Source organism: Cyprinodon tularosa, unplaced genomic scaffold (assembly GCF_016077235.1).
Source record: "Cyprinodon tularosa strain WSP-4 unplaced genomic scaffold, ASM1607723v1 ctg534, whole genome shotgun sequence".
NCBI classification, from domain to species: Eukaryota; Metazoa; Chordata; class Actinopteri; order Cyprinodontiformes; family Cyprinodontidae; genus Cyprinodon; species Cyprinodon tularosa.
In genome coordinates this window covers 295,415-356,362 of record NW_024039268.1, presented here as the reverse complement: position 1 = coordinate 356,362, position 60,948 = coordinate 295,415, and the positions used below count along the sequence as shown (strand labels likewise).

At 48.3% G+C, this 60,948-nt stretch overlaps 1 protein-coding gene across 5 annotated transcripts; it reads right to left on the bottom strand.

The window, feature by feature from the left end:
• Positions 1 to 2,667: 2,667 nt before the first annotated feature.
• On the bottom strand, positions 2,668 to 55,769 carry plekhg4 (pleckstrin homology domain containing, family G (with RhoGef domain) member 4). 5 transcript variants are annotated; one of them, XM_038304477.1, is made up of 24 exons: positions 55,652 to 55,769; positions 41,008 to 41,205; positions 34,264 to 35,302; positions 30,250 to 30,396; positions 30,008 to 30,131; positions 29,837 to 29,930; positions 26,068 to 26,151; positions 25,879 to 25,995; positions 24,960 to 25,058; positions 23,071 to 23,355; positions 20,792 to 20,914; positions 19,717 to 19,908; positions 7,658 to 8,493; positions 6,577 to 6,826; positions 5,810 to 5,899; positions 5,509 to 5,733; positions 5,239 to 5,409; positions 4,983 to 5,163; positions 4,791 to 4,907; positions 4,558 to 4,696; positions 4,386 to 4,489; positions 4,136 to 4,311; positions 4,004 to 4,049; positions 2,668 to 2,857 (listed from the first exon to the last, which is right to left on the bottom strand). In XM_038304477.1, the coding sequence occupies exons 1-23, from the start codon at positions 55,652 to 55,654 to the stop codon at positions 4,011 to 4,013; spliced, it is 4,833 nt and encodes a 1,610-aa protein (XP_038160405.1). In that variant the 5' UTR covers positions 55,655 to 55,769; the 3' UTR covers positions 2,668 to 2,857; positions 4,004 to 4,010. The 5 variants fall into 5 exon arrangements, with proteins under 5 accessions (XP_038160405.1, XP_038160404.1, XP_038160402.1 ...); XM_038304476.1 differs by having other exon boundaries at positions 3,971 to 4,049; positions 25,879 to 26,151; XM_038304474.1 differs by having other exon boundaries at positions 3,984 to 4,049; positions 25,879 to 26,151.
• Positions 55,770 to 60,948: the final 5,179 nt, after the last annotated feature.

Below are 60,948 nucleotides of genomic sequence, written 5' to 3'. Positions count from 1 at the left end.
AGACTGAAAGACCATTTAAAGGCTTTTGCAGGTGGTTTGAGTTAATTAGCTGATTAGAGTGTGGCACCAGGGGCCATCAATTTTGAACCTTTTCACAATATTCTAATTTTCTGATATGATGAATTTGAGATTTTCATTTGTTGTCATTTGTAATCATCAAAATTAAACAAAATAAACATCTGAAATATATGAGTTTGTATGTAATGTATGAATATAATATACAAGTTTCACTTTTTAAATGGAATTACTGAAATCAATCTACTTTTTCATGATATTCTAATTTTATGACCAGCACCTGTATGTGCGCTCTGAATTATTCAGAGGTTTGATGCTTCCTAAAGGAATCCGACCCGTTTGCTCCTCTGCTGCAACAAACATCAACTTATTTCTGATCAGTCAGGTTAAATAAAAGTCCTTTATTTCAGTCTGAACTCTTTAAACTGAACTTTTTCCATTTTGGAAATGTTTGGACGTAGCAGCTTAGAAACAGCTCCAGTTTTCATCCACTGATGAGCTCAAAGTTTCAGCGAAAAACAGGAAATATTTCAGTGGAAAATCAGTTTTAATAAAACTTTCATTGATCTGAAAAGTTCAGGTTTGGATCCAGATTAGCTGCAGATCATGAGGCTGAAACAGGTTGAAGGCGTTTCGTTTTAACCTCGTATTTATTTCTTGTTTTTGTTTTTCAGTTAAACTCAAATCCTTCAGGTCAAACTAATTTAACAGGCGTGAAAAGCAAACCTTGTTAATTTAGGATTAAATCTCTGTAAACCCCCCCCCCCCCCCCCCCCCCCCCCCAACCCATGACCCAGCATCCAATTAATGAAGTCCAGACTTTGACTCGATCTCTCTCGGCGTTTTGTTTATTGTTCTGATCCTGAGCTTCCATCAGCAGCTCTGGAAGCATCAAAGTGGCCCAGATCACCATTCTACCACCACCGTGTCTGACTGTACTGTAGGCAGAATGTTCAGGTTTGGAAATGGGTCCAGGCGTACCGGTCCGTGGACCTAGACTGGGTTCTATGTGTTGCTGTTCTGTTGGCCTACTTCCTTCTGCCAGACAGGTTCTTTTTCAGGGATCTTTGGATTAATGAATTTTGAATTTTTAAAGCAATGGATGTCAATACTTAACAACCAGGTGGTGTTAGAATAGATTTAGTTTCTATTATTTTTTTATTCCTGGTTAAATGAGTTGATGTGAAGGAAAGTTTGCGGGTTTGAAAACTTTCTTCCAGCTCTGCAGCCGAGCCTGAAGAACGCTGCTTCTGACCCTCAGCTGGTCTGAGGGAGCATTCTGGTTTTTTAAGAGTTTAGCTTCTTGTTTATTTTTCTACTGACCTTTCAGAATAAAAGCCTCTAACTGCTGTATATTGAATGATTTGATAATAAAGCTGTTTTTTATTCAGTCTTTTTTTAACGTCTGAATTTGAACCCAGTTTTTTTTCTGCGTTGCTCAAATGTTAGAATAAATAAAGCTTTTTAATTTGAACTTTGCTGCTTTAATTAATGTTAATCTGAGGTATAAAGCTAATTAGCTTAGAGTCCATATAACGGGTTGGGAAGGAACGCTGGTGGAGAAAAACACGGTGAACTTTGAACCCGAAGCTCTAAGAGCTGCAGCTCGTCCCGACTCTGAAGTTCTGGTCCAGAAGTGGATTTCTGTCACAGCATCAGTGGAGGTTTGGAAACCATCAGAACCGCAGGGTGACGGGTCAGAACACTGGATCTCTGTACATTAACTAATAGCGCCCCCATGCGCGCTCACGATTCTACGGAAGCCGGCAGACCAAACCGGAAGGAAGTGCGCATTCAGCGTCTGCTCTGCCGATAATGCAAGCGTAGAAGAAGAAATGTGCTGTTTACCTGTGCAAAGAAAGAAACAACGAAAGAAAAATGTCTGAGGACTTCAGTGTTGAGGAAGAGCATGAGTTCTTTGCCGAGCTGAATGCGCTGGTTTGGTCTGCCGGCTTCCGTAGCGTCGTGAGCGCGCATGGGGGCGCTATTAGGAAATCCTATACACTACTGTTTATGCTCTAAAAACATTCTAAATGACTTCGTTTGGAGTAAATTCTGGACGCTACCCACTCAGGACACTTGGATTACATTGGACGAGCAGTATGGAGGAATATTGACACGTTTTTTGTGGACTTTTATAGACCTTTCTGCCTCGGGCGCCATAGACCTCCATTATTTGAATGTCAGCAGACAGCAAGAAGCCTCCCAGATCTCCAGATGCATTTGAGATATCAAAAAAGTACTCCAGAGTGTTGTTCAGCATGGGGGTGAGTAGAAAATGAAGGCTAATCATGTTTTGGTGTACTATTCCTTTAAGCTGGTTCTGCTGGGTTGATCACCTGGTGAACTCATTTCCTGTCGACCTGCTGCAGTAAAAGCCTTCAAGCAGAACCATCATGGCTTCCGCTGCTGGGACTGAAACCCGACCCGGTTCTAAGAGACTAATGGTGAAACCGGGTCACATGGTTCTTCCGTCTTTAATTCTGGTACATCTCATCATCAGCCGGAGTTCTGATCCAGAACCATGACTGAACCCCTGGTTCTGGTTTCAAGCAGTGGGAAGAACACCAAATGTTCCTGATCTACATACGCAGGTTCTGTAGAACCTTGGATGCAGCGGGTTCGTTCTGAACAAACATCGGACCCGAACGGTTTCATCAAACGTGTTTATTGCTCAGGTTAGAAAAGTGGCAGCAGAACTTATTTACACACATGTACAGTCGGAGCGCCGAGCCGGACCAGAACCAGAACCAGTCCGGTCCTCCTGAAACCAACAAGCTGATCCTGGATCAGCAGCCGGCTGACCTCCAGTCCAAAGTCCTCCTCCTGGAACCACCAGAGCCTGCAGACACACAGAAGCTGCTGTCAGTCACCCTGGTAACCATGGTAACAGCAGTACTAACCACTTCCTGTTTCAGCCTTCAAAATAAAACTTTGAAGCTTGAAAATGAAATTTTAGGCGGCTGGACATGAATTTTTTTTATAAGAAGTTTCGCCTCTAATCCAAGATGCTTCCTCAGTTCTAACCGATGGCGGCGCTGAGATTAACGGGATTAATACTAATAATCTCAGTCAGATGAATAGAGATTAATATGAATAATGTCAGTGAGTTTAATAATCTCATTAATCTAATCATTGTGAAACTGCGACCCTTTTTAAATGCAAAGGTCCATTTGGCCCAATTGATCCAAAGTGTTACACACATTCTCATTCCAGCACTTTCTTTTACAATATTTCAAATTATCAGCGTAATTATCGGGGGGTGGGGTGGGGTTCTGATGTGCAGAATGTTTCAGAAATATTCTGGATACTCAGAACGTTCGGCTGGATTTTTGGAGCAAACAGATTAGTGAACTTAACATAAATAATCTAAAGTTTTTAACCTGATATTTCTATTTTACCATAAAAAACAAGCTTTGGTGGATCATGATGGTATTTTATGTTGTGGGTACATGAGTGTTTTTAAAAAGAGGTGAAGATGATGACAGATTCTTAGTTCTTGGCGTTTTTATGGCGTCCGGTTGGCTTTAGATGATGGTGGCGGTTTAGAGACGTTAAAACAAACCGAATTCAGAATTCAGTTTATTTCCAATTGAAAACATTTCAGAGAAAATTCATCAGATCATCCAGTCAGATTGATTCAAAGTTTTCTATCTAAGGAAAACCAGCTGATTGCATCGACTCATTGACTCTTCAGCAATCCCTCACACTAAGCATGCTTGTAGCGACAGTGGAGAGGAAAACCTCCAGCAGAACCAGGCTCAGTGTGAGCGGCCATCTGCTGAGGCCGACTGGTAAAGGTTTCACTTCCTGTCTGGAGCTTCATTTCCAGCAGGCGTGTCTCATATGGACCCGTCAGTTCCGCCATTTTTTGGCTTCTTTACATCGTTATTCTGAAAGGAGCGATTTCTAGCGACGGCGTTCTGACGGAACCAATCAGTGGATCAGAACCAACCAGCCCGGCTGACCTTTACTGCTGCTGACTCACTGCGGCGTCAGACGATCGTGGCGGCGCCGACGACTGCAGCAGCTTCCTGAGGACAAACACAGAGATGATGTGACCACAGCGCCTCTGATGACATCATCAAGCTCTGACCAATCAGCGGTCTAGTGGACTCACAGCTGAGGTGAGTCTCCTGTGCTGTTCGGTGGAGGAAGATGAGGATGATGAGGAAGTCGGACAGAGGGCGCTGGGTTCCTCCTGCAGCGCCTCTCGGAGGTGGGAGGAGACACAGCCGCTGTCGGAGCCCGTGGAGCCAGAGAGGCAGTGAGAGGAGGAGCCAGAACTTTCTGTGGCTGCAGACAGAGGTACAGGTGAGTTACAGGTGAGTGGCAGGGGGCGGAGCCTCAACGTGCGTGTGTGGTCATACTCATGGAGGGCTGACTGCTGGTCTCATGTTCCTGCTCATCTTCCTCGATGCACGAAGAGCCGAAGGAGGCGGCGGCAGGAGGAGCGGAGGAGGAGGAGGACTGGCTGCAGGAGGAAGAGGAGGTCAGAGAAAGGAGAGGGAGGAGCTGACTGACCTGCAGGTGGGATGCTACCTGAACATGTGCAGGTTGAGCGGGCCCAGCAGGCTGGAGGAGGACGGTCCTGATGCCGGCGGCTCAGCTGGAGCGCCTCTCTTAAAGGGGTGGGCGTGGTCAAAGGCGGAGACGGCGATGGAGGCGCGGGTTCTGGCTCCTGAAGCAAACAGATCCCGGTTAAGCATCTGTGGACCGGCTGCTGAGGCCCGGGTCGGCATCCTGCAGTGGTTACCATGGAAACCTGCACGTACCTCTGGCCTTCATGATGTAGTGAACGGCGCGGTCGCTGATGGCGGCGTCGCTGGGCTGGATGTCCATGAAGGGTTTGCTGCCGACGCCCATCGACAGCAGCTCCTTCAGACGCACCTCTGCACACAGAGAACGGAGGGATGAATGGAGGGACGGACGGACGGAGGGACGCTCCGTCTCTCCCCAGTCTCCACCTTTGTTGCGGGCGGCCTGGGTCCACAGGATCCGGGCGATGTCACCGGTCCAGGCGTGTTTGATGCCTGCCGTCGCAGCCTGCAGGATGAAGGTCTGGTTCTTGGCCGTCCTCCTCCTGAACCAGATCTCGAACCTGAGCCCGTCGTCCCCGCTGGACTCGGTCAGACCCACGTCTGCGGTCTGAAGGAGGACATGCAGCCGTCAGGGGGAGGAGCTCAGAGAGGGAGTCCAACAGAACCGAGCCAAAGTTCTGACCTTGAAGGAGTGTTTGTAGATGAAGACGTCCAGACCTCCCTCCATCTTTTTGGGTTTGCTGAACAGAAGCAGGTCCTCGAAGAGGAAGACGTGACGCTGACATTTCCTCCTGCCGCTGCAGACCGTGAACTCGTCCTGCCGGATCAGTTGACCCTGCTCCTTCAGGTTCACCTGCAGGGAGACCAGAACCGGGTCAGAGACCGGGCCGGCTCATCGCCGCCATCTACTGGAGCATAAAGAACGACACCGAGGAGAAACACTTCAACTCACGTCACAGTCTCTGATGGCGTCCATGGCCAGCAGGTCGTTGCCATGGCGAAGTTGGAATTTGACCATGTTGGTGGCGTCCTGCAGGGCGCTTAGCTCCGCCTCCTGAGCCACGTCCACCTCTTTGATGAGGTCAGAGAGGAGCAGCGCGTATTTACTCATCCTCTGGATGGGCTTCAGCAGGTACGACGACAGGTCCAGTTTATCACCCAGCTGCAGCTGCTTCCTCTGCCAACAGGGGGAGGGGCCAGAGATCAGAGCGGCTCGTCGGGGTCAGAGAGAGAGAGAAGGCCGCCGTACTCACCCTGAAGAAGGCGTGGCCGTGAGCAGCCAGCAGCGAGTCAGATTTGGGTTTGTTCTTGCTGTAAAGGGCGTAGAGGCTGAACTGCTCCTGCTGCTCAGAGGAAACACACAGTTAGAGCGGCGGCCGCTGCTCAGGACGCACCGCGCCCGCAGCGGCCGCCGCAGCGGCGACTGCAGTGATTTACACTAAATTAATTAAATCACTGCGAACGGTTAGTTTAGGTATAAATAACGATCTACTGGTTCATTCTTGGTGACTTTTCCTTTAAAAAAGGCGACAGAAAGACGGAGGAGAAGCAGAACTTTAGGTTCAAACTAAATCTGGAAACATCTGCAGGTTTTAAAGCATAAACTGTGTTTTCTGAATGGATCTAGAATCTGTTCAAGTCTTTAAACAGAACCTGAATCTCCGGTTTACATGGTTCTGTTCTCTACAGAACCATGTAAACCGGACCCAGAACCGCCTGCAGCAGAACTCTGGTTACTGGATCAACATCCATCTCCTACCGGGAGGAAGGAGGAGGGGTGGGGTTAGGGCTCTGCCATCTTTGGTTCTGGTTCTGAGCGATTGGAGCGGGGCGGGTCCAGAGTTAAGACCCAATGAGCAACATCCTGAACGACCAGAACCCTCAGAATCAAAGGGGCTGAACAGAAACGGACTTTTCAGATTTTTGGGGGAGTAAATATTGAAAACCTCCTTCCACTTTGCCGCTCAGCGTCGGCCTCATGGCTTCCTGTAAACTGTGGCGTCAGAAGGCGGCGGCTTACGTGTCTGAGGAAGCAGTGAGGCACCCTCAGCGGGTGCTTCCAGCACGCCTCCAGCTCCTTCAGGAAGAACTGGCTGTGGAAGTCCAGCAGCTTCTCCAGGTTGCCGAAGATGATGGAGCGTTTCCCTCTCAGGTCCTGAGGAAGGTCGGCCCGCTCCATCTCTGGGAAGTAATGGTGGATGATGAAGCGCAGCGAGCGGACGTAGTCGCGCTCCGTGGTCACCATCTCCTCTACGATGTGTCGTAATTTACTGCAGAGAATAGAAGAAGAATCTCCAGCTTGGTTCCAAAAAAGTAAAAATCAATCGACTGGACTTTGTTTCCAAGTTTGAAGACGTTTCTCTGCCATCAGGGAAGATTTTTCATTTCAAAATGTCAGAAATAGAGTTTAGTTCCAGGTTTAGTTCCAGGTCTAGTTCCAGGTCTAGTTCCAGGTTTAGTTCCAGGTTTAGTTCCAGGTGTAGTTCCAGGTTTAGTTCCAGGTTTATAAAGCGGAAAAAACACCAAGACTAGTTTTGACTTAGAAAACAAGCAGATTGAACCAGAAGAAAAAGGTTCTTTGTTGCTGCCCCCCCCCATCTCCTCTCTAACCACTGTCTTCTTTTGTCCATCAGGTGTAGATGCAGCGCAGAGTCTTGTCCAGAGGGGGGCGCTCTGCTGTGTTGCTCTGCTCTATAAACCTGGAACTAAACGCTGTTTCTGATATTTTGAATTTAAAAATCTTCCTGGATGGAAGAGAAACGTCTCTAAGTTTATTGGATTGATTGAACTTTTTAGGACCGACTGGATGACTGAGAAGCAGACATGGGAGTCAACAAGTCATCTCCATGTCATGGATTGGTTCTATTCAGCCACTGAAGCAGGTGAGTCCAATCTTCACCTGTGCAGGTTGGACTCACCTGGTTAACTGGCTGGTAGATTAAAAACATGACATGGAGACGACTTGTTGACTCCCATGTCTGCTGAGAATCTTCAGCAGCGTTTCAGGATCTGAACGTTTATCTGGATCCGTTTGGATCAGCTGGACATGTGACCAGAACCTCAGAGGAGGAGAAGGAAGCATGATGATGATGATGACTCACCTTCCTCGGGGGCGGCCGTCTCCTGCCGGGGTCCCCGGTGTCTCCGGGCTCCGAGGGCCCGCCCAGCCAGGAACCGGCGTTCTGGGACACAGGGTCCGATCGGCCGCCTCGGTGCTGCTGACCTCCAGGCCGCGGATGAACACGCCCGTGTTCCCTCGGCGCGGCGGCTCGCTGAGGGTCCGTGGATTGGCGCCGCACCGGGACATGTCAGAAGTTAGCGACGGGGAGTCGAAGCTCTGCGTCTTCCTCAGCTGCTGCCTCCTAGAGGAGGAGGAGGAGGAGGAGGAGGGAGGGAAGCTGGGGGAGGAGGGGGAGGTGAACCTGGGGGAGGAGTGGTTGGCGATGGGGGAGCAGACGTCCCGCCGCTCTGACTCCTCGTAGGTGGAGGAGCTTCGGAGCAGATAGCGATAGAAAGGTTTTCTCTGGGGGGCGGGTGGAGAGGGGGAGGCGCCGGGCTCCTCTCCGGAGGAGGTCTCCAGAATCCCCCACAGCCCTGACTTCCTGGAGGAGGCGGAGCTTGTGCTGACAACAGAGTTGGAGCGGTGCCTGTGGGCGGAGTCTCGTGTGCTGACCGCCGCCTCCATCTTCCTGTCAAACATCTTCTTGGCCTCCTGACACTTGGACCAGGCGAAGCTCCACTGGCGGAGGCCGCTCTCGCCCCGCAGCTCGCCTGCTTCCGCCTTCATCTTCTGGAAACGGCTCTCTGGGATTGGTGGGTGATTGGACTGGTAGTCTTCCAGGAAGCCAATCACAGCGCGGCATTTGTCTGGCAGCATGCAGTCCTCCATGGAGAGTCCAGCCAGCTGACGCATTCCCTCCAACGCCCAGCCATAGGCCTGCAGAGAGAGAGAGGAGGGTCACATGACATCAGGCTCCGCCCCCCAGCCACGTTTGGTAACTGAACATCGACAGACTTCCAAAATGTGTTAAACGGCAGGTTTTCAAACACTAAGCAGAAGCGAGGTCTAAGTGACGCGATACAACGCAGCTGACATCTTGAGCTCTGGAGATGCTAGCTGTCTATTGGCTGCTTCTTCCAAGCAGGTGAGCAGATCCACACCTGTGCAGATTAGCTTCACCCCCCCCCGCCCCCCCAGATTGACACAATATCCTGCATTTGGCTGAGAAACCTAAATTTATTAGCAGCAATGTCCAACTAGAGCAGATAGAGGATCTTACTTTATTAAGAACATAATGGGAGCTACGTTTAAAATAAACGGCTTTAAATCTGCGACCTGTGAAGTTTATTTTATAAAGAGAGAGAGTTATAAACCTTTACTGTCTCTCACTCTTTAAAGTTCAAAGAGCATCTTTATTTCACTTCCTTCTGAACTATTATAGGTAAGGTGTTCTGATTTTGAAATGTATATATACATACATGCATATACATATATATATATATATATGGATGGATCTCTCTGTGTGTGCTGTACGTTAACCCCCACCTACCCAACTGACAGACGGAATCTCTCTATCCATCAGCCATTCTCATCCCTCCCTCTGTCATGACGCGGCGCGTAGAGTCCTATCATGAAACAAAGCTTTATTGTGCGACCTGAGTAACGCGCAGTAACGGGGTGTCGGCAATAGTAACTGCATTATAGTCAAAGTAATTAGTTAGATTACTCGTCACTAATAAAAGGTAACGGCGTCAGTAACCCTAACCCATCACTGTTAGTCACGAGCCAATCAGAAGCCGAGAAGGTCCGGGTCGATTCTGGAATCTCTGGGATCATCAGAAACCTTTAGCTTCTGGTCAGTTCTGACCAGACGGTCACCCAGAAACCAGGAAGCTTCAGGTCAAGCCTGACCTCAGAACCGAAGGAGCAGTTGGACCTCCTTCCCACCTCCTCCTCCTCCTCCCCAGAGCTCTGTCAAATGGTTTCCAATGACTGGCCTGAGACCAGTGTGTCCTGGTTTTCCTGACTGTGAGGACAGCAGCAGGAGACAGTTTACCACAGCGTGAGACGTAACGGGCCCAGACAGCGGTGACCGGGTCAGCGCTCTGCAGACCGATGAGCTGCTGATGTGTCCCGACTGCAGCAGCTGCTCCGTTCCCACACAAACACACACTCTGCTGTGTTCTCATGACATATGGGGACATTTGATTAACTAGCATTCTTTGTACACGGCTAACCCAGACCCTGACCCTCCCTACTAACCATCATATACCTGACCCTCCCTATTAACCACCTATTAACCGTCATATACCTGACCCTACCTATTAACCATCATATACCTGACCCTCCCTACTAACCATCATATACCTGACCCTCCCTACCAACCATCATATACCTGACCCTCCCTATTAACCACCTATTAACCGTCATATACCTGACCCTCCCTACTAACCATCATATACCTGACCCTCCCTACTAACCATCATATACCTGACCCTCCCTATTAACCACCTATTAACCGTCATATACCTAACCCTACCTATTAACCATCATATACCTGACCCTCCCTACTAACCATCATATTCCTGACCCTCCCTACTAACCATCATATACCTGACCCTCCCTACTAACCATCATATTCCTGACCCTCCCTACTAACCATCATATACCTGACCATCCCTACTAACCATCATATTCCTGACCCTCCCTACTAACCATCATATACCTGACCCTCCCTACTAACCATCATATACCTGACCCTCCCTACTAACCATCATATACCTGACCCTACCTATTAACCATCATATACCTGACCCTCCCTATTAACCATCATATACCTGACCCTCCCTACTAACCGTCATATACCTGACCCTGCCTATTAACCGTCATATATCTGACCCTCCCTACTAACCGTCATATACCTGACCCTCCCTACTAACCGTCATATACCTGACCCTCCCTATTAACCGTCATATACCTGACCCTCCCTACTAACCGTCATATTCTTGACCCTCCCTACTAACCATCATATACCTGACCCTCCCTATTAACCATCATATACCTGACCCTCCCTACTAACCATCATATACCTGACCCTCCCTACTAACCATCATATACCTGACCCTCCCTATTAACCATCATATACCTGACCCTCTCTACTAACCATCATATACCTGACCCTCCCTATTAACCATCATATACCTGACCCTCCCTACTAACCATCATATACCTGACCCTCCCTATTAACCATCATATATCTAACCCTGACCCTACCTATTAACCATCATATACCTGACCCTCCCTATTAACCATCATATATCTAACCCTGACCCTACCTATTAACCATCATATATCTAACCCTGACCCTACCTATTAACCATCATATATCTAACCCTGACCCTACCTATTAACCATCATATATCTAACACTGACCCTACCTATTAACCATCATATATCTAACACTGACCCTACCTATTAACCATCATATATCTAACCCTGACCCTACCTATTAACCATCATATACCTGACCCTGCCTATTAACCATCATATATCTGACCCTACCTATTAACCATCATATACCTGACCCTATTAACCATCATATACCTGACCCTCCCTATTAACCATCATATACCTGACCCTCCCTATTAACCATCATATACCTGACCCTACCTATTAACCACCTATTAACCATCATATACCTGACCCTACCTATTAACCACCTATTAACCATCATATACCTGACCCTCCCTATTAACCACCTATTAACCATCATATACCTGACCCTACCTATTAACCATCATATATCTAACCCTGACCCTACCTATTAACCATCATATACCTGACCCTCCCTATTAACCATCATATACCTGACCCTCCCTATTAACCACCTATTAACCATCATATACCTGACCCTACCTATTAACCATCATATACCTGACCCTACCTATTAACCATCATATATCTAACCCTGACCCTACCTATTAACCATCATATACCTGACCCTACCTATTAACCATCATATATCTAACCCTGACCCTACCTATTAACCATCATATATCTAACCCTGACCCTACCTATTAACCATCATATATCTAACCCTGACCCTACATATTAACCATCATATACCTGACCCTACCTATTAACCATCATATATCCAACCCTGACCCTCCCTATTAACCATCATATACACTATATTGCCAAAAGTATTTGCTCACCCATCCAAATTATTGGAATCAGGTGTTCCAATCACTTCCATGGCCACAGGTGTATAAATTCAAGCACCTAGGCATGCAGACTGTTTTTACAAACATTTGTGAAAGAATGGGTCGCTCTCAGGAGCTCAGTGAATTCCAGCGTGGAACTGTGATAGGATGCCACCTGTGCAACAAATCCAGTCGTGAAATTTCCTCGCTCCTAAATATTCCACAGTCAACTGTCAGCTGTATTATAAGAAAATGGAAGTGTTTGGGAACGACAGCAACTCAGCCACGAAGTGGTAGGCCACGTAAACTGACGGAGCGGGGTCAGCGGATGCTGACGCGCATAGTGCGAAGAGGTCGCCAACTTTCTGCAGAGTCAATCACTACAGACCTCCAAACTTCATGTGGCCTTCAGATTAGCTCAAGAACAGTGCGCAGAGAGCTTCATGGAATGGGTTTCCATGGTCGAGCAGCTGCATCCAAGCCATACATCACCAAGTGCAATGCAAAGCGTCGGATGCGGTGGTGTAAAGCACGCCGCCACTGGACTCTAGAGCAGTGGAGACGCGTTCTCTGGAGTGACGAATCGCGCTTCTCCATCTGGCAATCTGATGGACGGGTCTGGGTTTGGCGGTTGCCAGGAGAACGGTACTTGTCTGACTGCATTGTGCCAAGTGTAAAGTTTGGTGGAGGGGGGATTATGGTGTGAGGTTGTTTTTCAGGAGCTGGGCTTGGCCCCTTAGTTCCAGTGAAAGGAACTCTGAATGCTTCAGCATACCAAGACATTTTGGACAATTCCATGCTCCCAACTTTGTGGGAACAGTTTGGAGCTGGCCCCTTCCTCTTCCAACATGACTGTGCACCAGTGCACAAAGCAAGGTCCATAAAGACATGGATGACAGAGTCTGGTGTGGATGAACTTGACTGGCCTGCACAGAGTCCTGACCTCAACCCGATAGAACACCTTTGGGATGAATTAGAGCGGAGACTGAGAGCCAGGCCTTCTCGTCCAACATCAGTGTGCGACCTCACAAATGCGCTTCTGGAAGAATGGTCAAAAATTCCCATAAACACACTCCTAAACCTTGTGGACAGCCTTCCCAGAAGAGTTGAAGCTGTTCTAGCTGCAAAGGGTGGACCGACGTCATATTGAACCCTATGGATTAGGAACGGGATGTCACTTAAGCTCATATGTGAGTCAAGGCAGGTGAGCAAATACTTTTGGCAATATAGTGTATCTAACCCTGACCCTCCCTATTAACCATCATATACCTGACCCTCCCTATTAACCATCATATACCTGACCCTCCCTATTAACCATCATATACCTGACCCTCCCTATTAACCATAATATACCTGACCCTCCCTATTAACCATCATATACCTGACCCTGACCCTCCCTATTAACCATCATATACCTGACCCTGAGCCTCCCTATTAACCATCACATACCTGACCCTGAGCCTACCTATTAACCATCATATACCTGACCCTCCCTATTAACCATCATATATCTAACCCTGACCCTCCCTATTAACCATCATATACCTGACCCTCCCTATTAACCATCATATACCTGACCCTGACCCTACCTATTAACCATCATATACCTGACCCTCCCTATTAACCATCATATACCTGACCCTGACCCTACCTATTAACCATCATATACCTGACCCTCCCTATTAACCATCATATACCTGACCCTACCTATTAACCATCATATACCTGACCCTGAGCCTACCTATTAACCATCATATACCTGACCCTGAGCCTACCTATTAGCCATCATATACCTGACCCTGAGCCTACCTATTAACCATCATATACCTGACCCTGAGCCTAACCCACAGGACAGAACTTCCCTGAATGAGAAGCAGCTGAATGTCCTCACATGTAGGATAGTTTATAAAACACTGCCCCCACAGTGTAGGTAAAACAGGACTGCAGGCACACACACACACCGCGTTCTGATGGTTTGAATTATTTATGAACGTCCCAAAAATGAGGAGGAGGAGGGGCCAATCAGCTGACCTCTGAGGATAGATGCATTCTCTGATTCATTCATCTAATTGATCCATTGATCCAATTGATTCATTGATCCAATTGATTCATTGATCCAATTGATTCATTGATCCAAATATCACACTGGATGTTTCTAAACAACAGATTCTTACAAGGAGGAAGAGGAGAAGGAGGAGGAGGAGGAGGAAGAGGAGGAGGAGAAGGAGGAGGAGGAAGAGGAGGAGGAGGAAGAGGAGGAGAAGGAGGAGGAGGAGGAGAAGGAGGAGGAGAAGGAGTAGGAGGAGGGCTACAGCCAGCCAGCAGGGGTCCAGACTAAAGACAAAGATCTTTCCGATTAGAAGGACTGAACAGAATCTGGATCCAAACTGTCTCCCTGTGGGTGAAGTTCTCAGTGATGATCAGAGCTGTTGTCTTCCAGCAGGAGGTGGCACCTCCTGCTGGAAGACAACAGAGGAGCAGAGAAACTCCTTCAGCTCCTGCCTGGGAGTCCCAACCAGCCGTCCCTCACTGGGGGCTGGATATTTTTAGAAGGTTCAATTAAAATGATTGGAGACTTATTGTGAAATATTTAAATCTGTTGGTAAATTTTAGACGAGGATTGTTGCCTTTATGAACAGCGATTAAATATTAATACAGAAAAACAGAGAAAAGTCTAAATAATAAATCAGCGGGTTTAATGAAAACATAGATGATTTTTTAATCTCATATGATCAACGTTATCAGCTAAAGCTGAATTTAAGTTAAACTACAAGAGCCACAGAGTTTCTGACCTTAAAACAAAAATAATTTAAACTTTGTTCATTTCTAAATACTTTATAAATCCCAACAACAACTGGAACATTTGAAGATACGGAGCAGCTGAAAGCTGCTGCATTCAGAAACCTACAGATTAGTAATCTGTGCAGAAACAGACTCTGCAGCGTCACCTTTAATCTGATCGCTTCCAATGTCTGTAGAACAACTTTACTGGAATACAAGACTTCCTGTTTTACTGGTAACCAGTACTGTTGATTGACAGGTAACCAGTACTGTTGATTGACAGGTAACCAGTACTGTTGACTGACAGGTAACCAGTACTGTTGACTGACAGGTAACCAGTACTGTTGATTGACAGGTAACCAGTACTGTTGATTGACAGGTAACCAGTACTGTTGATTGACAGGTAACCAGTACTGTTGACTGACAGGTAACCAGTACTGTTGACTGACAGGTAACCAGTACTGTTGATTGACAGGTAACCAGTACTGTTGACTGACAGGTAACCAGTACTGTTTATTGACAGGTAACCAGTACTGTTGACTGACAGGTAACCAGTACTGTTGACTGACAGGTAACCAGTACTGTTGACTGACAGGTAACCAGTACTGTTGATTGACAGGTAACCAGTACTGTTGATTGACAGGTAACCAGTACTGTTGATTGACAGGTAACCAGTACTGTTGATTGACAGGTAACCAGTACTGTTGACTGACAGGTAACCAGTACTGTTGACTGACAGGTAACCAGTACTGTTGATTGACAGGTAACCAGTACTGTTGACTGACAGGTAACCAGTACTGTTTATTGACAGGTAACCAGTACTGTTGACTGACAGGTAACCAGTACTGTTGATTGACAGGTAACCAGTACTGTTGACTGACAGGTAACCAGTACTGTTGATTGACAGGTAACCAGTACTGTTGATTGACAGGTAACCAGTACTGTTGACTGACAGGTAACCAGTACTGTTGACTGACAGGTAACCAGTACTGTTGACTGACAGGTAACCAGTACTGTTGATTGACAGGTAACCAGTACTGTTGATTGACAGGTAACCAGTACTGTTGACTGACAGGTAACCAGTACTGTTGATTGACAGGTAACCAGTACTGTTGATTGACAGGTAACCAGTACTGTTGACTGACAGGTAACCAGTACTGTTGATTGACAGGTAACCAGTACTGTTGATTGACAGGTAACCAGTACTGTTGATTGACAGGTAACCAGTACTGTTGACTGACAGGTAACCAGTACTGTTGACTGACAGGTAACCAGTACTGTTGATTGACAGGTAACCAGTACTGTTGATTGACAAGTAACCAGTACTGTTGACTGACAGGTAACCAGTACTGTTGACTGACAGGTAACCAGTACTGTTGACTGACAGGTAACCAGTACTGTTGACTGACAGGTAACCAGTACTGTTGACTGACAGGTAACCAGTACTGTTGACTGACAGGTAACCAGTACTGTTGATTGACAGGTAACCAGTACTGTTGATTGACAGGTAACCAGTACTGTTGACTGACAGGTAACCAGTACTGTTGACTGACAGGTAACCAGTACTGTTGACTGACAGGTAACCAGTACTGTTGATTGACAGGTAACCAGTACTGTTGATTGACAGGTAACCAGTACTGTTGACTGACAGGTAACCAGTACTGTTGATTGACAGGTAACCAGTACTGTTGATTGACAGGTAACCAGTACTGTTGATTGACAGGTAACCAGTACTGTTGATTGACAGGTAACCAGTACTGTTGATTGACAGGTAACCAGTACTGTTGATTGACAGGTAACCAGTACTGTTGACTGACAGGTAACCAGTACTGTTGATTGACAGGTAACCAGTACTGTTGATTGACAGGTAACCAGTACTGTTGATTGACAGGTAACCAGTACTGTTGATTGACAGGTAACCAGTACTGTTGACTGACAGGTAACCAGTACTGTTGACTGACAGGTAACCAGTACTGTTGACTGACAGGTAACCAGTACTGTTGATTGACAAGTAACCAGTACTGTTGACTGACAGGTAACCAGTACTGTTGACTGACAGGTAACCAGTACTGTTGACTGACAGGTAACCAGTACTGTTGACTGACAGGTAACCAGTACTGTTGACTGACAGGTAACCAGTACTGTTGATTGACAGGTAACCAGTACTGTTGATTGACAGGTAACCAGTACTGTTGACTGACAGGTAACCAGTACTGTTGACTGACAGGTAACCAGTACTGTTGACTGACAGGTAACCAGTACTGTTGATTGACAAGTAACCAGTACTGTTGACTGACAGGTAACCAGTACTGTTGACTGACAGGTAACCAGTACTGTTGACTGACAGGTAACCAGTACTGTTGACTGACAGGTAACCAGTACTGTTGACTGACAGGTAACCAGTACTGTTGACTGACAGGTAACCAGTACTGTTGATTGACAGGTAACCAGTACTGTTGATTGACAGGTAACCAGTACTGTTGACTGACAGGTAACCAGTACTGTTGACTGACAGGTAACCAGTACCAGTACTGTTGACTGACAGGTAACCAGTACTGTTGACTGACAGGTAACCAGTACTGTTGACTGACAGGTAACCAGTACTGTTGATTGACAGGTAACCAGTACTGTTGATTGACAGGTAACCAGTACTGTTGATTGACAGGTAACCAGTACTGTTGATTGACAGGTAACCAGTACTGTTGACTGACAGGTAACCAGTACTGTTGACTGACAGGTAACCAGTACTGTTGACTGACAGGTAACCAGTACTGTTGATTGACAGGTAACCAGTACTGTTGATTGACAGGTAACCAGTACTGTTGACTGACAGGTAACCAGTACTGTTGATTGACAGGTAACCAGTACTGTTGATTGACAGGTAACCAGTACTGTTGACTGACAGGTAACCAGTACTGTTGATTGACAGGTAACCAGTACTGTTGATTGACAGGTAACCAGTACTGTTGATTGACAGGTAACCAGTACTGTTGATTGACAGGTAACCAGTACTGTTGATTGACAGGTAACCCGGACCAGCTGAGCCACAGCGCAGCCTCTCTGCTTCGGCGGGACTTTAAGCTGAAATGTTTGGATCTCTGCGGCTCATTGCTAGCCTGCTGCAGACCGACAGCATGGCTTCCAGCTAGAGTCACGTCTGCCGCCGTATCGACCCTCCATGAACGTCATTTACTGTTAAACTCTAGTTTTTTCTTCAGTCTGACCCAGTTGACGATCAGCCTGCTGATCAGGGGAAACTAATTCAGAGCATTTTCTATATCAAGTGTTAAAAACTAAACTGCCATTAATTGATGAAGGATATTTTTACTCACCTCTATCAGACGCCCTCAGTGGGACGTCGGACCCGACTGGAACCAGAAATGACTTGGAATCGGACCAAGATGAAAGCAAACTGCATCTGACCTAGAATGCGCTCTGGGCCAGAACCTTAATGAACTCATCGGGTCAAAGAGGAGGAAGAGCAGAACCCTGATCGGTCCTCCTGCGGTCTCAGAGGTGGGGAGCATCCATGTTCAAACAGACACGTATGGCAGATACGAGTCAGTGGGTCCAAACAGCCGGTAGTAACTGGGATAAACCCAACAGAACCATTAAACCCGCCCCTGACACTGACAGCTGCTCCTCTGGACCAACCAGAGAGAAGAACCTAAGAACTGTCTGAGGACGGGGGGGGGGGGGGGCTGACCCGACCACACAGCGGGCCTCCTCACACCACCCCCCACCCCTTCAGTCACAGGCTGAATGGCAGATGGGCGTTCCCGTGGGAGGGGAGGGGTTACCACGGCAACAAAGACTTTGTATTGAAAGGCCTGAAATCAGGAAGGAGGGACAGCATGCGTCTCCGTCTCCTCTGGACGTCCTAAAGGTTCTGAAACTTTTCTCTCTTTGGGTCAAACTGTTTCTAAATCTGCGACATGGCTGAGTAGGTCTGTGCGATAAACCCGACTTTTACCGTTACCGTCATTCACCACGATAACCGCGACAATTCTCCCAGCTGGAAAAAGGCTCCCAGCGTTCTGGCGCTCCTCGCTCTGCTAGCTGCTCCATCTTCACCAGGCGTTTTCAACATGGCGATCAGACAGACAAAACCAGCCGGTAAGGAACCAAACAGGGAATATGGATAGAGTAGAGCCGATAGGGAACTGACCAATCAGAGGCCTCCTGTCTGCGATCACCTACAGTCAAGGAGAGGTGCAGCAGAGTGTCTGCGGAAGGGGCGGGGCTTATCTGCGTTAACTGCAACACACGCAGACGGCCTGGTTTCTGAGCATAAACCAGCCTTAACCATCATGGTGGGCTACACTCCTATCAGAGGGTCTCAGGAAGCTATGAGAATCCAGCAGAGACCAAAGCGCCCCCTGCTGGAAAATCACTGCAACGTTCTGGATGCCACCATTCAGCTCCTATTCACACACTTACAGTTAAAGAGCCGCAACACGGCGGCTCACTGAACAATGGCCACTCCTGTCCTCCATACAACACTCACCACAGGAGGGGGGGGGAGTAGAGGAGGAGGAGGAGAAGGAGGAAGAAGTAGAGCAGGGGGTGGGGGTGGGTGAAGTAGAGGAGGAGGAGGAGGCGGTGAGGGGGAGGACGTTGCTGCGTGTTTGAGCTGAAAGCTCCTCATTTTCATCATTATTACATTTTGTGATTGACAGGCCGACGGTGGCGTTGGATGTACGAGTTTGCCCTGAAATCGAAGGGTTGACGGTTCAAGCCCTGACTCTGACTTTCAGTGTCGTTGTGTCCTTGGGCAAGACACTTCCCCTGCATTGTCTACTGATGGTGGTCAGAGGGTGGCGCCAGTGTGCGGCAGCCCCGCTTCTGTCAGTGAGCCCCAGGGCAGCTGTGGCTACAATGCAGCTCGCCACCATCAGTGTGTGAATGAATGTAAAGCGCTTTGGTCGAGTCTCCTGACTTGAAAAAAGGCGCCATATAAGTACAGGCCTTTTACCTTTTAACATTTTTTTCCAACATTTTTTTTAATTATTACTATTAAAAACAACAGGTGGGGGAGGGGGGGGGGGGGCAGTCATAATTTTATTGATATTTTTAATTCTCATCAGTTTGTTTGAAAAATCTATCTGCTTTGAGATGAACTGCTAATATTTCTGATAAATAATTGTGGGAGCAGAAGCGTGTGGGTGAACGGTACCTGATCCAGGAAGCGGTACAGCTGCACGGCCCGCTCCAAGTTCTGCCCGGTTCCTTTGACCCGCTGAGAGAAGTCCTGCAGCTGAGCCCAGAATGAGTGAACTTTGACCTCGTAGGCGTGGAGGTCCGGTGAAGAGACGTCCTCCCAGCGCTCTAGACGGGACAGCAGAGCCTCACCTTGTTTACAGCGGTCCTGAACGAAGCACAGCCGGGTCAGAACCAGAACCATCAGAACCAGAACCAGATTTAATCCACTTTATGAGGCTAAGGAGGGAATTTTCCTCCATTATTGTTTTAAAGATCACATTTTGGAAAGAAAAAAAAATGCATTCCAGACAATGAAACTTTTAAATGTTTTCATAAAGAAAATGTTATAAGAGTAACTTTGCTCTTCTCTCTATTTCAATGTAAAAATATAAAATTTATACTTTTTCATATTTTAAATTTTTTCCTCATAAATTTTTTCTATACAGATTTTAGATTTTTAGTTTTCTTTAAGAACGGGATTCTTTTTATGTTGTCTTTTATACATCATATCCTCACATTGACCAATAAACAGCTGTTGTTGAGGTCTGAGCCGACCAATAGAAACGCTTCACTCCTCCCTCCAGAGGAAAGCCCGCCCCCAGAGAGGAAGACATTATGATCTGGATTCTGAAAAGAAAGCGATTCATAAAACTAAATCTGGAACAGAACATAAGAGGAAAAAATTAAAAACACAAATTCTGTAAAAATAAAATAGGAAGAAGAAAAATTAAAGAATTAATTTGAAAAAAGCAAAATCAGAAAAGAGAGCAAAGTTACTCTCAAACCCATTTTTTCAATGTTTTATTTCTGGATTGCATTTTGTTCATATTTCCGTGGTCAGAATGCTTGTGAAAATAATGGAACAAAATTCCCTCCGTACCCCCAGACCCAAACCCAAAGGTTGTTCTGTTTCTACGGCAGCCCAGATGGGACAGAATAACTCAGACATTGAATGTTCTGCCGGACCGACCGTTCAGAACCGAACCCATCTGGACATCACTCAGAACCCGGTGGCTTCCACCGTGCTACAAACGCTGGGCGGGACATACGTAAGCCGTGGTGACGAACTCCTTGAACTCCTCCTGTTTGCTGTTCAGAAGCTCCAGGGAATCTGCAGGTTCGTTCAGGGCCTTCAGACGGAGCTCACCGACCTCGTCAAGCCACGCCTTCACCTGTCAGCAGGTAAGAACAGGATCAGATCCGGATCCTGCGCTCAGAACTCTGTCAGCTTACGGTTCTCTAAAGGCTGCAGGTCATAGAGGGCAACGGTGTAAAGAACCAGAGAACGTTCTAGTAGCGCTTTGGTTTGGTACTTTTATTTAACTCTGACTGATTTTAGTCACCGACAGTCAGTAGGATGATTTTTATGGCATAAAATGTGCAGTCTTAAAGAAGAAAATGCAAATAGGATGATTGATTACTAATTTCATTTATGAGTCAAACAACGCAGCCACATTCTTAAAATGAAAACGCATTTCTGGAAATGCTTTTTCACTTGAAATATGGTAACAATTTGCTTCCATAGATTTTCACCATCCTGCAGGAAAAGTGGAGAGAAGTGATGTTGAGAAAAAGCTTCATGATGCATTGAACCGTTTGGCCTTATTGCTTCATCGATCCCCACAGTTCATAAAGCTTCAGGTCAACATGTCACCACCTACTGGTGAAATGCAGAACTACAGTTACTAATATAATCTGGGATTTTTTTGCAATTGTTCTTCTTTTGTTTTTCCCCCATTTTAGTTCCTTTAAAATTGTTAATGATTGGTGTGTATAATAAAATCCTTTATTGTTTTTGAGTGTAAAATATCTTAGAAATGAACAATCTTTTAAGGTTCACTGTCTTTCTGCCATTTAAGCTTAATCAGACGGTGGCAAATTGGGCAATGATGAGCAAAATGAACGTCGCTAATCATTTTTATTCAAAAATAATCTTTTTTCCAGTTTTTGGTTTTAATCGGGTTGGAAGTTATGTGTTCAACCAATCCTTTGGTTAAACCAACCAATCTAATTTGGCAGCGTTTTACCCGATCAATATTTGCATTAGGGCAAACCAATAGAAATTAGTCACATTAGCCAAAACGGTCTTTAACACACGGCTATGCAGAGAGAGGGCTGCTGAGGACGGGCTAACGTTAGCATCACGGCACAGAGGCTTCGGCCATCATCAATATTGGCCCCTCGCCTAAATGAAACATGCATCAACACACGCTTCAGGGAAACGCCCCCTCAATTACCTTACACTAGCCTCTAGCCTCGGCTCATCTCATGACATCACTAGTGGCGAGATTATAGAGACGAGGCGAGCAAAAACAGGTTTAGATGATTTAGTCTTCAACTACATTAAAACTGAATATTTCCATATTATTGTGAGGATCCATTAGGAAACCCTCAGCAGAAACACGGCTGAATCAGAACCTCTGCCACAATCACAAGCTTTTCAACCCTCATTTAAAGTGTGCAGCTCCACCAGCAGGGGGCGCTGGGGGGCAGAGCAGAGCTGATGCCACACGGCAAAGACTGAGCTCAACCTAAACATTCAATCTGGTTACAATGACAGCGACGGGGAGGAGCTAACCTGATAGAAGGGGGCGGGGTTAACCTGATAGAAAGGGGCGGGGTTAACCTGATAGAAGGGGGCGGGGTTAACCTGATAGAAGGGGGCGGGGTTAACCTGATAGAAGGGGGCGGGGTTAACCTGATAGAAGGGGGAGGAGCTAACCTGATAGAAGGGGGCGGGGTTAACCTGACAGAAGGGGGAGGGGTTAACCTGACAGAAGGGGGAGGGGCTAACCTGATAGAAAGGGGAGGGGCTAACCTGATAGAAGGGGGAGGGGCTAACCTGATAGAAAGGGGAGGGGCTAACCTGATAGAAAGGGGAGGGGCTAACCTGATAGAAAGGGGAGGAGCTAACCTGATAGAAGGGGGCGGGGTTAACCTGATGAAAGGGGAGGAGCTAACCTGACAGAAGGGGGCGGGGTTAACTTGACAGAAGGGGGAGGGGCTAACCTGACAGAAGGGGGAGGGGCTAACCTGACAGAAGGGGGAGGGGCTAACCTGACAGAAGGGGGAGGGGCTAACCTGACAGAAGGGGGAGGGGCTAACCTGATAGAAGGGGGAGGGGCTAACCTGATAGAAGGGGGAGGGGCTAACCTGATAGAAGGGGGCGGGGTTAACCTGATAGAAAGGGGAGGAGCTAACCTGATAGAAGGGGGCGGGGTTAACCTGATAGAAGGGGGAGGAGTTTCCTCTAAACAAGGCTTCTCTATGTTTGACTGTGTGGCGTTGCTACCTGAACAGGCTCCTGGACATCAGCGCTCAGCCTCACCTGGTTGAAACCCGTCTCCAGGTTCCTGAACTCGACGATGAAGCTGAGCTCCTGCGTCTTGGAGTTGGACAGAGTCACCAGGCGGTGCAGCAGCTCGTCCACTTGATCATAGAGGGACGACACCGTCTCCACGGTGGCCCGCTGCTCCTCTGACGCTCCGCTGACCTCCTCCCTACGTAGCCACGCCAGGGAGGCTCCGCCCTCCTGCTGCAGCTGGAGCAGTTTAACGTCCTTCAGAGTGCTGCACATCACAGCCCTGAAGTTGGACAGCAGCAGCTCTGCGTCCTGCAGACAGACAGACGGACAGAAGCTGGTCTAGTTCAGCTAAACACACAGAGGAAGTTCTGCTCGTCTCTTTATATTTAAAGTTCATCAGATTATAGAAACAGATAAACCAGTAAAACACGGATCTATTCAAATATGGAGTCATTTTTGTTCCGTTATTGTTGCAAGAAAAGAAAACATGGAAATGGAAATAAAAAAAAAAAAGCAAATCTAGGAATTAAATTTGGGAAAATTTTGCAGTTTTCTAAGAATTGTTTTTATTTTTCCTAATGAATTTTTCATATTTAATTTTGCTAAAACTTCCTTAGTTTAGTTTATTTTTTTAACAGATTTTACAGTTTTACTTGTTTTATTTATCTTTTCAGATTCTAATTCTTTTCAATTGTTTTGAAAGTGTTTTTTCTAGATTCCATTTCCTGCATTTCTGGGGACCGGCTTCATCTGGAGCAAGACGCATTTCTATGGGTCTGCCGGACGTTTTATAGTGAAACTGAGTAAGAGAAGAGAAGAGAATCTGATCTGTGAAAAGAAAAGAAACACAGCTGAGCTACTGAAACAGAAGGGAAGCACAGAGAACAAAAACACATCAAAGTAGCTGTTCAAACTTGATACCCAACCTGGGATTAAGGATTAAACACAAAAATATCCCATGGAGTCTCTGAAAACTCCAGAGGATTTTCTCCAAACAGTAAATCCAGAACATTTCAAACCAAACAGAGACCAGTTCATCCTAAAGACCTAATCTGAGCAGAGCGTCTGCAGGTCAATGATGTGATCTTTATATTGGAGAAACCAAACAACCTCTCCACAGACGCATGGCCCAACACAGGAGAGCGCCCTCCTCTGGACAAAGAGGACAGGCGGTTTGAGAGGAAGGAAGCATCTATGTTAGGAAAGAAAAACCAACCTTAAAGGGGGGGGGGGGTTGATGCAGCGATAGAGTTGATTCCTTCCCGCTATCATCGCAGGAGAACAGAGACCTCTCCTATTCATCCAGGCCAACTATTCCCTCTAACGCCCCCCCTTTCAGAGACATAGACAGGTATGGGGCATTGCAGGCTAACAAAGAAGCCAAACGACCCCCATTCCAAAGGGGGGGACCCGTTCATCAGTTTCTATTTGCATGTTTTCTAAACTAAAACCAGGCTTTGTTGGGCTGCTGGATAAAACCTGGAACTAAACGCTATTTCTGACATTTTGGATTGAAAAATCTTCCTGGATGGAAGAGAAACGTCTTCAAACGTGGAAACAACGTCCAGAGGATTGATTTTAACTTTTTTGGACTGATTATAACCTGGATGACTGAGAATCTGATTCTCAATTCATACCGATTCAACTGAATCTAACAGAAATTGGAGAAGCTAATTCAAAAATACAAAAGAATAATTAAAAAATGTGTTTTGATTACATGTTGGTTGACGTTTCATTTCTGGATTGTTTTTTTTTTTCAAATTGTATTTAACAAAATGTGTTGTTTGCTTGCAACAATAATGGAAGATAAAGATGTGAAAGCTCCAATCAGAAGTTCCAACCTGATCAGTTTATAGAAGCTGATGGTTCCCAGAGCAAACCAGCAGAGACGCAGCAGCTGGATGGTTTCTTACCTCAGCAGCAGCAGGTAACGGCGTCCTCTGCAGATTGCTGATGGTTTCCTGTAGCAGATTAATGACGCTTGTGCACTGTTGGGTTAGCTGCTCGACCCTCTGAGGATGAGACAAAAAAACTTTATTTAAAAGTCTATAAAACCTGCACAACTGTTTGCTTTTATTGAAGCTGCATAATGTGATGGTTTGAATCTGACTGGAGGCAGAAACCATCCACTGCTGGGGGGGGGGGTGTTATCAGGTGTAGTTATGAAAGTGGCCTCATGGTGTCACTGTTCCGTTCAGTACGTTTCTCAGGGAGAATAGAAGGTTTTCTGACAGCAGCTCTGTGGATTAAATAAATCTGATGAAGAGGAAGAATCGTTTTCCCTCAACTTCACTGATCATGTGAACCAAAGGAGGCATTAATACTTAAAAAAGATTAAAACGCTCCACTGAAGGATTAAAAACAAATCTAGAAGTGTCTACAGGTTTAATTTATAACTTAAGTCTTTAATGGATGATATATTTTTATTCAGGTAATGGTCCTGGAGGAACTCCACATTTGATTTCTGCCCATTAAAACTGATCCTTGAAACTGAGACCTGGTCTTCCTTCCATTCTTCTTCTAAGCTTGTTGGACGATGATGGTATCCTGCAGGCCGTGCAGGATCACAGCTTCTAAGATCACACCCTGCTCTCTGACTTGGAAATTGGAGCGAAACTGCAGTCAGTCTGTCGGCCTCCGTGTGAGAGGGGACCATCAGGTGAAGGTAGGACAACTCCTTCAGCCTCGTTTTCCCTGCAGATACCTGAGCCAGAAGGACTGAGGTGGAAACGTTCTGATCCAGTTCAGAGGGAACCAGTACCACCCTGGATTCCATCAGAGGAACCATCCTGCAGATCCCTGAGCTCTGTCTGTTGGTGTGTGTTTACTAACCGATCTGAAGCTGATCCAGCTGCTCTGACTGAAGCCAAACGATCCTCCAAACTCTGCAGGAAGCTGCTGGAGCTCCACGTGTCTCTGCAGAGACTTCAGAGAGCTCAGCACCTCCACCTGCATGGCGTACAGAGACAGGTGAGCCGGCTCTGTGAGCAGCAGCGGAGGCTGATCAGGTGCTGAGGTTACCTGTACAGGAGCAGCTTGGTCCACATGCAGCCAGCCTTTGCTAGCCAGGATTAGCACAGCGTGGATGGAGACAGACGCGTCCTCCTGGACATTAGGACACAGGAGCTACATGATTAGAACCACTTCAGACCAGAACAGAACCAGAAGCAGGTCTTCAGGCAAACGTTTCTAAAGATACAACTTTAAATATTTAGCAGTTAAACCAGGAAAACATTTCATGAAACCGGAAAGAAGAGTTGGACCGTAGAGATAACGTAACCCTTAAATAAAAATGATCGTCCTCAGGATGTTAGAAGTTATCAGGACTGGTTCTGACCCACTGGGCTCAGTCCTGATTCTTCTGGACCTTACAGCCACCTTTTATTCAGCTGATGAAAAAATCCTCCTTTAGATCATAAAGAGCAAACTAGTGTTGCAACATACAGCAGTTCCAGCTAACGGTATGCAGGGACATGCAGGGACATGCAGGGATACTGCAGTATGGATCTAATCTAGGTTAGAGCCGTCTTTCTAGATCAGGTTTTATACAGCAACAGAAACTGATTTATAAGAGATTCAGAAATTGTTTTATTTGCAGAGTAGAAACTGGTTTAAAAGTGGAGCAAATCCTTATTTAAAAAGTTAATCCAAACGGGTTTGAATGTGGATCAAACATGAAACAGAAACAGATTTTAAAAGTTGATAAAATGAGTTTATAACTGAATTGGAAACTGGTTTAATCGTCTCCTATTTGTCTCCTATTTTTTTTCTGTGTTTTATTCCTAAATGTTGGAGATTCCCAGATGGCAAAAACGAATGTACCTTTGGGTATCAATAAAGTTAGCTTGAATTTGTAAAGTGTATATCTACAGTCAAGGCCAAACGTTTTGAGAATGATTCAAATGTTAATATTTCCAAAGTCTGCTTCAGTTTTTATAACTGTAATCTGCATATAGTCCAGAATGTTCTAAAGAGTGATCAGCGTAACAGCAATTAATTGCAAAGGCAATATTTGCCTAGAAAATGAACTTTATCCCCTAAACACATTTCATGGTGATTGCAGCCCTGCCTTAAAGGAGCAGCTACCATGGTTTCAGTGATTGGTCCATTAACTCAGGTGTGGGTGGTGATGAGGACAGGGCTGCAGATCAATCTGTCAGGATTCAGTCAGAATGACGCCACTGGACACTTTAAAAAGAGGCTGCTGCTCGGCATCATTGGTTCTCTGCTGTGAACCATGGTTATCTCTAAAGAAACACCTGCAGTCATCATTGCACTGCACAAAGATGGCCGAACAGGAAAGAGAATGGCAGCTAGAGAGATTGCACCTCAGTCAGCAATCTATGGCATCATCAGGAACTTCAAGGAGAGAGGTTCCATTGCTGCCAAAAAGGCTCCAGGGCGCCAAGAAAGACCAGCGAGCGCCAGGACCGTCTCTGAAAAGTGTTTCAGCTGCTCCCAACTGTCCCAGAGCAACTTCTCCCAACCGTCCCAGAGCAATTTCTCCCAACCGTCCCAGAGCAACTTCTCCCAACCGTCCCAGAGCAACTTCTTCCAACCGTCCCAGAGCAACTTCTCCCAACCGTCCCAGGGCAACTTCTCCCAACCGTCCCAGAGCAATTTCTCCCAACCGTCCCAGAGCAACTTCTCCCAACCGTCCCAGAGCAATTTCTCCCAACTGTCCCAGAGCAACTTCTCCCAACCGTCCCAGAGCAATTTCTCCCAACCGTCCCAGAGCAACTTCTCCCAACCGTCCCAGAGCAACTTCTCCCAACCGACTTCTCCCAACCGTCCCAGAGCAACTTCTCCCAACCGTCCCAGAGCAACTTCTCCCAACCGACTTCTCCCAACCGTCCCAGAGCAACTTCTCCCAACCGTCCCAGAGCAACTTCTCCCAACCGTCCCAGAGCAACTTCTCCCAACCGTCCCAGAGCAACTTCTCCCAACCGTCCCAGAGCAGTTTGGTGATGAACGATGCCTTTTCCAGCATGATGGAGCACCTCGCCATAAAGCAAAGCTGATATCTGACTGATATCTAACTGGCTCAGGGAACAAAACAGAGAGATGTTGGGTCCATGGCCTGGAAACTCCCCTGATCTTAATCCCATTGGTCAATCATCAACAGAATCCTGACCAAATGCAAGCATTGATGGAGCAGAATGGACGCTATCAGTCAGGATTTGGTCCAGAAGTTGATGGAGAGCAGCCAGGGAGAAATGTCCTGAAGAAGAGGAGTCAACACTGCAAATACTGACCTGCTGCATGAACTCATTCTGTCATTAAAAGCTTTGGTTACTCAGAATATGATGCTATTGTATTTCTGGATGTGATGCAACATCTGACATGAACACCAGAGGGCAGCAGATCAGCTGGAAATAGAACATTTGTGTCGTTCTAGATACTTTTGGCCATGACTGTAATTACCAGAATTACCACCGTGGATCAGAAACTGGTTCCAGTGGATCAGAAACTGGTTCCAGTAAATCAGAAACTGGTTCACAGTGAATCAGAAACTGGTTCACAGTAAATCAGAAACTGGTTCACAGTGAATCAGAAACTGGTTCACAGTGAATCAGAAACTGGTTCACAGTGAATCAGAAACTGGTTCCAGTGGATCAGAAACTGGTTCCAGTAAATCAGAAACTGGTTCACAGTGAATCAGAAACTGGTTCCAGTGGATCAGAAACTGGTTCACAGTGAATCAGAAACTGGTTCGGAGTGGATCAGAAACTGGTTCGGAGTGGATCAGAAACTGGTTCGCAGGGGATCAGAAACTGGTTCCAGTGAATCAGAAACTGGTTCCAGTGAATCAGAAACTGGTTCACAGTGAATCAGAAACTGGTTCCAGTGAATCAGAAACTGGTTCACAGTGAATCAGAAAACTGTTCACAGTGAATTAGAAACTGGTTCACAGTGAATCAGAAACTGGTTCACAGTGTATCAGAAACTGGTTCACAGTGAATCAGAAACTGGTTCACAGTGAATCAGAAACTGGTTCCAGTGAATCAGAAACTGGTTCACAGTGAATCAGAAAATGGTTCACAGTGAATCAGAAACTGGTTCACAGTGAATTAGAAACTGGTTCACAGTGAATCAGAAACTGGTTCCAGTGAATCAGAAACTGGTTCCAGTGAATCAGAAACTGGTTCCAGTGAATCAGAAACTGGTTTGCAGTAAATCAGAAACTGGTTCGCAGTGGATCAGAAAATGGTTCGCAGTGAATCAGAAACTGGTTCCAGTGAATCAGAAACTGGTTCCAGTAAATCAGAAACTGGTTCGCAGTGGATCAGACACTGGTTCCAGCGTATCAGAAACTGGTTCCATTGGATCAGAAGTTCGCAGTGAATCAGAAACTGGTTCCAGTGAATCAGAAACTGGTTCCAGTAAATCAGAAACTGGTTCGCAGTGGATCAGACACTGGTTCCAGCGTATCAGAAACTGGTTCACATTGGATCAGAAACTGGTTCCAGCGGATCAGAAACTGGTTCGCAGAGGATCAGAAACTGGTTCCAGTGGATCAGAAACTGGTTCCAGTGGATCAGAAACTGGTTCCAGTGGATCAGAAACTGGTTCCAGTGAATCAGAAACTGGTTCACAGTGGATCAGAAACTGGTTCGCATTGGATCAGAAACTGGTTCGCAGTGGATCAGAAACTGGTTCGCAGTGGATCAGAAACTGGTTTATGATCGATAAGATCCTGATCTGATTACATATATTTCTTTGGTTCTGGTAATGGTTTCTGGTAATGGTTTCTGACCTTGTGACCGTTGTCTAATTTTTCCAGACTGACCTGCAGAGTCCAGAGGGCAGAGAAGAGGACAGAAGGAGGAGCAGCACTGCGGGCATCCACCACCACCGTCAGCCCCTTTGCTCGAGCCTCCGTACTGTGTCACACAGGAAATTATGTCAGAGGGAGACCAACCACCTGGACCAGAGTGTTGTGGCAGGATGAGCTGCATACCTGAGGGTAGAGGTGTAGTAGAGCAGGATGCTGAGCAGCTCCTCATGGTCACAGTCTGGGTTCAGCCAGATGGGGTTGGAGGTGGAGACGGTGAGCAGCGTTCGTCCTCCTCTGTCTCTGGTTCCTAGTGGAGACACACACTGCTAATCCAAATACTTCAAACATGTTCTAACACGGAATAAGGACTGGTCAGGTCTGGAGGTCAGGACAGGTCTACCATTCACAGACGTTCTGCTGCTTACCAGGCAGACACACCGCTCCAGACCTCAGCAACAAGCTGTGGAAGCTGGACTGGAAAGACCGTGATGGAGCTGATGGTTTTTCTGGTTCCTTTGGACCTGAGTCAGCGCTGATGTTTAACTGGATTGGGGGACATTCGCAGCTAGAACCTGTGGAAGCAGCACAGAGGCAGAATGACCCTGGATCATATATGATTATATCATATGATATCACCAGGACAACCTGATGCGTTAAGGTAAACTGCTCGCTTCATACATGCTGATTATGGCTGAAATCTTGGTGTCCTGATGGACTCAGACCTGAACCTTCAGAGGCACATAAAGGCAGCCTTTTATCACCTGAAGAACATTTCTAGGATTGAAAGATAAATGTCCAGCAGGATCTAAAAAAGCTCAATCATGCATTTATCTTTAGTAGAATTGATGCCTGCAACAGTGTCTTCATAGGTTTGCCTAAAGCAGGGGCGTCAAAGTGGTTCCAGAAAGGGCCGTATGGCTGCAGGTTTTCTTTCCAACCAAGCAGTAGCGCCAGACTCCATTCATCTCATTAAGTCCTCATGTTAAGACTGGACTCACTGGACCCGCTGCCTGCATCCTCACTAGAACTAAGAAAGTAGAACACATCAGCTCAGTTCTGAAGTCCCTCCTCTGGCTCCCTGTAGCTCAGAGAATAGACTTTAATCCTTCTGTCAGTCTAGAAATCACTATGGATCAGCATCTCAATACATAACAGATCTATGGTCAGTGTATCTACCTCCCAGACCACTCAGGTCTTCTACTTCCAGAACTAGAACAGAACATGGAGAAGTAGAATTTAGTTTCTATGCTCCACTGATCTAAAACAAACTACCAGAAGTCTGGAAAAGAGTTCTTTTAAATCAAAGTTATAGACCTATTTGTTTAGAGCTGCCTTTGACTGTTGAAGTTAAGTGGTCTAATTGTTTTACAAATGTTTTCACTTATATTCTGCTTTTAGTTTTCTTCTATTTTATTTTCTAATTCATGTAAAGCACGTTGAATCGTCCCTGTACTGAACTATGCTATGGAAACACAGAATCAGGAGAGTTCCAGCACCAGGCGATGGATGACGATCTTCACCAAACTGTAAAGGTCACCAGCAGCAGGACTTCTTCATTATAAGAAGCTCAGACCGTCTGGTATCTGACAGGGTTCAGTTTTCCACTGTGGTGGAGGCCATGACAGAACATACATCACCTCTGTGAGGCGTTCACTATCTCTCAGAACAGCGTCCGCAACCAAACAGAGAAGCAGCTAAACTCGGTCTGAGACTGAGCTGAGCACCAGGATACTTTCATCTATAGTCTGCTGTTCAATCATTAAAAAGCAAACAGTAATCTCAGAGGTGGGGGACAGTTTTCTTTTCTCTATGACATTAAATTAACTTTATAATCTGACGAGCATTAAACAAATATTCCAACAACAAGAAGGGAAGAAAAGCTGAAACTAAGTCAATCTGATCTTTATAACATTGATCAATACTAAAAGTGCCAAAGATTTGAAAATGGTGAAAGGTGGCAGGACTGTTCACACTACAGACCATTTGAAAACCGATTTAGTGTTTGGGATGCAGCCTTGGAGGAGGAGGAGTTAGAGAAAGGTTAAATAAGGAAGATGAAAATGACGTGTTTCAGCCAATCACAGGAGGAAACAGGGACTGGTTAAATAAGGAAGATGAAAATGACGTGTTTCAGCCAATCGGAGGAGGAGGAGGTGAATAATGGAGGCTGATACTGTGGGATAATGAGCATGACTGAGAGAGAAGAGATGAAGAAGAGGTAGAGTGTGTACCTTTCGTCTGATGCTCTGCCAATCCTCTTCCAGCATTCTTGACACAGACCTGCTTCTCCACTTCCTCTTTGTTCTCCTCTTCATATTTATTTTCCTGTCCTTCATTCAACACAAGATGAGCTTCTTCTGATTCTTTTTCCTCAGATTGTGGAGGATCTTCAGAACATGAGTCATTTACAGTTCTGAAAGACTCCTCGGTTCGCTTTTCTTTTTCAGAACAAGAGCACTCAGGCCGGTTTTGTTTTTCACAATAAGAGTCCACAAGTTGGTTTTGTTTTTCAGAATCAGAGTCCTCAGTTTCCTTTTCTTTTTCAGAATAAGAGTCCTCTGGCTTGTTTTGCTTTTCATAATAAGAGTCCACAAGTTGGTTTTGTTTTTCAGAATCAGAGTCCTCAGTTTCCTTTTCTTTTTCAGAATAAGAGTCATCTGGCTTGTTTTGCTTTTCATAATAAGAGTCCACAAGTTGGTTTTGTTTTTCAGAATCAAAGTCCTCAGTTTCCTTTTCTCTTACAGAATAAGAGTCCTCAGGCTGCTTTTCTTTTTCAGAATAAGAGTCCTCCGGCTTGTTTTGCTTTTCATAACAAGAGTCCACAAGTTGGTTTTGTTTTTCAGAACAAGAGTCTACTTGATGGTTTTGCCGTACAGAATAAGAGTCCTCCAGTTGGTTTCCACAAAAGGAGTCCTCAGTTTGTTTTTCACAACAACAGTCCTTAGTTTCTTTTACAGGAAAAAAGTTGTCTGTTTTTTTCTGAAAATAACAGTCCTCATTTTGTTTAACAGAATACAAGTCTTTTTGTTTTTCAGAATACAAGTCCTTAGCTTGTGTTTGCGTTTCAGAAAAACAGCACTTAACTTGTACTTGTGTCATACTTTCTAAATTAGAGTTCTCAGATGTTTGCTTTGCAGTATTAAAGTTACCAGGCTGGATCTGATTTTCAGAAATAGAGTCCACAAATAGATTTTCAGAATAAGAGAGTTCTAGTTTTGGTCGATGTTCAGAATAAGATTCCTCAAGTTCTATCTGATTTTCAGCATTAGAGTCCTCATGTTTCTTAGAATAAGAGTCCACAGGTTGTTGCTTTTCAGAATAAAAGTCCACATGTTTTTTACAATAAGAGTCTTCCAGTTGTTTTTGATTATTAGAAGTATAGTCCAACTTTTGCTGTTTTTCAAGCACATAACCCACATGTTGATGTTTTTCAGAATAAGAGTCTTCAGGTTGCTTTTCAGAATAAGAGTTCTCAGGTTGTTTTTCATTATCAAAAGTGTTTTCCAACTGTCTTTGATTTTTAGAAAAAAAATCAACACTTTTTTCAGAACAAGAGTCTTCAGGTTGCATCTGATTTTCAGAATAAGAGTCCTCAAGGGGCTTTTGTTTTTCAAAATAAGAGTCCATATATTTGTCAGAACAAAAATCCTTGTGTTGCCTTTCAGAATTGGAATCTTCGGGTTGTGCTGGTTTTTCAGAATTATATTCCTCATGTGGTTTCTGATTTTCAGAATCATGTAAAGTTTCCGGCTCCCCAGGAAAAGCTTGTCCAGAATTTAACCTCTCTAACTCATTCAAGGGTCTATGAAGGGTCCCGATTTCAAAATAAGAGTCTTCAGACTGAGCATGGGATATGCTATCAGAGTAGTCAGTGTTCTGTGTCTGATTTTCTGAAACTGAATCGGCCAGATTTGTTTTTTTAATGGTTATATTTTCAAAATAACACTCAGTAGAATGTTCTCTTTCTACGAAACGTTTAAGCTGGAAGTCCTCGGTTTGTGTTGTTTGTCCCACATGTTCACAATAAGAGTTCTCAAGTTTTGTTTTTTCTGTGATATTTTCACAGTAAAAGCCTTCTGGGTGTTTATTTCCATTCATGTTTTCACAATAAGAGTGCTGCAGGTTTAATTTTTCCATTAAAGTTCCAGAATCCTCAGAGTACTTTTGTTGTTTGTTACTTTCAGAGTAAAAGTCTATATCTATGTACTCTTCAAATCCTGTCTCTTTCTTTTCAACTTCCTCTTCTTCCTTCTGACCAACTTTACTCACTTCCTCCTTCTCTACCAGACACTTAACCTCTTCTTCTACATCCTCTAACTGTGCTTCATTTCTCTCTCCTTCCTCACCCTCCTCCTCCTCATCTTTGTTTATATTCTTTGACTCCTTTTCTTCCTCCTGTCCCTGCTCCTCATCACAAACCTCTTCTAGCCCCTCCTTACCTTCTCCATCCAGCGTGCAGCTTTCAGGTTCAGGGGGCCCGTCATGGCTCCCTTCTGGGATGGTAGCTTTTGTTTGCTCCTTCACCTCAGGAGTTCTGTGGAGATCTCCAGATGAATCCTGGCTGAAGTTCTCCTCCAGGAGTTTGGAGCATTGCAGAGTGTGTGTGCTGACCTCAGAGCAGGACCAGGAGTGCGTATGACTGTTGGTGGTGGAAGAGTGTGCGGCAGCAGCAGGTGGTGTGCTGGTGTTTGGGGATGTTTCTGTGCTGGTGTGAGCCGTGCTCCTCCTCTGCACATTAGCAGCATGTATGTGTGTACCTGTGTGTGTACCTGTGTGTGTAGCGGTGTGTGTGGTTGTCCTGGTTCTGTGCTGCAGGCTGATAGACTGGGTCAGGGATCCTTTCTGTGGGGAGAACCGAGGCAGCTCTGTCAGCTCCACATACTCCCCCTCAGAGTCTTCATCATCAACACTTGCTTTTGATTGGTCGGGTCTGATTGGGAGAGGGAGGAGCTTCACGTCCTTCTCTGAGGGGTTTGGATCATTCTTGTCCTTCACAGAGGACTCCCCCTCTGGGTTTGAGGTGGTCCGTGGCTGATTGATGAACTGAGGGTAAACCACGTCCTCCCAGGGGACCCTGAAGACGTCTCCGTGGACAGAGAGGATGCACCGCTCCAGCTTGGTGACCCCTCGTCGCTCTCTCTCCCTGTTCACAGAGTCCAGCCATGCCATGCTAAAGAGCGACGTCAGAGCCTCAACCGGCACCTCCTGCTGCTGGACATGACGACTGCCTGCAGAAACGCTGCACAGGAGCAGACGGGGGTTGGCGGAGATGCTGTACCTGCAGGAGGTGCTGTTCCTGCAGGAGGTGCTGTTCCTGCAGGAGGTGCTGTGTGCTGCAGAAACAGCAGGAGAAACCAGCAGGTAAAAGTCTCCTGGATGGAGGAGGTGCTGGTCCAAAGGACAAAGCTGAACAACTATCTTCTCATGGATGCAGAGAGGCCAGCCTTCATGGCGGAACAGCAGACCAGAGAACAGAGACTGGAGGAGGAAACAGAAGAAAGATATTTAGTTAGAATGCTTCTTTAGAAGAAAATAAATCTAGAAGCTGAAGGTTGTGCTGCCTGGATCTGACTGATGGACGGACGGATACAGGAGGACAGCGTCTCCAAACAACAACCAGTCTGACTTTATGCCTTCAATAAATTGACAGAGCAACACCAAGCAGAGTTGACCTTTGAAGTGGACATCTGTCCCCTGTGAGGACGCAGGTCATCTGAGGTCACCTCCACCATCTCTAAACATCTGGACTGAAATCTTTCTCCATTACACTTTAAAACTTTTCTAGCTCAGGTGTGGACTTTGACAAAGCTGCTTGAATTCATGAACCTGCATTGATCTAAGCAACCTTATTCTTTGTGTGTGTTGTCATCTATGTTCAATTCAATTCAATTCAATTCAGTTTATTTATATAGCGCCAAATTCACAACACATGTCATCTCAAGGCACTTTACAGTTCAACCAGATCATACAGTCAAATTGATACAAAGTTTTCTATCTAAGGAAAACCAGTTGATTGCATTGACTCATTGACTCAAATACAATCCCCCACACTAAGCATGCTTGTAGCGACAGTGGAGAGGAAAAACTCCCTTTTAACAGGAAGAAACCTCCAGCAGAACCAGGCTCAGTGTGAGCGGCCATCTGCTGAGGCCCACTGGGGTTCAAGGAGACAGAAGCAGAGACACAAAAAGCAGCTGTAAAAGGCGGCCCCGTCCAGGAAACACACAGCCAGGCAGACGAGCTCCAAGGCAGCTCCCATGCCAGAGGACGAAGAGAGCACATCCACTCAGTCACGGTCAGAGAAACAGGACCACACTGGAAAACCGGCCGATCTCCAACATCTATAAACAAGGGTGTTGATAGAAGCAGCACAGCTGATGTTTTTTTCCAGGATGACGTCACAGCCAAACAGGAACAGACGAGGCAAAGCTACTCTGAGGAAAAGCAGAGAGAGCAGAAGGTTAGAGATTGAACTAACAGATTCTGCAGAATAGGAGAACAGAGAGAGAATGAAGCAGAATGATGAAATGGGGGTCCCTATGTCCTCCAAAAGTCTAAGCCTATAGCAGCATAACTATAGAGATAGCTCAGGATAACCTGAGCCACCCTAACTATAAGCTTTATCAAAAAGGAAAGTTTTAAGCCTAGCCTTAAAAGTAGACAGGGTGTCTGCCTCACGGACTAAAACTGGTAGTTGGTTCCACAGGAGAGGAGCCTGATAACTAAAAGATCTGCCTCCCATTCTACTTTTAGAAATTCTAGGAACCACTAGTAAACCTGCAGATCTAGAGCGAAGTGCTCTGTTAGGAACATAAGGAACAATCAGATCTCTGATATCAGATGGAGCTTGGCCATTTAAGGCTTTATATGTGAGAAGGAGGATTTTAAATTCTATTCTGGATTTAACAGGAAGCCAATGAAGAGAAGCCAGGATAGGCGAGATATGATCTCTCTTTTTCATTTTCATTAGAACTCTGGCTGCAGCATTTTGGATCAGCTGAAGGCTTTTAACTACAGTTTGTGGACTTCCTGATAGTAAAGAATTACAATAGTCCAGCCTTGAAGTAACAAATGCATGGACTAGTTTCTCAGCATCACCCCTGGACAGGAGATTTCTAATTTTTGTAATGTTCCTCAGATGAAAGAAGGAAATTCTAGAAACCTCTTTGATGTGGGATTTAAATGACAGGTCCTGATCAAAAATAACACCAAGATTTTTTACTTTATTATCTGAAATCAGTTTAATCCCATCCAAATGAAGTGACTGGCTAATCAGTTTCTTTTTCAGAGACTCTGGTCCAAAGACTATAACTTCTGTTTTGTCTGCATTCAGGAGCAGAAAGTTAAGAGTCATCCAGGTTTTTATGTCTTCAAGACATGCCTGTAATCTATGTAATGGGTTAGCTTCATCTGGATTTATAGACAGATATAGCTGGGTATCATCAGCATAACAGTGGAAATTAATCCCATGCTGTCTAATAATTCTACCAATTGGGAGCATGTATAAAGTAAAGAGAATTGGTCCTAGCACTGATCCCTGTGGTACTCCACAGGTAACCTTTGAGCGTGTTGAAGATCTATCATTAACATGAACAAACTGAATTCGATCAGATAGATAAGATTTAAACCAGTCTAGTGCTGTTCCTTTAATTCCAACAAAATATTCAAGTCTTTCTAAAAGAATATTCTGGTCAACTGTATCAAATGCAGCACTAAGATCCAACAGGACGAGCACAGATACAAGTCCATTATCTGAGGGCATGAGAACATCATTAGTGACTTTCACCAGAGCTGTTTCAGTGCTATGATGAGCTCTAAAGCCAGACTGAAACTCTTCAAAAAGTTCATTATGGTGGAAGTGATCGCAAACTTGTTTGGCAACTACTTTCTCAAGAATTTTGGATAAGAAAGGAAGATTGGATATAGGTCTATAATTGACCAAGTCATCTGGGTCAAGAGACGGTTTCTTAAGCAGAGGTTTAATTACAGCAACCTTAAAAGCTTTAGGTACATATCCCTGTAACAGAGATAGATTAATCACATCTAAAATGGAGGAGGAGATCAAAGGGAATACCTCCTTAAATAACCTGGTTGGAACTGGATCTAACATACAAGTTGAAGGCTTAGATGAAGACAATAATTTTGCTAATTCAGAAAGTTAAACTGGATCAAAGCAGTCTAAACCCGGTTCAGATTCCATGACTACCTCAGGTACAATCGCGGATAGAGGAGTGCTTATGATCTTATTTTTAATAAGATCAATCTTATTTATAAAGAATCCCATAAAATCATTGCTGCTAAGAGCAGGTGGAATGGACGGTTCAACAGAGCTATGGCTCTGGGTGAGTTTGGCAACTGTATTAAAAAGAAATCTAGGATTATTCTTATTCTCCTCTATTAATGAGGAGAAGTATGCTGCTCTTGCTTTACAAAGAGTCCTCTTATACAGCAGTAAACCATTTTTCCAGACTAGGAAGGACTCCCGCAGGCCTGTGGAGCGATATTTTCTCTCCAGTTTCCTAGCATTTTGCTTCAAAGTACGCAGCTCTGCATTAAACCAAGGAGCAAGCTTTCTATTTTTAACGGTTTTCATTTTCAAAGGAGCTGCGTTGTCTAAGGCAATACGCAGAGAACTAGCAACCCCATCAACAAAATCATCAACCTGTGAAGGGGAATAAGCTAAGCTTTTGCACTCTGCAGCACTGCTCAGTGACACAGAGGAGAGAGAAAGTGAAGCAGATTCTTTAAAATTTATAACTGCACTATCTGATAAAGATCTACTAAAATTGAACCTTCTTTTGGGGGAGGAGAACTCTGTTAAAGTAATCCTGAAGGTTATTAGAAAGTGGTCAGAGAGGACAGGGTTGTGAGGAAATACTGTTATTTCTTCACATTCTATGCCGTATGTCAGCACAAGATCCAAAGTATGAAGATGAGAATGCGTGGGACTATTCACATTTTGAACAAAGCCAATAGTGTCTAAGATAGCATTAAAGGCTGCTCTTAAGCTATCGCCTTCAATGTGAGCATGGATGTTAAAATCTCCCACTATGATGACCCTGTCAGTATTTAATACCAAATCAGAAAGGAACTCTGGAAACTCATCTAAAAATTCAGAGTAAGGACCTGGTGGACGATACAAAGTTACAAAAAGAAGAGGTTTTCTTGCCTTGAAATTTGGATCAGGGAAATTAAGGGTTAAATGTTCAAAAGAGTTGTAGGAATTAATTGTTTTGGGAGTAATCAGTAAGTCAGACTGGAAGATTGTTGCTACTCCTCCTCCTCGCCCAGAACTTCTGGGGATGTGAAAATTTAAATAGCTTGAAGGAGTTCCCTCATTTATGCTCACATAATCCTCTTGCTGCAGCCAGGTTTCTGTAAGGCAAAACAAGTCAATGTGATTATCACAAATCAAGTCATTAACTAGTAGACTTTTAGAGGAAAGCGATCTTATGTTAAACAGACCGCATTTAATTGTTTTAACTTTTTCCCCAATTGGAGTTATTTTGATTTTAATTAGATTATCATGATTTACTCCTTTGGGAATCTTTGCTAATTTAGAAGGCAGCAGAAAGAAAACATGGCTGCTGCGTCTGTCTTCCTTTGCAGAAATGTTGTTTCTACCAATAGGAGGCTTGTTTTCACTGACAGAAAGAGACGTGGTGCTCTCAGCCAGATTATTCTAACTTCTTGTATAAATGTGTTTTCTTTTCAGTCATCCTAAAATCAGAGTCAAAGTCAGGAAGATGAAACTTTCCTGATCAGTGAAATCCTGCCAGGCTCATAGTGAGCAGGGTGCAGCTAGTGTGCTGCTGGAAGTTACTCACAATCAGCTCTGTGATTAAACTTGGTTAGGACACCTGCAGTCTTTTACATTTTGCTGAAAATGAGCAGAAAACCTAAATCTGAAATCAAAATATCAATTTAATGCTTTGCTATTGAGAATAAAATACACTAATATCTATAATTACAGAAACACAAATGAATTTTAGTGTCTCATTTATATCCATCCATACAAATAGTTTTTCAAAAAGAGAAAATCAACCCTTCAGTTTGGTTTATAGATAATTTCCTGATTCCCATATTTTCTCAAACCCCTGAACTGATGGTTTGTTATTTTCTTTCTTTTTTCTGTCTTTTTTCGGCATATATCAACACATGGCGAGAAACTTAAAGCATGCTTTCCCACCGCCTGCCAGCGTCTGCCGTCCGTGGTCCATCAGTTCCAGGTCAGTTATCTGATGCTGACATCCGTTCGGTCTAAGTTCCTCATCAGTCGTGGCGTCTAGCTGATCCTAAACCTCTGACTAACTTCTGCGTAACTTATCCAGAACTTCTCTCCAACATATCAGCGTATCTGACGTGTTCCAGACGAGCGCTGAACGGAGACTTTATCTTCATAGAAAGTTCCTCGTATGTCAGCGTTTTAGGAGATTCTGGGACGTCAGGCATACGCTGGATAAATCGGCAAGGTGTGACAGGAGCCTAAGTTTAGATTTCTCTTGTCTCACATATTTAGTTTTGCTATTTATTCGGTGAAAAAGGTTTTTACTCTGTTTCACCTGCAAAGCCACAGAATGTCTGAGAGAGAAGTGTTTTGCATTTACATGGAATACTTATTCCATAACAAACCAAATTCTGTCTCAAGAATCGTTATTGTTTAACCAAAGTCTGAGTCATTTGTTTCGACTCTGACAGAATCTTCCAGCTTTTTCCTCGTTAAAAGCAAAGGAGAAAAACTGTCTAGATCAGAACAGGGCTGATTACCGCGTCATATGATCGACTGTTCTATGTTTGCAAAGATATGAAAATAAAGTACAGACTGAGTGAAATCCATCGATCTCCGTTTGAATGGTTGAATACTTTTTCCCCACTTCAGCTGCATATGTCAAACAGAAGCTGAATGCAGAGCAGCGTAGGAAGAAAACACCTTCAGCATCAACGCTAAACCTTCTATGATCAGAACCTGAGAGGCCTTGATCACCAACTGATCAATTCAGGGGGTGATGTAAACATCGCTAGTGACGGTCTGCTAAGCGACGCTAAACTACAAACACAAACTTTCCAATCAGGGTGAGAAAACTACGACTGGTCACTACCGTGTAACGGAGCGTCATTAGACCTAAAGACGTGAGCAGACAGGAGGACACCGAGGACACTGGGACAGCTCTTCAGGAACTTACGCAGGCATCCTGCTGGAGGTTCTGCAGTAGGTTCTTTGCAGGAAGCAGGAAGTGGATGAGGTAGCGAAGGCCGTCTCCTCTGAAGCAGCTGTCCACTACGCTGAGGACCTGACACAGAAGGGTGGGAGACGTGGCGTGGAAGGGCGGGTAGAGGCCTGCCAGAGCTTTCTGGATGCAGCGATCCAAAGACTCAGAGTCCTGGAAGCAGACAGAGGGAGATAAACACGGGTTCAGTCGGACTCTGACTCCAAACACACCTGGTTTTAACTGAAATGGTCCAAACCAGAGCATGCCCAAGGTGACAGCTTCTGATCAGAACCAACCAGCAGGTATCAACCGGAACCCTGAGCTCCACCAGGCCAGCCCCCCCCCGCTGAACCAGAAGGTCTGCCCCCAGAGTTCAGAGCCATCGATGCAGCACACTCTCCTTTATTTCATCTTTACTGAGTCAATAAAGTTTAATTTACATAAACTTAAACCTCTACATCACAGATTAACTCCAACATTTGAAATAAGGTGGATAAGTAGGTCATTAAAACAGTCTGAACAAAAACACAACCTCGCTTCTCCAAGAAGATTAATGTGAAATAAAGTTTAAAATAATTCTGAAATATAAAGCAGAGCTTCATCTGTTCATCTGTTCTAAACATCAATCATCTCCATCAACCAGCAGCTAGATCTGCTTACATAGAGACGAGTTCTTTCCTTAATCACAGAGAACACATAGACATACACGCCACAGACACACACCACAGACATACACACCATAGACACAAAGTTAACTTAAATGACCAGTTACTTCAGGAAAATGTAACCAGAATATAAATTTTTACATAAATTGCTTGATCATCTATTAAAAACTGCTCAGTAGTTTATTTTCCTTTTTCTTCTTCTTAACAGCTTAACTTTTAATTTGATTATTTAATCTAGAATCTGCTGGTTTTCTGAGTCTTTCTCTGTTATGGAACAACGGAAGTATTTCTGTTTTATTCTATAGCAAACCGGATAGTTTCTATCAATGAAAGGTCTACTGTGTGAACTCGTCTTAGCATCAAATTGAGGACATGTTTTTCCATCTACCTAACGCTCCGATGCGATCGACCTACCGCTCCGATGCTATCTACCTGCCGCTCCGATGCGATCTACCTACCGCTCCGATGCTATCTACCTGCCGCTCCGATGCGATCTACGTGCCCGCTCCGATGCTATCTACCTGCCGCTCCGATGCGATCTGCCTGCCGCTCCGATGCGATCTACGTGCCCGCTCCGATGCTATCTACCTGCCGCTCCGATGCGATCTGCCTGCCGCTCCGATGCGATCTGCCTGCCGCTCCGATGCGATCTGCCTGCCGCTCCGATGCGATCTACGTGCCCGCTCCGATGCTATCTACCTGCCGCTCCGATGCTATCTGCCTGCCGCTCCGATGCGATCTGCCTGCCGCTCCGATGCGATCTGCCTGCCGCTCCGATGCGATCTGCCTGCCGCTCCGATGCGATCTGCCTGCCGCTCCGATGCCACAGATCGCCCAAAGACTTTAAAATAATCCACCCGTCCCTTCAGATTCTGATACATGGAGAACCTGATCAGAACCAGAACAGCAACAATGACCTCCTGCTTTCAGACAGTTTAGATCTTAAAGGTGTCTCCACATTTCTTTTAGAAAACTAAGAGGCCTCTGTCATTACAGTTATGGTTGATGCAATTAAATAAACTGGTTCCGGTTGTGCAGGTTTGAACAGATAATTAGCCGTCTGTCCCCGCAGGGCCATGATTCATCGTCCCATTGATGACAGAACCAGTTCCTGCAGGGTGTGGAGGAGCAGCAGGTCAGAACATCAGTCTGCAGGACATGAACTCTGGCTCCTGCCGAGTCGGTTCCCTGAAAACAGCAGCCGTAATGATGAAACCTCAGGAGACGTGACCTCTGGGTCCTGATAGAGCCGAGAGGGAGGGGCCCAGCTGTCCCTGATCTGGGAGCAGCTACAGGCTAATGTGATTAGGAGGAGGAGACGCCTCCTGGATGGAAGGACTCTTTGAACAAACATGGCTGACACCCTCCTGGATTAATGAAAACATGTCAGTTTGATTAAATGGTTTGAAACGTTTCCAGTTTGCTAGCAGCATGGGGTCAACGTTTAGAAATAAAGAGGTAATGAGATCAGCAGCATCACCGACGCCTTCCTGCTGAAACGGAAGCAGAGAAGTTTCACCAACATTCTGATTCGCATGAATAGATTTTACACCTGTTGGCTGATCTAAATAGTTAAAGATCCCCCCCCCAGGTTTGCTCCTTCCTAGTCTGGTCTACAGAAACACAGAACCTGATTTCAGGAAATATAAAAGTAGATGAATGGATTAGTAATACAATTGATCGGTGCAGCCCTACATAAGAGAAGGATCCTTTGCTGCCTGCAGCAGTCGGACCACTTCCTGTTCAGGCTGCTGAACCAACGTTCCCCTCAGCAGCAATATCTTCCCAGAGGTGCAAACCTGTAGGACCATGAGAAGAAGCCCAGCTGTGTTCTTCATCCTGCTGCGGCCTGGACCACTGACCATAGATCTGCAGCAGCGTTTATACGGTGGTGGTTTAATACCGAGTCACCATTAAACCCAGTTTAACCTGCCGCACCAACCTGGACGTTACCGACCATCAGCCTGCTAACCGTCATCAGAACTCCCGCGCTGATGTTTGGAGCAATTACAGAAAAAGCTCATCAGTCAGTTTGTTTCTACGACGACTATTAGGGCCAGATTTATTTTTCTATTTCGAGAATAAAGTCATAAAATTATGAGAATAAAGTCGGAATTTTATGACAACTCTTAGGAGAAGCATTTTCTTCCCTAAAATGAGGAATGTGGAGCAACGTGTGAAGCTATACTTCATCGTCAAACTGGGCAGGAAGTCAAAGTGGACTCTGGCTGCTGATTGGTTGAGCTGCTCGGCCGTCACCTGCTGGGCGGAGCTCCAAGCTTTCTGAAACGAGTTGTTGTATGATGACTTTATTCTCGTAATGTTACGACTTTATTTTAAAAATCTCTATGGTGGCCCTAAAACTCTGTCGTAGTTTTATTTTATTCTCTTTGCGTTTTAAACTTAGAAAGTGTGGAAGTCCTGCTGCCAGTGGAGCAGCAGCAGGACTCACCTGCCAGGACTCTACCTGTAGCCAGAAGTTCCTGCAGGTGAAGAGCTTCCTCCTCTAATCACCCACTATTGTTCCCAAGCTTCCTGGGTTTGCTGCTGCATGCTGCAGCTCGTCTGCAGGAACTCCTGTTTTCCTCACGCGGATCAGCGTTTCATCTTCCGTTATCACATTCCAGGGATGACGGGCAGGAATGAGAGCGGAGGCACGCCTTCCGCCTGCTGCAGGCCAGGAAAGGTTGCTTCCACAGCAACTGTTGCTGACAGAGCGGCTGTTAGGAACCAATCTGCTGCTCAGGAACATGGAGGCTTGGAGAAGGCCTACTGTAATCAGACAACTGGAACCATGGCTGAGCAGCTTCAGGAAAGATGCGAGCTGATTCCCGTCCAGAGCCTGGTCTAACGGAGGGGTGTGAGGACGCCAAGGCGTGACATGTGACTGGATGACAGCGTCACCTGGGAATAAAAACACGCTAAATCCAGACAGTTTAGAGAGTTTGTTTTTCCCATAGCCTCACTAGCGTCAGCAGCTTCAGCAGGTTTTGGGTGGCGTTAGCCTTACAGGCTACGCAGCGCTGCGGCCAAACGATTGATTAGGAGGACAGACGGTGGAGCAACCAAAGGTTTCCCTTTGATCCAGGCGGATCCTGCTGGAGCCTCAAACAGTGACTGGTTACCGTTTGTTCCTGCAGCTGCTGGGATGTTCTCAGTTCTGGTAGAATGAGGCTTCCTGACCCCGAAACCCCCCCAGCTGAACCTCCATCTTTTATGATGATTCTCAGTCATCCATGTCAGAGTCATTGCAAAAAAAAAAAGTTAAAATCAATCCTCTGGACTTTGAAGACGTTTCTCTTCCATCCAGGAAGATTTTTCATCCAAAATGTCAGAAATAGCGTTTAGTTCCAGGTTTTATCCAGCAGCCCAACAAAGCCTGGTTTTAGTTTAGAAAACATGCAAATAGAAACGGATGAACGGGTCCCCCCCTTTGGAATGGGGGTCGTTTGGCTTCTTTGTTAGCCTGCAATGCCCCATACCTGTCTATGTCTCTGAAAGGGGGGGCGTTAGAGGGAATAGTTGGCCTGGATGAATAGGGGAGGTCTTCTGTTCTCCTCTAAAGGGGTGGGGGGGTTGCCACCCCATCTTTCACACTTAAACATGCATAGATCTAGAGTGGGTAGATGTGAACAGACTGGAAGCAGTGCCATCCTCTCTGGATGCGTCTTCATTAGAACCTCTTTGCTGTTGTTTGTGTGTTTGAGACCAAACACTGTGAAACAAAGATGTCTGACATGAGTGGCGCCGGAGGATCAGAGGAGGAGACACAACGCTTCATGACGGCTGAGAAAATAAGGAGGTTTCCAGGCTGGAGTCTCTGTAACGAAGTGATGATCCATTTGATTCCTGAATGACTCCTTCAGCTGCTGCTCAGGTTTACCACAAACGGAGCTTATTTAGTCCTGTTAGGAGTTCCTGCAGGAAGGTCCCTGTTGAAATAAGTCCCCAGGACTCCCTTTAAAAATGTCCTTTATTGGACCCCAAACTGATACCTGGGGTTTAATTCTGGACAACCTTCTTCAGACGGAGGCTTTTTTCCAACCTGCTGGAATTGTCTATTTAAACGGACGTTCAGCACCACAGCAGCTTCAGTGGCTGTGGGGGGAGACAGGACTTCCAAGGTCTCCGTCCAGCTGCTGGTGAAGAGCAGCTCTCACTGATGGAGCAGAAACATTAAAGGCAGATCTTCCATGATAGAACTAATCAGACCAGCAGGGCTGCTCTGCCCGTTAGGACTAAGCTTCATTCACTCTGAGTGGATCAAGTGAAGATGATTGGGAGGTCTGGGTCCCACTGAAGTAGGTCAGAGGGGGAACTGGTGTTAAATTCCAGTGTGGGGGAGTTTTCCCACATGAGCCACAGTGGGGCTGTCAGGCTTCATGTTTCAGGAAGAATCCTGAGGATCTTTGTGCTGCTGTCGCAGGTCCGATCCGTTCCAGCAACAGCGCAGTCAGCACCCTGGACAAAGACACTTCCTGCCTCTGAATGGATGAAAGCCTGCTGCAGGTCCAGACCAGAGACATGTGACCCGACGGACGGGCAGCATGAAGACCACTTCCAGAAGTCTCCAGAGCGTGTTAAACTTGATCCACATGGTGAGGCCCCCGGCAGCTGCAGGAGAAACCAGCCTGCGCTGGAATTACCGGAACCACAGAGGCGCTGGTTGGAGTAACAGCGGCAGGTCCGTGACGAAGCCTCCATCCATCAGACCGAACCAAACACCTGAACATTCCTGCAGCGCCTCAACAAGCCTCAACAGCTCTGATTTACAGACACAGACTGAGAGCCTGAACACATCCTGCTCTCAGGTTAGACTGCCAGCACTCCACAGATTCCAGGTTCACTTTATTCCCAGTCAGTAAAGAATCATTCCAAGTCCTTAATCTAGTCAGTTCTGGATCCTCAGGCTTATTAATCCAGTCAGTTCTGGATCAAAGTCATTAATCCAGTCAGTTCTGGATCATCAGATTTATTAATCCAGTCAGTTCTGGATCATCAGGTTAATTAATCCAGTCAGTTCTGGATCCTCAGGCTTATTAATCCAGTCAGTTCTGGATCATCAGGTTAATTAATCCAGTCAGTTCTGGATCAAAGTCATTAATCCAGTCAGTTCTGGATCAAAGTCATTAATCCAGTCAGTTCTGGATCCTCAGGCTTATTAATCCAGTCAGTTCTGGATCCTCAGGCTTATTAATCCAGTCAGTTCTTGTCTTCCGGTGTTGTTGTACCACAGAGCAGTTTTCTAACAGCCTTTATTATCATTCGGGTGTTTTGGAATCTGAACCAGCTGCTGAAAATATACAGTTCAAATATAAACCAAATGTGTGATGTCATCCTTTCTGCTCCAGGGAACGAATATGAAACACGTCATAGTTTGAATCAATATCACTGAAGAACAAGCTAATGGCCGTACGGACCAACCCAGTCTCCCATCCCTTATGAACTTCAGCATCTTGGTTTCAAATATCTATATTAGTTATGTAGATCAAGCACAGGAGAAGTCAGAATATAAACAGTTTGGCGTCTTTCCAGTCGTGGTGCTGCAGAGATTAGCACCTGCTTCTGACTGTAATTCACTGTTCTGAACCAACTGGCCTGAATCAGAGCTGCTGAGACCCAGCAGAACTCTGCAGAACCCATGGATCCCTATCAGTCTGGTTTAGCTTCACCAGTCCAGGAGGTTCTGTGGCCTCAGACCGGCTCAGGCTGAACTACAGTAACCCACCCCAGCACCATGGTGGCACAATATGAAACACGCCAACATCACAGATGTTATCACAGCAATGGCTGGAAGCTTCCTGAGTGTCAACAAACAGAACCAGCTCCACGTCTTCACCGTGTTCATTCAGCGATTAAACGGGTCAGATCCAGACCCGGTCAGCAGACCTGACAGAACCTGTTCAGAACACAATCAGCAGCTGCCCAGATTCTGGTTCTTAGACTTGAAACAGTCGGTCGGTACCATCAGCCGGCCACCGACCCGTCCCTCATTACAGCAGAACCAAACCCAAAGACGTGTGACTCAGGGCCAAACCATCCACCCTCCCATTGGACAGTTGGATCTATGACTCAGCTGCCATCGACCAATCACAGCATCTCCTTGTCTTCAGACCTTCTTCCCTGTGCTGCCATTAACAGAAATGATTCTTTAAAAACATTCAGACAGGAATATTTCTCTGCTGGTTCTGGTTTTTATGGAATCAGTAGGAACCAGTTACCGTAAGATGAACCCATATCAGTTCTGGTTCCGACTGCGGCTCCTTCAGCAGGGTTTCATCATACTGTAGCACACCCAGTTTACCTGACATCCCCATGGTAACCGCTTGCCCTGTTCAGGTGTGTGAGTGTAATCATCTGAGTCACTGTTTTCACTTATTCTGTTTATGAAACAAAGACTCACTTCAGGTTTCAGAGTCACTTTTGAGTCCAGGTTCTGATTCTGAGGACCGGTGGCGGCTAATGTCTTTCCCCAAAAATAAATGTAATATTTATCCCTTAGACCAGGGGTCAACAATTCAAAACCAGTGACGTCCAAATAAAGAAAATCAGCAAACATTTTTAATTATAATCTGTCTTAATGTTGGCAGTGGGCTTTAGGCTGCCCTGCAAGGCTTTAAACCTGGGTTTAACCAGAGACTAAGCCATTCTCAAGCACATATCAAGGAGCTCATTCTGAGCCTGGATCCAGATTTATTGTTGATTCTGTTCATGGTGGAGAATCCTGCTTCACAGCAGCAGGTTGAGCCAAACATCCTCTAAATGTGCAGGGTCATCTTTGAGCACGCCATTTCACTTTTCTTTCACCAGTTCACCGCAGTTCTTCCAGCAGTCCACACTTTCTCTTAGACTGAGAGGTAAGGCCTTCTCACAGGACTATAAGAAAGAACTAACTGTTAATAAATACATATATTGAGGCTTCGTGTTTTGCCTTTTATAAACGATGTAAAAAGGATAAATAATCTAAAACATCCAGCAGGAAATTCAATCTGACAGACCAGCAACAGCTTTACTGTAACATAAAAAGTTTAATGTTGATTCTTCCCAAATTCCCTGTTATGGTTCTGTATCTTTAAAAGTATAGAATTAATATTAAGTTTATGTCCAAATCTAAATCTAGTTCTTAATCTCTCCTGCTCTTTTTATAAATCATCTCCTTTTCTTCCCTCATCCATCCTTCAGTCTCTGATGATCGTCCTTCTCTCTTATTTATTGTCACCTATAGAATAACGAGTCACCAGGGGTGAAAATATCGAGTCACATTAATGACTATAATCGAGTTAACACGATTAATAATATTTAAACAATATTAATCTTTCTCTGCTGCTTGTAGTTATAATTCATTCAGTTAACCTGCAGTCCAGCTTCTAAATGAGCTCCCCTCAAGGGTGTAGACCGATTTCAAAAGTGGAGGACAGGTGGAGGACAGGTGGAGGAATAGGGAGGAAAGGTGGAGGAAGAGGGAGGACAGGTGGAGGACAGGTGGAGGAATAGGGAGGAAAGGTGGAGGAAGAGGGAGGACAGGTGGAGGACAGGTGGAGGAATAGGGAGGAAAGGTGGAGGAAGAGGGAGGACAGGTGGAGTAAAGGGGAGGACAGGTGGAGGACAGGTGGAGTAAAGGGGAGGACAGGTGGAGGACAGGTGGAGTAAAGGGGAGGACAGGTGGAGGCTGAGGGAGGACAGGTGGAGGACAGGTGGAGGAATAGGGAGGAAAGGTGGAGGAAGAGGGAGGACAGGTGGAGGACAGGTGGAGTAAAGGGGAGGACAGGTGGAGGCTGAGGGAGGACAGGTGGAGGACAGGTGGAGGAATAGGGATGAAAGGTGGAGGAAGAGGGAGGACAGGTGGAGGACAGGTGGAGTAAAGGGGAGGACAGGTGGAGGACAGGTGGAGGAATAGGGAGGAAAGGTGGAGGAAGAGGGAGGACAGGTGGAGCACAGGTGGAGGCTGAGGGAGGACAGGTGGAGGACAGGTGGAGGAATAGGGATGAAAGGTGGAGGAAGAGGGAGGACAGGTGGAGGCTGAGGGAGGACAGGTGGAGGACAGGTGGAGGAATAGGGATGAAAGGTGGAGGAAGAGGGAGGACAGGTGGAGGACAGGTGGAGTAAAGGGGAGGACAGGTGGAGGACAGGTGGAGGAATAGGGAGGAAAGGTGGAGGAAGAGGGAGGACAGGTGGAGCACAGGTGGAGGCTGAGGGAGGAGAGGTGGAGGACAGGTGGAGTAAAGGGGAGGACAGGTGGAGGAAGAGGGAGGACAGGTGGAGGAATAGGGAGGAAAGGTGGAGGAAGAGGGAGGACAGGTGGAGGACAGGTGGAGTAAAGGGGAGGACAGGTGGAGGACAGGTGGAGTAAAGGGGAGGACAGGTGGAGGACAGGTGGAGTAAAGGGGAGGACAGGTGGAGGACAGGTGGAGTAAAGGGGAGGACAGGTGGAGGCTGAGGGAGGACAGGTGGAGGAATAGGGAGGAAAGGTGGAGGAAGAGGGAGGACAGGTGGAGGACAGGTGGAGTAAAGGGGAGGACAGGTGGAGGACAGGTGGAGGAATAGGGAGGAAAGGTGGAGGAAGAGGGAGGCTGAGGGAGGAGAGGTGGAGGACAGGTGGAGTAAAGGGGAGGACAGGTGGAGGAAGAGGGAGGACAGGTGGAGGAATAGGGAGGAAAGGTGGAGGAAGAGGGAGGACAGGTGGAGGACAGGTGGAGGAATAGGGAGGACAGGTGGAGGAATAGGGAGGAAAGGTGGAGGAAGAGGGAGGACAGGTGGAGGAATAGGGAGGAAAGGTGGAGGAAGAGGGAGGACAGGTGGAGGACAGGTGGAGGCTGAGGGAGGACAGGTGGAGTAAAGGGGAGGACAGGTGGAGGAAGAGGGAGGACAGGTGGAGGAATAGGGAGGAAAGGTGGAGGAAGAGGGAGGACAGGTGGAGGACAGGTGGAGGAATAGTGAGGACAGGTGGAGGAAGAGGCAGGACAGGTGGAGGACAGGTGGAGGAATAGTGAGGACAGGTGGAGGAAGAGGGAGGACAGGTGGAGGACAGGTGGAGGAATAGGGAGGAAAGGTGGAGGAAGAGGGAGGACAGGTGGAGGACAGGTGGAGGAATAGTGAGGACAGGTGGAGGAAGAGGGAGGACAGGTGGAGGACAGGTGGAGGAATAGGGAGGAAAGGTGGGGGAAGAGGGAGGACAGGTGGAGGACAGGTGGAGGAATAGGGAGGAAAGGTGGAGGAAGAGGGAGGACAGGTGGAGGACAGGTGGAGTAAAGGGGAGGACAGGTGGAGGACAGGTGGAGTAAAGGGGAGGACAGGTGGAGGCTGAGGGAGGACAGGTGGAGGACAGGTGGAGGAATAGGGAGGAAAGGTGGAGGAAGAGGGAGGACAGGTGGAGTAAAGGGGAGGACAGGTGGAGGAATAGGGAGGAAAGGTGGAGGAAGAGGGAGGACAGGTGGAGGACAGGTGGAGGCTGAGGGAGGACAGGTGGAGGACAGGTGGAGTAAAGGGGAGGACAGGTGGAGGAAGAGGGAGGACAGGTGGAGGAATAGGGAGGAAAGGTGGAGGAAGAGGGAGGACAGGTGAAGGCTGAGGGAGGACAGGTGGAGGAAGAGGGAGGACAGGTGGAGGAATAGGGAGGAAAGGTGGAGGAAGAGGGAGGACAGGTGGAGGACAGGTGGAGGCTGAGGGAGGACAGGTGGAGGACAGGTGGAGTAAAGGGGAGGACAGGTGGAGGAAGAGGGAGGACAGGTGGAGGAATAGGGAGGAAAGGTGGAGGAAGAGGGAGGACAGGTGGAGGACAGGTGGAGGAATAGTGAGGACAGGTGGAGGCTGAGGGAGGACAGGTGGAGGCTGAGGGAGGAATAGGGAGGACAGGTGGAGGAATAGGGAGGACAGGTGGAGGAAAGGTGGAGGAAGAGGGAGGACAGGTGGAGGAAGAGGGAGGACAGGTGGAGGAAGAGGGAGGACAGGTGGAGGAAAGGTGGAGGAAGAGGGAGGACAGGTGGAGGCTGAGGGAGGACAGGTGGAGGCTGAGGGAGGACAGGTGGAGGAAGAGGGAGGACAGGTGGAGGCTGAGGGAGCACAGGTGGAGGAAGAGGCAGGACAGGTGGAGGAAGAGTGAGGACAGGTGGAGGCTGAGGGGGGACAGGTGGAGGAAGAGTGAGGACAGGTGGAGGAATAGGGAGGACAGGTGGAGGCTGAGGGGGGACAGGTGGAGGCTGAGGGAGGACAGGTGGAGGAAGAGTGAGGACAGGTGGAGGCTGAGGGGGGACAGGTGGAGGAAGAGTGAGGACAGGTGGAGGAATAGGGAGGACAGGTGGAGGCTGAGGGGGGACAGGTGGAGGCTGAGGGAGGACAGGTGGAGGAAGAGGCAGGACAGGTGGAGGAAGAGGGAGGACAGGTGAAGGCTGAGGGAGGACAGGTGGAGGAAGAGGGAGGGCAGGTGGAGGAAGAGTGAGGACAGGTGGAGGAATAGGGAGGACAGGTGGAGGCTGAGGGAGGACAGGTGGAGGCTGAGGGAGGACAGGTGGAGGAATAGGGAGGACAGGTGGAGGAAGAGGCAGGACAGGTGGAGGAAGAGGGAGGACAGGTGGAGGAAGAGGCAGGACAGGTGGAGGAAGAGGGAGGACAGGTGGAGGAAGAGTGAGGACAGGTGGAGGCTGAGGGGAGACAGGTGGAGGAAGAGGCAGGACAGGTGGAGGAAGAGGGAGGACAGGTGGAGGCTGAGGGGGGACAGGTGGAGGCTGAGGGAGGACAGGTGGAGGAAGAGGGAGGGCAGGTGGAGGAAGAGTGAGGACAGGTGGAGGCTGAGGGAGGACAGGTGGAGGAAGAGGGAGGACAGGTGGAGGAAGAGTGAGGACAGGTGGAGGAAGAGGGAGGACAGGTGGAGGAATAGGGAGGACAGGTGGAGGAAGAGTGAGGACAGGTGGAGGAAGAGGGAGGACAGGTGGAGGAATAGGGAGGACAGGTGGAGGAAGAGTGAGGACAGGTGGAGGAAGAGGGAGGACAGGTGGAGGAATAGGGAGGACAGGTCGAGGAATAGGGAGGACAGGTGGAGGAAGAGGGAGGACAGGTGGAGGAAGAGTGAGGACAGGTGGAGGAAGAGGGAGGACAGGTGGAGGAATAGGGAGGAAAGGTGGAGGAAGAGTGAGGACAGGTGGAGGAAGAGGGAGGACAGGTGGAGGAATAGGGAGGACAGGTGGAGGAAGAGGGAGGACAGGTGGAGGCTGAGGGGGGACAGGTGGAGGAATAGGGAGGACAGGTGGAGGAAGAGTGAGGACAGGTGGAGGAAGAGGGAGGACAGGTGGAGGAATAGGGAGGACAGGTGGAGGCTGACCACGAACTGGACCACAGAGCAGACCTGGACCACAGAGCAGAACTGGACCACAGAGCAGACCTGGACCACAGAGCAGACCTGGACCAGAGAGCAGAACTGGACCACAGAGCAGACCTGGACCAGAGAGCAGACCTGGACCACAGAGCAGACCTGGACCAGAGAGCAGACCTGGACCACAGAGCAGAACTGGACCACAGAGCAGACCTGGACCACAGAGCAGACCTGGACCACAGAGCAGAACTGGACCACAGAGCAGACCTGGACCACAGAGCAGACCTGGACCACAGAGCAGAACTGGACCACAGAGCAGAACTGGACCACAGAGCAGAACTGGACCACAGAGCAGACCTGGAGCACAGAGCAGAGCGGTCCAAACGGGTCAGGTTCCACCTTCTGATCCTGATCAGATCCGTTCTGATGGTCCTACGGCGCCGAGCTTCATGTGTTGGATCTGTAGTCAGAGTTCAGCTCAACCTGCTGCTGCACCTCTCTGTGCCCCCACCCCCAATGGAACCTAACACCCCCGCTGCCCCTCCTCTGACCCAAAGCCCCCAGCTGGAGCTCCCCCTCAGCCCGGTCCGACTCGGTCCAGCTGGAGCTCCCCCTCAGCCCGGTCCGACCCGGTCCGGCTGGAGCTCCCCCTCAGCCCGATCCGACCCGGTCCAGCTGGAGCTCCACCTCAGCCCGGTCCAACCCAGTCCGGCTGGAGCTCCCCCTCAGCCCGGTCCAACCCGGTCCGGCTGGAGCTCCCCCTCAGCCCGATCCGACCCGGTCCAGCTGGAGCTCCACCTCAGCCCGGTCCGACCCGGTCCAGCTGGAGCTCCACCTCAGCCCGGTCCGACCCGGTCCAGCTGGAGCTCCACCTCAGCCCGGTCCAACCCAGTCCGGCTGGAGCTCCCCCTCAGCCCGGTCCAGCTGGAGCTCCCCCTCAGCCCGATCCAACCCGGTCCGGCTGGAGCTCCCCCTCAGCCCGGTCCGACCCGGTCCGGCTGGAGCTCCCCCTCAGCCCGATCCAACCCGGTCCAGCTGGAGCTCCACCTCAGCCCGATCCAACCCGGTCCAGCTGGAGCTCCACCTCAGCCCGGTCCGACCCGGTCCAGCTGGAGCTCCACCTCAGCCCGGTCCGACCCGGTCCGGCTGTAGCTCCACCTCAGCCCGGTCCAACCCGGTCCGGCTGGAGCTCCACCTCAGCCCGGTCCAGCTGGAGCTCCCCCTCAGCCCGATCCAACCCGGTCCGGCTGGAGCTCCCCCTCAGCCCGGTCCAGCTGGAGCTCCCCCTCAGCCCGATCCAACCCGGTCCGGCTGGAGCTCCCCCTCAGCCCGGTCCGGTCCGACCCGGTCCGGCTGGAGCTCCCCCTCAGCCCGATCCAACCCGGTCCAGCTGGAGCTCCACCTCAGCCCGATCCAACCCGGTCCAGCTGGAGCTCCACCTCAGCCCGGTCCGACCCGGTCCAGCTGGAGCTCCACCTCAGCCCGGTCCGACCCGGTCCGGCTGTAGCTCCACCTCAGCCCGGTCCAACCCGGTCCGGCTGGAGCTCCCCCTCAGCCCGGTCCAGCTGGAGCTCCCCCTCAGCCCGATCCAACCCGGTCCGGCTGGAGCTCCCCCTCAGCCCGGTCCAGCTGGAGCTCCCCCTCAGCCCGATCCAACCCGGTCCGGCTGGAGCTCCCCCTCAGCCCGGTCCGGCTGGAGCTCCCCCTCAGCCCGGTCTGACCCGGTCCAGCTGGAGCTCCCCCTCAGCCCGGTCTGACCCGGTCCAGCTGGAGCTCCACCTCAGCCCGATCCGACCCGGTCCGGCTGGAGCTCCCCCTCAGCCCGATCCAACCCGGTCCGGCTGGAGCTCCACCTCAGCCCGGTCCGGCTGGAGCTCCCCCTCAGCCCGATCCGACCCGGTCCGGCTGGAGCTCCCCCTCAGCCCGGTCCGACCCGGTCCGGCTGGAGCTCCCCCTCAGCCCGATCCGACCCGGTCCGGCTGGAGCTCCCCCTCAGCCCGGTCCGACCCGGTCCGGCTGGAGCTCCACCTCAGCCCGGTCCGACCCGGTCCGGCTGGAGCTCCACCTCAGCCCGGTCCGACCCGGTCCGGCTGGAGCTCCACCTCAGCCCGGTCCGACCCGGTCCGGCTGGAGCTCCACCTCAGCCCGGTCCGACCCGGTCCGGCTGGAGCTCCACCTCAGCCCGGTCCGACCCGGTCCGGCTGGAGCTCCCCCTCAGCCCGATCCGACCCGGTCCGGCTGGAGCTCCCCCTCAGCCCGATCCGACCCGGTCCGGCTGGAGCTCCCCCTCAGCCCGATCCGACCCGGTCCGGCTGGAGCTCCACCTCAGCCCGGTCCGACCCGGTCCGGCTGGAGCTCCACCTCAGCCCGGTCCGACCCGGTCCAGCTGGAGCTCCACCTCAGCCCGGTCCGACCCGGTCCAGCTGGAGCTCCACCTCAGCCCGGTCTGACCCGGTCCAGCTGGAGCTCCACCTCAGCCCGGTCCGACCCGGTCCAGCTGGAGCTCCACCTCAGCCCGGTCCGACCCGGTCCAGCTGGAGCTCCACCTCAGCCCGGTCCGACCCGGTCCAGCTGGAGCTCCACCTCAGCCCGGTCCGACCCGGTCCAGCTGTGGCTCTATGTGCAGCAGAGAGTGTGAAGGTCTTACCATGCCGTCTGCAGAGTACTGGCAGGAGCAGCGGACTCCAGTCTGAGACCATCTTCTCTCTGCCCCCGTCTGTCTGTCCCTCCGTCTGTCTGTCCCTCCGTCTGTCTGTCCCTCTGTCTCTCTGCCTCCGTCTGTCTGTCCCTCCGTCTCTCTGCCTCCGTCTCTCTGCCTCCGTCTATCTGTCCCTCCTTCTATCCGTCCAAGTGTCTCTCAGCAGTCTGACTGTCTCTCTTGCTGTCAGCTCTGAACCTTGTGTTAAGCCCCGCCTCCAGGATACCACTCCTTCCTCTTTGGATCCTCCCTCCTCCTCCTGACCTCTGCTCTCTGGCGCTCCCTGCTGGCAGTTGTAGAAGCCTCAGTCATGTCATTGAGGATTTAAACCCAAACGGGCTCGGTAAGGTAATAAACCGGATCAGAAGCCATCAGTCCAGCGGGCGCTGATGCTGACAGGTAGAATCATGAGTTCAGATTCTGCGGCGGGGATAGTTCTATGATGTGTGAATCTGAGGGTCATTCAGAAAGCGAGTCGCTGAATTAAAAGGATCAATAAAACAGAAAAGGTTCTGCTGAAGGCTTTTATTGTGAAAAACATCACATGGCGTAGCGTCCATCAGCGCTCCAACGCCGCCCGCATGTGACCATGAAGCAGTGCCGCAGAGCTGAGCAGACTGGACACCGCTCACCCCTGCTGGGGTTGATCTGCTGGCTGAAGTGGGGCTCTGGAGCAGCACCAGTGAAACCAGTGCTGGTTTCCATGGAGCTGCTGGGAGTCAGAGTGGTTTCCAGGAGCTGCAGGGAAAAACGTCTTTCAGGAGCTCTGAGGGAAAACCAGCATGAACCAAACTGGCACCATCACAATGATGTGGCTGTGAAAAAAGGTGACAGGACCCTTACCCCCCCTTACTGGGAGGAGTGGGGCCACTCTGAGTGGGACCATGGTAACATCAAACAGCTCCATGAAGAGCAGGTTTAAAGGAACAGACCCCCATTCCTTCCACTCTCTGGACCAGAACTCGGTGGAGTCTTTAAAACGAGTCAAGCAGCTCCTCAGACCAGAACTGAACCTCTGGATCCAGCTGTGACGCCTCTCTAACCCGGACAGGAAGCCAGAACGCTTCCTGACCTCTGATAACCGAGGGAACAGGAGAAAATCAGAACCAGAGGTCCATCTTCAGCAGCGGACTGGTTTCATTCAGAGGAGGGAGCGATCCAAACTGGTTCATATCCGCTTAGGGAGCTGCTCAGGTTCTACACGGATCAGTTAAATCAAACCTTTATCTACGACTATCCAGCCAAACATTTATATTCCTCACTAGAAATGGCAGATTTTAAGTAGAAACTAATTCTGAATCGATTTAGTTTTTTAGTCCATCACGCCGAGCCATTCTGAACATTTCAGGACAAGTTAGGACAGCGAGACACTTGCAGGTGTTTCCTCAGCATGAGCCCAGGTCTGGACACACCTGGGCGTGCCGTCACCTGGTGCAGCTTCTCCTGCAGCCCAGGAAGAGGACACAGTAAACCCGTCCTCATGGGAGCCGCGCTGGACACGTTCTAACTCTGTCCCCTCAGAAACACGGTCCATAAGAGGAGACTTTCAAACCTTGGATGAATAATTATGACTTCCAGAGACAGAAAACCCCAAAGTCTGTCTTAGAGAAGCAAAATAATAAATGGATCTTAGCAGAACTGTCTGAAATAAATGAGTTCTGGGTTCCATCACCGCCATGGATGAGATGAACATGCGGTTCTGAAGGTCATAAAGTTCTGATTCACTCCGCTCCGTTTCAAGCTTCCTGAATTTTCTTCCTGACAAGGCTGCTGTCATCCCTGTTGCTAGGCAACTTTCCTACCACATTTCCTCCTTCCACCTAACCTTCTGTGAACATCTTTGGACACAGACCTCCAGGTCTCACAGCTGCCTATTGTTCTAGATCTATGTTCTATTTCATCCCTACTGACCGCCAGAGGCGGTGCTTCAAGCACTGAATGATCATTCATGCGCATGCGCAGGTCGAGTATTAATGACAACAAAGTCAGCTGTGACCTGCCGGGGACCCACGTGACTCTATATAGTCACGTGGCACCCGGCAATCAATCCCTTTTGTTCTTCTCGCGCGCAGGTGTGTTGAGTACAGGAGTGTGGTCGTGTGAAGCTGCTTGCTTCTGTGTATACCACTAGTTTCCTGGCTGCTTGTTGCTGGTAGCCCCGTGACCGGGTTTGGTCGGAGCTGCGGGTAAGTCTCGCCCTCCAGGGGCTGCACAAGCTGCTTTCACCTTACCAGATCTGCGGTGACTGGTAAGTTTTCGTTCTTTTCTCAGCAGTAGTTTACTGTTCGCTTTGATTTGCCACGTTAATTTTGTGGCTCTTTTGACTCACGGTAGCGTTTCTGCTCGCGCTGAGTTGTTTTCAGTTTGTTTGCCTAAGCCCACCAGTAGCGTTTCTGCTCGCGTTGGGTTCTTCTATAGTTTGTTTATCTACACTCACCAGTAGCGTTTCTGCTCGCGCTGAGTTGTTTTCAGTTTGTTTGCCTAAGCCCACCAGTAGCGTTTCTGCTCGCGTTGGGTTCTTCTATGGTTTGTTTATCTACACTCACCAGTGGCGTTTCTGCTCGCGCTGAGTTGTTTTCAGTTTGTTTGCCTAAGCCCACCAGTAGCGTTTCTGCTCGCGTTGGGTTCTTCTATAGTTTGTTTATCTACACTCACCAGTGGCGTTTCTGCTCGCGCTGAGTTGTTTTCAGTTTGTTTGCCTGAGCCCACCAGTAGCGTTTCCGCTCGCGTTGGGTTCTTCTATGGTTTGTTTGCCTAAACTCACCAGTGGCGTCTCTGCTCGTGCTGAGTTCATCTTTAGTTAATAATCGAGTCGCCAGTAGCGTTTCCTGCTCGTGTTGACTTGTCCTTGGTAGCGGGCTGATCACGCCTTTCAGCAGTATGATGCTGGATAGTTTATGTTGCTCGACCTGTCTGGCTCCACTTCAGCCCGATGACGGGCATGACTTGTGTCCCTCCTGCCTCGGTGTGGAACATCTCCGGGAGGCGCTGTCAGATGACGCTTGCCCCAACTGTCGCGTCATGCCCCGGTCGGTCAGACTGGATCGGTTGGCTGCACTGGAGCAGCCTACCGACTGGGCGGGCGCTTCGCCGCGTGCTCGTTTGCCGATGGAGAAAGCGGTGTGCAAACGTTCTACTGCGGCTGCACCTTCGGTACCGACAAAGCGTGCTAGACGGACCGATGCAGGGAGGTTGTCCACGAGAGTGGATCATCTCACTGCTGAGCTGGCCCAAATGAGAGCCCTCCTCCAGTCCTTTCAGACTGCTGGTGATCGTGGCACGGCTCTCCCTACCGAGCAGGATGAAACGTCAGTCAATGACGACGATGCTGTTTCTGTGGCGGCCTCTGGCACCCATTTCTGTGAGGACCTTCCAGAGCTGGGCTCCGGGGCCTCTGGGTCGGACTCCATTGCCTCCCAGGAGGATATGGGGGAGTCTGTGACATCCGCTATTCGAACGGCTCTTGCCCGTTTACAAATTAGTGTTCCTCAGGCCCAGCCTGCGGCCTCCAGCGCCTTCTTTAGGCGCAGTAGGTCAGAGACTGCCTTTGTGGTTCCTCCCTCGGCGGAGTATGTGCGGGAACTGCATGCTTGCTGGTCAGACACCGAGGCGTTTTCACGTCTGACGACGGATGGCAGGGTCCTGGCAGCTATGCAGGAGGCACCCAAGGTTGGCTTAGGGCAGATGCCAGCGGTGGAACCGGGCATTGCCTCTCTTATAATCCCGCCTGATGAGGCCTTGCGGCCCAATGCCCGTTGTCCGCGTCCTCAGTGCCGTATTACCGACGACCTTCTCTGCAAGGCCTATGACTCTGGGGCCCGCATGGGCCGGATTGGGAACTCTCTCTCCCATCTTATGCTGGCCCTGTCTTCCTCCTTGGAATCTGTTCCACTGGATCATGCCACGCAAGGCCTGGTTGATGCATCTCTGCAGGCCTTTGCTCTTATGACGAGGGAACTTGGACGCACACTCTCCACACTGGTTCATGCTCGCCGCCAGGTCTGGTTGGCGCAGTCACCACTAACTGAGCCTTGTAGGAGGACCCTCCGGGCCCTGCCTGTGGTCCCGGGGGAGCTTTTTGGTTCTGCGGCACTGGACGCCTTGGACCGTACGGCTCAGGCCTCTAGAACGAGGCAACAGCTGGCAGGGCTTCACAGACGTGATCGCCAGCCAGTAAGCACCTGGGCAGCTGCAGGTCCTTCACGGAGGTCCTTAGTGCCTTCTCCTTCTCCCACTGAGCCCCAGGGTCTATTACCAGGTCAGAGATCGGTCCAGAGACCTGCTCTAGATCGGAGGAACAGAGCTCGAGACCAGGCTGGGACAAGGTCCTTTCATCCCTTTCGAGCCGCGCAGTCTGGCCGGCGTCCTCCCGGGCCTTCGAAGGGCCGGGGGACCCGCAGATGATGCCTTAGGGCCGGCGGTCGGTTATTTTTCCCCGGGACAGCTCAGCTTCTGGGCTGCCCACACCCCGGACTTGTGGGTGTTGTCCACCCTGTCCCGGGGGTACCGTCTTCAATTCCGCCGCCGGCCACCTATCCCTGGCCGGGTCAGGATGACTGTGATCCACGACCCGGTGAAGGCACAGGCACTGAACCAGGAAATCTGCACCTTGCTGGCCAAGGGTGCTATAGTGCCTGTGGACCCCCTGCTGGATCCAGGGGGCTTTTATTCCACGTATTTTCTGGTTCCGAAGAAGACCGGGGGCCTGCGTCCAGTCTTGGACCTCAGAGGCCTGAATGTGTACTTGAAGGCCATGCCCTTTCATATGCTGACCACCAAGGAAGTGTTGCAGGCGATTTCCCCGGGCGATTGGTTCACTTCCATAGATCTCAGGGATGCTTATTTTCACGTTCCGATCGCTCCGCCCCATTGGCGGTTTCTTCGTTTTGCTTTTCAAGGGAGACATTTCCAGTTCAGGGTCCTCCCGTTCGGACTTTCACTGTCCCCCAGGGTGTTCACCCGATGTGTTGCAGCGGCCCTCTCTCCTCTGCAGGCACAGGGATTGAGGATCCTCCCATATCTGGACGACTGGCTCATTTGTGCTGCGACGTGGGACCAGGCGGTTCGAGATACTCGGTTAGTGCTCCATCATGTGGGATGCTTGGGCTTGCAGGTGAACATGGAGAAAAGCAGTCTGACTCCCTCACAGGAGACTGTCTTCCTGGGCATTGCCATGGATTCCATCTCAATGACTGCTTGCCCGTCCCCCCAGCGGGTGGACAGTATATTGAGCGTGCTCCCGGAAT

Excerpts from the sequence above, each read along its gene's own strand:
- plekhg4 (XM_038304476.1), bottom strand. Across the intron at positions 26,152-29,836 it reads CTGCCCTCTGGACTCTGCAG|GAGGACGCGTCTGTCTCCAT; the intron begins GTCAGTCTGGAA and ends CCTAATGTCCAG. Across the intron at positions 5,900-6,576 it reads CTCACTGCTTCCTCAGACAC|CAGGAGCAGTTCAGCCTCTA; the intron begins GTAAGCCGCCGC and ends TCCTCTGAGCAG.